Source organism: Pinus tabuliformis, chromosome 2_1, assembly GCF_031772625.1.
Source record: "Pinus tabuliformis cultivar Carrire ecotype Pingquan chromosome 2_1, CPIR1, whole genome shotgun sequence".
NCBI classification, from domain to species: Eukaryota; Viridiplantae; Streptophyta; class Pinopsida; order Pinales; family Pinaceae; genus Pinus; species Pinus tabuliformis.
In genome coordinates this window covers 96,144,248-96,216,336 of record NC_142299.1, presented here as the reverse complement: position 1 = coordinate 96,216,336, position 72,089 = coordinate 96,144,248, and the positions used below count along the sequence as shown (strand labels likewise).

General features: G+C 38.1%; 1 pseudogene; it reads left to right on the top strand.

Annotated features, from left to right (window-relative positions):
• Positions 1 to 20,791: 20,791 nt before the first annotated feature.
• On the top strand, positions 20,792 to 65,132 carry LOC149198951 (uncharacterized; annotated as a pseudogene).
• The last annotated feature ends 6,957 nt before the right edge of the window (positions 65,133 to 72,089 follow it).

The window sequence follows — 72,089 nt, the reverse complement described above, 5'->3', positions numbered from 1 at the left end:
TGAGAAAGGACAAGTTAAAAATTACAAGGCCAAATTGGTAGCAAAAGGTTTTGAGCAATAGCTTGGAAAGAATTATGATGGTACCTTTGCACTAGTTGCTAGTTCGAGTTTTTTAAGCCATAAAAACTCAAAATAGGTGGAAAGTTGATCAAATTAATGTAAATTCAACATTCTTAAGTGATATTTTAGAAGAAGAAGCTTATTAGAGAAACCACTAGGATATGTGATTAAAGGACATTAGGATAAAGTGTTTATATTGCCAAAACCCTTTATAGGACTAAGCAAGCTCCTATATCTTGGGGCAGTGGGGATAATTATACATATTTAATAAATAATAATTTTATCAAAAGCTACAACGTGATCACATTATGTACAAAGGTGAAAAAGTGAGGTGAAACCTTGATTATTTGTTTATAAGTTAACTATATGATTTTCACAAGACATCTATTAGTATACAAGTTTAAATCAACCATGGAATAAGAATTTCAAATTATGTGTATTGGGTTGAAAAGATATTTCCTTGGTATTGAAGTCATCCAATTGAATTTTTTTATTTTTTTTTTCAAACAAATTATGCCATTGATGTGTTGAAGAGGTTCAAGATCAAACATAAATTGACACCAATTCCAACTATAATAGGAAAAAATATCAACAAGGAGGATAAGGGATCCAATGTAGATCCAACTCTATTTAAGAAATTGGTTGGTAGCCTAATTTATCTAACTATATATAGTCCAAAAATTATGTATGTCATTAATTTAATTTCCAGGTTCATGGAGTCTCCAAAAGACTTGGATTGGCAAGTCAGCAAAAGTATTTTGAGATATATTGTTAGAACAACAAGATATGATATATCATATTCCAACAGTATTAATCATTCCTTGGGTAGATATACTACTAGTGATTTGTAGGTTGTATGTATGACAGAAATAGTACTTCAATATATGTTTTGTATCTTGGTTCATGTCTGATTTCATGGGCATCTAAGAAGGATCTCATTGTGATAATCTCATTAGTAGAAGTTAAGATGCAACAACATAGCAACATATTGCCAAGTAATTTCATTGCATAGAGTATTGAGTGATCTTCAACAAGGACAAGAAGATCGTCTCCAATATATTGTGACAACAATTTAGCAATAGTTCTATCAAAGAACCATATCTTTCACAAAAAAGTAAACCTATTGATATTAGATATCATTTCATTAGATACATTGTAAACAATAGTGAAATCTACTTGGAATTTTGTAAATCAAAAGACCAATTGGCTTATATATTTACAAAGCCATTAGAAAGAGATGTGTTTGAGGTTCATGTACAAAATTTAGGTGTTGTAAATGTTAAAGAACTTAGTAGTAGTAACTAAGGGGGAGTACTAGAATATTTTAATTATTCCTATTAACCAATTTAGAAATCTCTAAATGAACTGTGGTGTGAATCTTGAAGCTAATTTTTAGCTAAATCTAGTTTTATTATGAGCCCACATTTTTCATAACCAATGATTCTTATCATTTTATTTTTTGTTAAAGAATATTCTAAAATATTCTCCTATATGTCCATGGGGCCTTGGATAAACTGTGATCGGGCGCTCTATTAAGGCACTCCTTGATGTGAAGTCACCAGTTCAATTTCCCGCCCCGATCATGGTGATATATTGGACATGTTGAAGATGTAGTGCTACTAACATTACAAAAAAATATTCTCCTATATAAATCTATATCTCGTTTTTATGAAACAATACAAATATATGTGAAATTCATAAAACATATTAATAATATAGCATAAAATTTATAATAAATCTCTCTACCTTATTCTATGAAATACTTATTAATAAAAGCGATTTCATTTTCCCTTCATTATAAGTTTATGCCTATGAATAGAAAAGTATATGACATGATTTTTTCACAATGCCATCATAGATCCATCTTAACTCTGGATCTACCAAGCGTTTAGAGGGGTTAGATATCTAAAGTTGCAAATGCCTTTTTGAGTGTGTAAAACTTGAGAAAATGTTTGCACCTCGAGAGATTTGATTCCTCCGAACAATTGGTATATACACACACACACAATTACATATATATGAGGCATTAAACTTTAAAGTGTTTTATAATTTATTTAATTTAATTTTCTAAGGTGATATAAAAGAGGGATCAAACCACTCAATATGCAAAACTATTTTCGAATATAAAACTCAAGAAAAGGTTTGCACATCAAAATATTTGATTCCTCTATTAAGATGGATCTATGTTGGGCCTTAATAATATTATTTATATTTATCTAAATTTCACATCTCTATATAAAAATAACATTATTTATATTTACCTAAATTTCACATCTCTCTATAAAAATGTTGTTATTTTATTTTATTTTATTAAATTCTTGATCATATATACAATTACATATATATGGAGCATTTTTTTTTAACATATTTTATAATGTGTTTAAGGGTAGTTTAAGGAGGCAATATTTTCGAAACAATGAAAATTCCAGCACAATTTTGACGAAATCCAATAGATTTTTTTGGAAATCTGCTTTACAGTTGTGATTTAAGATTTTGAGTGCCCTAAGGGTTCCTAATGGTCTTGAATCCATTTCCACCATAAAAAAAAGATTCAAACACTTCCATTGTTGAATTTTTTGAAGAAAAAAAATTGCAAGATTTTGACCAAAATTTCTTGTCGCCTTGTTAGAAAATAACATATTTTAATGTGATATGCATAACATTGATCTGTCCCTCTCTTTCTCTCTCTCACATATAAAACTCAGGGAACAAATTATTGTAAATATTCAATTTTATATGTTTATTAATTAAATTTAACTATTACATTCTAAAGCCCATAGGGTGTAGAATAGGTGGTGATAGGTTATTCTGTTAAGGCACTCTGTGATGAAAATGTCACTCATTCGAAACCTTTTGGGAAAAATTCCAGCCATGCTAAAGAGTTGATCTGACCCAAGCCGGGTGACGACTTAAATGCCCCTAGGTAGTGGTTACTCAAGTCACAAGTTAGACTACCAGTTATCTCAGAAGTCATATTACCGAACAAAAAAATTTACATTTTAAAATATATTAGTTATCAATATGAATCATAATTTTAATTTATATGGTCCAATGAATCTCTCTCTCTCTCTCTCTCTCTCTCTATATATATATATATATTAAATTTATTAAGTTTTTATATGTTTATAAATTACATATTCTAAAATATTATGGTTATTCATATGAATTGTTTTTTTAATATTGATGAGTGATATTTTATAAATTCTTCGTCTGGAACATGACCAAAATTCTGGGAGATTTACAATGAGATATGAGAGCTAGTTCATCCTCATAAGAAGGCAAAATCAGAGAACCATAGTCATCTACATACAAGCCACTAGCCACATACATGCTACTAACAAAATTGCAACTATATAGCCAACAAAATTGGCCACAAAATAAGGCAATTCTACAAAACATTGTCATTTTCTTGGGGGAGTCAACTGACATTGACTCAAACTTATATGCACCTGTGTTTTTTCCAGAATTGTGCTAACATGACCTTTTGAGAGGAGGAAAGATCATTCAATTTGTTGTGGAGAGAGTCGATTTCATCATTCTGCTTGTCAATTTGCACCTCAAACCTCCACATTCTTTTGAAGAGATCTATATACATTTGTGAGTGCTAGAGAATATACTGTTGAAGAGAGTGGTCCAGTGGGTGTGTGTTGACATGGGGATGAGCGCAAAGGGGGCATGAATCCCAGCCTTTTGGAGTGCCCTCACTCCCTTCTTGTTAGTTGTGCTTATCCATTGAATACTTATAATAGTGTGTTGTATGATTTTTTTGTTAATTGACCCACAAAATTTAAAGGCAAGACTACTTGAGACTTAACTCCTCATTATCAAGACGATTACCAATCAAATTGCCCTGTGCATATCGTTATTAATATAAATTATTATTATTTAAATTCATTTTAATTTCGTAAGTATATTATGACTTTTTCAAAAAAAATATAATTTTGTTAATAAAAATAAAATTATAATATAATAAATTGATTTAATTCCATTTATTTTTATTATTATTTAATATAATATTTCTAACCTATTATTATTTAATATAATATTTCTAACCTTACAATATATCTTTTCTATATTGAATATTACAACATCTCCCTATTAATCATTAGGGCACCTCTTTGCCCAATAATGTTGAAATCACATTTTAAGAAACGGTCCATAACTTGAGGTAAGCGCATTAACTACCAAGTTTGCTTAAAAATAAAAACGGTTGTGAGTTTGACTTTTACAAAGAGCTCAGAACAATCCTTTTGCTTTTAATTTCAATGGTGACAGGTTTTCCAGAATGAGGTAACCATTGAAAACTGTGCCTAGGAAGTCCAAGAACGTTTTTGGTGTGGCATGTATCGAATTTCAGCATGGAAAGTAAAAATTCACAACTAAGTATCAATCAATTTAGTTGGGTTTTCACAACTAAGAGTCAATCAATTTAGTTGAGTTTGTTTTTTAGTTTATAGATATTTTTGGGAGCTTTCCTGTGATGGATTTGAGCCAGATGGACTTCGTCTGTGAGCCTAAATATTAAATAAGATCCACTAGAACAACTGGGCAGGCCAACATATTTTCTCATGCAAGAAAGCTCACACCCACACCTGGTCCTCTGTTTGTTTTATTGTTGAGACAGATAGGAAGATTGACAAGGAAATCTCCACCCATACCTTTGTTTTATTATTAAGACAGATAGGAAGATTGGCAAGGAAACGAGCAGATTTTGGAAGATCATGGATTGCATATTGTGGGGCTAACCACCGCTTAACCTCATGGTGCATGTACTTAAATTTATTCAACAATAATTATAGCCACAAAGTTATTAAAATAATAATTTGAATTTGAATTTAGTTAATAGTCATTTCACCCCATCATTTCATTAAAATAATAATTTGAATTTGAATTTAGTTAATAGTCATTTCACCCCATCATTTCAAAATTTTAGTTCACAAATAAAATAAATAATTCATTATTTATTAACTATTATTTTTATCTTTATGGTCAAATATCAATTTTACATTGTTGAAATGTCTCATAGATTTACTAAATTTGCTAAAATGAAAGCTGATTTTATATAATCTTGTATTTTCAATATCTTGTGGGTCCTGAATCTATCTGTGTCATATTGGTATTGATTTTCACATCATTTATATCAAAATTTCAACTGGAAAAATATCTAAATGACACATAGGTTCATTCTACAGTCTAGTTTGATGTGTAACCCTATTCATCCATTATCAAAGTTGAAATTTTGCTCATATCGACCCAAATAAACATTTTAAAAATTGAAAAATAAATAAATAACTATGCAAAATATTTAAATAATATCCTTTTATTTACACATGAAAAAATTAGATCCCCTAAACTTTTATTAAATCCCTATTTAAAATAAACCTATCCTAATTTATTCTTCAATTTATCTGATTTAAAAACGTTTTAAAAATGTTAAAATAACTTTCATGATTATCTCTCTACTGGCATGTGGTCTAGGGCTTCAAACCCTCCTGCCCCACACGCATACGGTTCTATCTGATAATCCTGAAAGTGACCCATCGGATTAATCACATGACGATTACACATGCGTTTAGACAATTATGGAACTTCTGTTAATTCTGGGGCCACTCCATACATATACAGACCTAAAGGAAACTTCATTCATTTCCAGCACGCTGAATATTGCGCGCCCCGACAATAAACGTCACAGAGAATCGTTCGGTCACCTGAAATGGTTGGTATGCCGTCGGTTCGTTGGGTCAAGACAATTTGGGTGGCACATGCAATTTTGGATTGGCCACAACAATTTCAAGCCGTGAGAGTGTATGAGGTGTTTGAAGCAATAGGATCATGCTTTGGTAAACATCGATTTGATATAGTAGTTGTGTGAAGAGAGACACAAGATAGTCAACATTCAAAATTGTATGGGAATTGATTATAGGCATGTTGATCTATTGAAATATATAAAGAGAAGTGATGATGATAAGGCATTTACAAAGCAAAAGCAGCACGTCCAATGCAAATTTCTCATTGAAAAAAACAAATTTGTTATTGAAAAAAACATGAATATTAGACCATGTCAAATTATGTGGAAACATGTGGTTTTTTAATTAGTGAATTAGAAGATGCAGAGTAGAAATAATAGAAATTACTTAGATTAATAGACAAAAAAATAGAATGTAATAATGATAGGCAATTAAAGAACTAGAATACAACAAAATGTTATACTTTTATTGATGAGAGAAACATTCACTTACCTCTTCTAGGGGGTGATCTCCAATGAGGAAAGCTCTGATTACAGTATACTTACAAGATATCTCATCACATTGCTTCTACTTCTTTATATAGTTCTATCTAGTTCCTATTAACATTCTAGAGAAGGAACTTTCTAGTCTGTGGAACCTTATAGTAAACCTTCTTATAATTATTTCTCTCACACAACTAAATGGGGTTTATTTATTATAGATGATCTCCATATATAGAAACCTATCTATCTATTTAGATAGGGGGTTGGCATAGGACCCTAACATGGCCTCCCCCTTAAAATGCAACACTATCCTCAAGGCTAGAGAGGAGGGAATTACTAAAGGATCTTTGTTGGTTCCCATATGACTTTCTTAGATAGTGCATCTTTCCACTATATTAGGACCTTTTTGGTATTGCATTAGTATAGACTAAGCTCTCTTTTGTTGAGGATAATCTCTAGCTACAACCAAATGGTACCTTTACCATCAATTTTTGGAAGGCTAGTTCGAATAGAGTAATTATATCCAACCACTTTCTTTAAGAAAGAGATATGAAAGATTGGATGAATTCTAGAGTGGATTGGAAGATCCAATTTGAAAGGAAACATCCCACTATGTTTTAGCACCCTATAGGGGCATAAAATTTGGGAGCAAGTTTCTAGTGGTGCTTGTGTTTGAGGGAGGTATACTTATTAGGATGTAGACAAAGGAACACTTGATCCCCTTTTGGAACAACATTAATAATATTTCTACTTCAACTTGTTCTAAGCCATGACTAGATTATCCTCAAGAGTGTGGATGATGTTATCTTGAGGTATGATGGTTTTGTTTACCTCCCACGCCTTCAAGACTTCGAATGAGTAAGATAGTACTCATGCGGGATTTTGGAGATAAATTGTTGTTGGGTGTAGGAATTGTAGTTCAACAAACTCCTTCAACACTTAATTTGTCAGCACGGGAAATGCCAAGAAATGATATGAACCTTCACTAAATCTGTTCCTATCTTTCTTAATTACAGTTTGCAGAATCAAAAAGATCACACGGCAAATAATACCAAGAGAATTTTGGTGCTGGAATGAAAAAGAAAGTACTTTGCAGAAACTCAATAAAAGGAACTTCAAATTGTCATGAACAATCCTGATCAATAAAATATAAATATTTGAGACTAAGTTCAGTGCAGTCGTAGGACAAAGAAGTAATTAAATTGTTAAGGACATTTGTCTTCATTAAAGATTTTCCTTCCTGCACTGAACCATTGTTCCTACACCGTAAAAACGTTCATGTACTGGAACGACATCCCTGTACTGGAACGACGTTCCTGTACTGAAGTGATGTTCCTGCACTGGAAGTATGTATTGTGTCTGCACTAAATATTTTGACCTTCATACAAGAGCTCTGGGTTCCTGTACTAGAGCTTTCTATTTGTTAGGCCCCTATACAACTAGTGTAACCCCTTATTGTTATTAGTACAACCCCCTTATTATATTGTTGTACCCATGTAGTCCCCATATTGTTACTATTGTGCCCCATAGAAGCCCACTATTGTTATTATTGTGCCCTTACATTATTATTGTTATGTCGGCTCTGATTATGTTATGACCCCTTAGACTCCTATATATAGAAAGGAGGTCTTGTCATTTGTATCATCCAAGAATCATTCATTTGTGTAATGTAAAGGAGGTTTCCCCCTCGAAGAGGCTGAATTCTAAGGCTTTGATCTATCTTTTCTATCTTTTTGTGAGTTGGTTTCATAACACTGTTCCTGTACCATGATATCAGTTCCTGTACCGAAATTGAGGTTCTTGTACCAAAAAATCAGTGTTCATGTACTGGGTTTCCAAACCATTTGTAGAAAATGAAAAGGGTGTTAACTAAGAATAAATTGCAAGGTGAAACAGAGCTAAGGAAATAAACATTCATAAGAAAAATAATCTTTAACTAATCATACATTCAGAAATGAAAGGTACTTCGAAAGTCAAAGAAAAATCCTTGCTAGAACAAGAAACTTCTTGCATGTGAAAAATAACTATCTAATCCAAATACAAGCAGGCTTCTTCCTGAGATGATTGTTATTATGTAAATCAGATCTACACTTATTATAAATAGAAGTTTTAGCTTAGAGGTCCCTTCAATAATTTCAGTGTTAAACTGAGTTACTTCCACAAGGGAAATGAGTGCAAGCAAATATCTATATAATGCAAATAGTGTTTCATTAAAGCTCATAAAGATAAATTAATTTGAAACTAAATTTTCATACTGAGAATGCTTGGAAACTCCACTCAGAAATAAAACACGTTTTGCAGAACAAAGAAAATGAACTTGCAGGAAATAAAAGGACTTGCAGAAATAAACTAAGCAACCTTCACTTGCAGAAATGAAAATGCATTGGTGCAAGTAACTAAAACGCACTCCTTTTGCAGAAAGGAAATTAAACATGCATCAAAGGAAAGCAGGGTTAACATGAAAGGCAGGAAATAAACACACCCAAGCCTACACACTTCAGATCCAAATCACACAGCTTATGAAGAAGTCAAATCCTGTTAACTATGAAAGAACAAAATATAACCTACTCAAACCTTGCATAAAAATAAGTTTAACACACCTCACGAAAAAGGGAGAACGAGCTGGGTTGGCTGGGCCCTAGCCAACCAGCTCGTTTCCCTGCTATGAGATCTAGAACTTCAGGTACTCAAGTAATACATCACAAAGATATTAGAATAGGAAAATGCATAACTGGTGCAGTCCTTTGTATTAAACTTCAAAAGTAGCAAATATACATCATGGATCCCAGATCCAGCCCATAAAATATGAAGACACACAAAAATATCACAATATATGTCAAAATTTCCTCAAAGTATCGCTACCTAGCTTCCACTAGAAACCTTATTAAATATACATTCTCCGCTCAAGACTGCAAAAGAAAGTACAACAAAAGTTTATCTTGGGCCTCTCGACTATTAACAAAAGACTAAACAAGGGTTCTCGGTTGAATCCCTGGTCTTCACATCCCGCATATTCCTCTACACTCCGAGCCCAGCAAAGATGACTGATCTTCTAGCAAATAATCTACGTAGTTTGTCAAGCTATTTCTAGCATAAGTGGTGAACCAAGTTTAAGTTGACAATTGCCTCGGAAGTGCAAGAACGACAGACAATACAAGAATCATTCTTGCACCAACCCATCTTCCACATTGACTAATAATTTCACCTTATCGAATTATCTTAGGAAAGAGAACAGATAAGTTGCAAAGGCAAATAAGATATTAAATCTATTTAATTAATAATTAAGTTCATATATAACCCTTAATATGAAAACCATGAAAGAAGCGTAGGAACTAGTACATGTTTAAGAGAAGTGCAAGAATAAATAGGCTCCAAGGTTAAAACAGAGGCTTAGGTAGTGTGTTCGAGGTAAGATAGAGGTTAAAAATAGGACAATTTTGTTGACTAACAATTGCCTCAAAAGCAGTCATTTGAGTGGCACTAAGATAAGTTGTATTGTATCAACATTCTATTCAAGGTTACCATTGAATCCATTATGATTCATTCTAAAGAAAAGCACCTCAAATATTCTTCCAAGCACTACTTTACAACTTCAATTTAACCACCATCCTTGGACTAATAGGCCATGCTACAAAAATTGTAAGTGAAAATGGTTTGGTCATAGTCTCATCACAATGGATTGCAACATATGATGGATTTGAAAGACACTATCCATGAATAATTGAGAGATTGTGGAGGCTTTATAGGGATGTTGTAGAGAGAAAAAAATAATATTTGGAAGGTGGTCAACCACAACCATGATGATGGATTTATTTCTAGGTTTGGAAAAACTACATTGAATCCCACAAAAATGTCATTCCATAAACTAGAAGGATGGGTAAAGGTTGTAGTTCACGTAAAGGTTTCACTATTTCTCCCTTGTGCCATTGGAAAAGGTATCATTCTACCACAAAGTGCATATTTCCTTCTTCATTCTTTCCCAAAAAATGAATTTTCCTTACATATATTTTTTGAAATCCTAAATGACCTACTCTTGCAGAAAAATATAGTTCGAATAACACCATTTTGGATTTAATCCTAACTACTTATTCAAATAAGGAAATCTTTACAGTGAAGTTCTTGATTTTGAAAGTGTAGCCCTAATATGCATGGGGTTATATTTGAATTTGTTATATTAAGTGAGTAGTTGTGGGGATCTACTAACTACTCTTTACGGGCTTCATTCAACTTGCCAACTACTATGAAGGAGAGTGAAAAAAGGGGCCCATATTCTTCATACTTTCAAGGGAGAGCATATGTTACCACATTGATGTGGATTCAACCACTCATGAGAAACTTTCAACACAAGAGTGAAAACAATAAAATATCTAGTTGTATTTTATTAAGTGAAACACTAACTTATATTGCGTTATATAAGAAAACTAAATCAACAATTATGGGAGAGAAATGCTAACTAGATCCTAAGAAATAATAATTAAGCATAATAATAGAGATAAATATAGAAATGGTCTTGGCTACACCATAAGAATAGGAAATCAAAAGGCTTCATCGCTCTCAAACCAAAATAGTAATATCCTACCCAAATAATAATGAGAAAGACATATTCTTGATATATTTATCCTAACACTAAGATATAAAATCCCTATCATTCCTCCCAACAACAAAGGCATTGGCTTCCAATTCTTTTAGGAGAGTAGGAAAATACTACTACATATAATGCCAAGATAGCCAACAAGATTGATGTAGAAGTTGGACATTCTTAGCAACAAGGTAGGAAGTGTTGGATCCTTGATGAGTTTGGAGTGTCTTCATGATGAAAATTTGATCTGTAATAATCAAAATATGGAAAATTGGAATAACATATGTCTAATGATTGGCATGGATCTCAATGTCCATTGTTCATGCCGAATATGTGTTGGCAACATCGTGGATACTTAATTATAAATTAGGAACCTGAAGGGAAGCTTCAAGTAATGATTGATTTCAAATTGGATGATGAACCAATGAAAAGAGGGTACCAACTCCGATTCCAAGAAAGGAAAGGACTTTGTAATAGGTGAGAAAATTTAAAGTTTATTGAGATTCCTCTAAATGTGGTGTCTCAAGGAAACTAAGGTCAATAAGTGTGAAAAGGAAATTTTGAATGTGGAGGTGTACAAGATTCCTCTAATTAAATTGATGCTACAAATATAGATAATGATGTGGATAGGGTGGCCGAATAAGAGTTGGAGAATGTTTTGAAGAGAAGGCTATTGTGGTAGTTCTAATGTATTGTGAATAAGATTATTTTGTGTTATCTTTATGTGATAGGTAAATGTTATTGTATTCAAGATGTTGGGTATTCTAATCATTTTGGTAAGGTTATCCAATCAAGAGGCCATAATAGAACATATCAATCACATCACAAGTGACTTTATCCACAAATTTAGGACTACACATAGCAATTTGACAATGCATGTGTGCATGATCCAAGAAGAGGAACAATGTTCCTTTTATCCAAGTGCATGAGGATGAGGGAAAGGATCTATTAACAAGTGTAACTTATCAATGATGGATTTGGAAATCAAATTTCTTGGGAGTTTTTGTTGAGGATATTAGTAGCATAAAAAAATATAGAGGATGAGCATGTGTTTTGGGGCTAAGGTGAAAAAGGTGAAAATTTGGCTAAGTATGGAGAAACTGCATGGTAAGGAGACAAAAGGGAGCACTGCACACAATAGATATTGGTGGATACCACGCACAACGCAGAAGCTAAAAAGAATACTACGGAGATGTTTAAAAACTTGCGCAAATGCGTTGATCTGAACTTAACTAGGAATGCAACAAATTACAGATATAACAAAAAATACAGAGATGAAGCAAAAATAACACTTCATTTCATTAATATCAAATACTGAAATATGATTACAAACATAATGAAAATAAACTAGCTCGGATGATGGTAGCGTATCTCTGAGAAGAGATGTGGCGGCTACATGCCTCTGAACTGTGTTACAATTAGGATCAAGGGCCTATTGATTATTGAATAACAAGGGAAAACCATAAACAACCAAAACCCTAACCCTAGAAGATGGAAATATAAGAGATTTTGGGCCCCGTTGGAGTTAGTTGGGCAGCCAACTTCTCGAGGTCGTAACTTGGTCATATTATCTTCGTTTGGCGCATACGATACCTTGTTGGAAATGTATCTATGAGTACTAAATTGTTTGCGGTAGCCCATTTATGGGCTTGCTACGAACCTAAAAAAACGTCGTTTAGGGGGTCAAAACTGCTTTGGAAGTTTAGGACCCGAAAAACTCCCAAAAATAGTAAATGCTGCAATAAACTAGTAAACAAATGAAACTGATAGGAGCCCTAGGTATAATAGGTAGGTGACCACCAATATCCACCTAGATCAGTTCACCCTCATTAGGAAGAAATGGTTCCCATTGAGTGCAGAGCCTCCATGAGGTGAGAAAATTTTTGTTGAACCTGGTCCCTAGTGAACCACTTGCCCTGGTAAAGGAGTTTGCTTTCTTTGACAGCTCGATATAGCTGGATCCTCTGTTAGCGAGTGTTCTTGATATTTGTGTCCATGATATAATCTATTTTGGCCTGTTCCATGAAGTCTAGATTTAGCTCTATTGATGTGATTTGTTTTGCAATGTAGGATGTGTCCAATAATGGTGGAAAGTATGGCCAAAGGTGGTCTATAATGAACACTAGGTGCAGACCAAGGAATGGTGGGATGCTGAGCTCAAAGGCTTTATTCCCTACAACTTTGGTGATGGTGTATGGTCCATATCAGATCAGTCAAAGCTTGCAGTGCGGTCTAGCAAGGCGCTCCTTCTGCAAATGTAGCCAAACTTTGTCGCCCACTTGGAACTTTTGCAGCACCTGATATTGATCATGGCATTGCTTGTACTTAGCATTCGCTCTATCAAATATATCATGGACTTGTTGTCGGATGTGTTAAATGTTCTCAATGAAGTTGTTAACCCTGTAGTCTTCGGACTGGACATGAGCTGAATCTACCTGAGTAGCTACAAATGGTATGGCCACATCAATGGGACATAATGGTTGAAATCCCAACCCTACCTGAAAGGGGCAATGGCCCATTGAGCTATGGAGAGATTTGTTGTAGTTGTGCTAGACATAGGGGAGGATTTCATCTCATGTGCATGAAAGCTTCGATTTGTACATGTGAAAAATGTGTACGATCATCCTATTGATGACCTCTATTTGGCCATCAGTTTAGGGGTGGAAAGTCATGGAATTAGTAATTTTTGTATCTAGAATCAACCAGAGACTTGACCAAAATTCACTTAGGAATTTGTTGTCCCGATCTGGGACAATGGACTATGGGATGCCAAAGTCTATCCACACTCACTCAAAGAATAACTTAGCAGTGGCCTTTGTTGTGATACTCTTCTTGCAGGCCGCCATAATGGCCATCTTAAAGAATATGTTGACGACCACGAAAATGTAGTCATTGTCATGATAGATTCCAAAGGTCGACTAGGATTAGGAAGAGGAGTATATTGGGCTTTCTTCTTAATGGTTGGTTTGGTAATGGCACATGAAGTGCATGATCTAATGTACTTCCCAACATCTTGAAGAAGGTTCGGCCAATAAAAACAATGCTGCAATACTGCCAATGTTTTCACCACTTTGAAATGTCCATACCTGACTGTAGTGCACCTCCCAAATCATCTTGGCACGCTCACTTGAAGGAACAAAGATGTGTCCTAGGTGGCATAACAGTGCATCCTGCAGGTGAAAATTTGGAACTTTCTTACCTTCCGATAGTGTCTAGTATGTGCTACTAAATTCTGGTTCAATCTTGTAAAGATGAAGCCACCTCGAAGTTTGATGCCCACAGGAGTCGAGCATAATGATTAGTGCCATGACTGGTAGTCAAATGACGAAGTTTGCAACATTATTGGTGTTTCCCTTCTTGTACTTAATGTTCAAATGGAATTGTTGCAGGTATGTGGACCATTTCTGATGGTGATCGTTCTGCAACTTCCCTTGTGTCTGTATGAACTGCAGGGGTCGGTGGTCTGTGTGGATGATTATTTCCTTCCCCATAATGTAATGCTTCCATTGATGGTAGGTCTGCATAATGGAATACATTTATTTGTCATAGGTGGGATACTTTCAGATTGTGTTTGAAAGTGTCTCACTGTGGTAATCCATTGGATGCCCTTGCTGAGTAAGAACTACACCAATAGCATAGTCAAAGGCATCTGTCTCAATCTCAAATGGTTGTTGCAGGTCTGGTAATGTGAGTACTGGTGCAGAGCAGAGGCGATGCTTCAACTCAAAAAACTCCTTCTGTTGGGTTTCAGACCAAAAGAAATTTTCTTTCGCTCCCCCATTGGTGACTTGACTTAAAGGCCAAGTGATATGAGAGAACCCCAACACGAACCTGTGGTAGAAATTGGTAAGACCCAAAAATTTGTGGAGCTCTGTTAGAGTGGTTGGGGCTGGCTAATCCCGCATGAATTGTATCTTGGTTCGGTCCATATGCACACCTTTCTCATTCATGATGTACCCCAAATATTGAACCTGGGTCACGCCAAAAGTGCATTTCTCCAAATTGGCACAAATCTTGTGTTGTTGCAAGGTTTTGAGGACCTATCTAATATGGTGGAGAAGCTCTTCCCAACTTTGGATGAAGATCAAAATTTCATTTAAATAAACCACCATGAATGCATTGGTGAAGGTCGCAAGACGTCATCCATCAATCTCATGAAGGTTGTAGGGGAATTCTTCAACCTGAAAGGCATGACCAACCACTTGAAAAGGCCCTCCTTGGATTTGAAGGTAGTATTCTACACATCGGAGGGTTCGATAGGGACCCAGTGATAACCAGACTTCAAGTCAATCTTGCTTAAATATTTCGGCCCCTTGAGCTGGCCGAGAAGGTCATAAATTCAGGGGATTGGGTGCCTATTCTAGACAATGATCTTGTTCAGCACCCAATACTCAATACAGAGTCTCCAGGTCCTGTCCTTCTTCTGTACCTATATAATCGGGCTCCCACAGGGTGATGAGCTTGGAATGATGTGCCCTTTCTGCAACAGTTCTTGAATTTGCTTCTTGATCTCATCATTCTCCATAAAAGAGTGTCGATAGATCAGTCCATTGGGTAGCAGTGTGCCCGAGGTCATATCAATGGAGGCTTGCCCTAACAATGCAAAGGTAACCTTGTAGAGGGCAACCAAATATCCTTGTACTCCTCCATGAACCTGTCCATCTGTTGCTTTTGTGCAAAGGAGTCCTGTATGGAAGTCGTGGCCACAATCTTCTTCTTGCCCTAAGGGAAAATCATAAGGAAAATAAATTCCCTGGTTTGTGAAATGATCTTATTGCATTTATTTGCAAAGATCAAAGAGATGGCAGTAGGCGGGGCTACCTTTGGTATCCTACACAAGTTATTTCCCAAAATAACAATCACAGAGTGAGGTCTAGACTCATATACAACATGTCACTTCCATAAGTATGGTTGTCCTAATAATACATCACAAACTTAAATATGAGCAACATCACACAATACCTCATCCATGAATGGCTTGATTCTGTAGGGAAGGCGACGCTGCTGGCTGACACGAAGATCTATTCCTTGGTGGAGCCATTCGATGGTGTATGACTGTGGATGTGGTATAGTTGGTAGGTCCAACTGCTTCATGACCTCTGCAGAAATGAGGTTATTTTGTCTCCTGTTGTCAACAATGAACTACGGTAGAGAACCCTTCACCCACATCTGTGAGTGGAAGAGGTGTCCCCCATCCTTTGGATCTTCAAGATCATTCTTCTGGATCTTGGTGGTGGCCATGGTGGCATTGGGCTCTACGTCAATGGTCTACCTCGCTTTTTCATTCCCCTTGTCCAGTTCTAACTTAGAGTCAGAACATGCGTCTAATTCAGAAGCCTTCAGCTCGGTCACTAGTGATTTCTTGGCCTGACATTCACTTGTATTGTGAGTGGAGCTCTTATGGAACTCACATCATTTTCCTGTATCCTTCTTTATCTTCGTGGTGTTCTTCTTTGCTTACAGCTTTGGCGGGTTGTCGTGGGGTCACCCCGCCTTGGCTTTGTCCTTTTCTCTATGATTTGGGGGTGCCTTTCCCTTTATTTGGATTTGCAGATCCAAAGTATCACTTATTATATTTAAACTTCTACTCAATCTTGACAATGTATCGGTACACCGTGTCGAGCGAAGAGATGTCCAGGAACTCCATTTCATCCTGGATGTACCTATGTATATAGTTGTGGTATTTGAGTACCAAATTTCGCTCAGAATCCTTGATACCCAACTTCGTGCGAAGAGTATGAAAAACATTGGTAAAATTCGGTATATCTTTGTCCTTTCCTTGCCACAACATGGTCCACTTTATGTATTTATCCTCATAGCTCTCGATAGGGTAGTACTACTCCTTTATGGCATCCTGAAATGAATTCCAAGTGGGTGTGGCTAAAAATAGTGATGGTGTATTTTCATCCTTCTTTTCACTATAGGTTTCCCACCATTCCTTTGACATGGGGATAAACTTTGAGAAGTGCAAAAGTAATCTTTTCCAGGCTGGAAAAGTCATGAATGGAAAGCATCCTTCTAGAAGATTTAACCATTTATATACGACGCCCGCATCTATCTATCCTTCAAATATGGGGATGGAAAAGTTAAATTGTACCTTAAAGGGTGTGGTGCTTCCAGAGTAGCTGCTTGAAGAAGATGTGTCGCCTTTAAGTAGCCGCTGAAGGATCTGGGCAAATTTTTCCATCATCGCATTCTTCTGTCACTCTAGGGATTCTTCGAGCAAGATTTTGAAAGGATATCCTACCCCCTCAGCTTTCTTCTCTTCCGCCATGGGAGGTCGTTGGGATTTGCAAGTCTGTTCTTGCAAAGTTTCGACAAATTCGAGCCCTAACTCCTTATATCCTGACCTCGTTTGGGACATGCAAAGAAAAGCAAAGGAAGAGTAGATCGCTTTGATACCACTGGCCTGAACTTAAATAGGAATGAAAAAAATTACATATATAACCATAAATACATAGATGCAACATAAATAACACTTCATTTTATTAATATCAAATACTGAAATATGCTTACAAACAAAATGGAAATAAACTAGCTCGGGCGATTGTTGGGGTTTCAAAATGTCATGCAAATATCACTCATTACCATACATTTTTCACCTATGCTTCCATTATATCACTTACTATTCACCACCTTGTCACTCCATTTTCCTTATTATTCACCATTAATGGGCTTCATTTATATTTTCCAAATATTATTTATTTTTAAGCATTTTTGAGAGAAATTCTTGATTAAACATTAGAAAATAATATATTTTACTTTATATATGAAAAGTGGGTTGTTTTTGTGACATGTGTAGGTGCCAAGGAAGCTTCCAAGACACCTTTATGTGGCCTTGAAGGATCAAATTCGAATTTGAAGAGATAAACCTCATGGAGAAGATGATGATCTCATGGAGAAGATCAAGGACAAAAGGGGGTTATGTGTCTAGATGGTTGAGAGATGTATGGAACTAAAAGAGAGATTAGTGGATGATCATTATGAGTTTGTTACTCATCCCATTGTATAAATAGGAGTACAATCTCCTCCATTTGTAATCTGAGATTGTTGAAGTTTTGTAATGTTGAAGTTTTTGTAAATCTTAGAATCTTGAAGTTTTTGTAATGGAGATTTTGGAATAAAGGATCATACCTCAATTTTTCTTCTACATTTGAGTCTCCATTGAAGTGGTGTGCTTGTGGAGTTATGGAGGGCCCCCATGGCCTCACTTGCATGCTTATTTGTTTATTTTAGGTATAATTTGTTTTATGTTTTTTTGTTTGATTTCAGATTTCAAGTTTTATTAAATGTTCTAATATTGGAAGGATCCTATTTGAAAGTGTTTTTGTAAAAGAACCATAAGATCTCATACAATGATTAGATCTAGGTTTACTTCATTTCAGCTTTTAAGTTTTTATTAGATGATCTAATTTTGGAGGAGATCTTGTAGAATATGTTCTTGTAAGAGAATCATAGATCTCAAACAATTGTTGGATCTAGGTTTAATTAGTTATTGAAAGAGATCTTAATGAATATGTTCTTGTCAGGGGACTTTAAGATCTTGGACAAGTTAGGAATCTTTCTAGATCTATATATTTTAGATAGGCACTTCTAAGTTTACCTTCCCGGGTTGACATTAAATTAAGCTCTAATTGACATCATCAATTGGAACCAAACATTTTGGCGCCGTTTCCGAGGAAGTGCAACTAAAAGGATTTAGTAATTATTTTATGCATTTGTTTTTAATGGGCTAATTTGTGGAACTTGGTGACAACAGGTTCATAAAGGAGTTCAACGTTTGGAGCATTTTTTATTTTCATACATAGTTAATTTAAATTCAGTTTTTATTTTAAAACCCCCCATTTCTCACTAATCCATCTACGGATGAGGACTTTGACAATGTTGAACAGGTACTTCTTGGAGAGCAAGGACAATCACCTTGAGCCAACTCTAAGACAAGATTCTCACATACTTGTAAAACATAACGTAGAATTTTTAAATCTTGATGTGAGCATGTTCGAATTTTTAGTCCGTAGATGGCTTCATTGGAAGCATTCTTTTACTTAGAAAATAAAATATCTTTTAAATTAATGTAGAATAGATTAGGAAAATAAAAATGAGATCTCATTAGAAGTCATTATCATTAGAAGTGTTTAGTCTTGTTTTTAAAAAATAAGTCATCATGAATAAATTCAGCGGCACATATTTGCATCTCTATGTCTTGTTTCTATATCACGGGTGAGCTAGGAGCCTGATTATTGGAAAGATTTGTCTTCCGAGAGTCTAAATGCCCCGCGACATTGCAGAAAGAGTATAGATAATGCAAGGTTTTGTCACAAATCTTAATTGTGTTTTATCCATCCACGCTAACCTTCATAAATAAAAAAATCAAGAGATTAGTATGCTCTCTTCCTGTGCTTCGTGCGATAAGGAAGATCAGAAAATCTATTGATTTATTTCAAATAAAAATACTTTTACTGGAAAATTGATTTGCGATATGACAATAAAGAATTTTGCAAATGAGTGGAAATCATCTTTAAAAAAAAAAACCATTTTAGATAAAACTTAGTTTTTTTAAGTTTTAGTTTTATAAAAAAAATTAAATTCACATAATAATAATAATATATATATATATATATATATATATATATATATATATATATATATATATATTAAAAATGATATATATTATTATTATTAATAAAAAAAATTCTTTTGAAAACTAACCATTTTTTAGAAATAGGATTCGAATTCATTTTTTTTTTAGATTTTAGTTTAAAAGAAAAAAACCAACAAACTCATTTAAAAAAAAAATTCACAATAAAACAAAACATTAATAAATAAAATAATGAAATACAAACCATAAAAAGATTGCAAAACATTAAAAACAAATTAAAAAAAAAAAAACAAAACAAAAAAAGTCATATATATTAAACAAAACAATAAAACACATTAAAAAAAAACCAATACATTCAAACCAACGAAAGTAGGTTGGAAACATAGAAATAAAACAAATAAAAAAAACAACAAAATCAAAAACAACTCCGCATCATTCATTGTATATACAAAACATAAAACAAATCGAGGTTTTGACCAAACCAAAGTCATAGTTTGATGGTGATTTGAAAATGGCACGCGCAGCTTATACATGACTTCTCAACAACTTTCAAATATGCTTCGGGCCTTCTATATAACCAACAACATGAAAAACATAAACGCAAATCCATATGAAACAAAACAACGAAACATAAAAGATGAAACTAATTAAAAATCACGTAAACGATGGCGGAAAGAACGAAACAATGAATTGAGAGCCACTAGTTGCTGTTGTGCAAACAATCTCACATTTTGAATATACGAGCAAGTTGCAGGTTCGAGCTTCTTCAAAAACCTGTAATGCATGTTTTCTGCCAAGATATCATTGATGGCTTAGTGAAAAAATGTTGATTTGTGTAGTTGTAGACGATAGGCAGTTGCATTTTTTTTGGGAAAGAAAGCCGGTTTCAATCAAAATAGAACATCTCGGTGGTAAATTACAATAGACACGTGAAGTAAAATTGATAACAAGTGGTTTCTTTCCCAGAAATTGTGGGATTTAGTCCGCCAGCCAGTTGTACAACACGCCAGTGATCTGGAAACGTTGCTGAGCACAGGCACTCAAGAAGGAGCCAGAAATACCATCGAATCCTCATAAAAATCACGAGAATCTTGCCAAATCGAACCAGAAAGGAAGATAAAAAGATTTGGTTTGTTGTAGTACTTACTGTCAGAGAATAATCCTCTCTATTTCAATTAATTTCTATCCTATCCTTATCTGATTTCCTGTGATCTCAATCTCCGCAAGATCTCGATTTCCCAACCCATGAATCTTTCAAAAATCTTACTTATTGGAATGATATAGGGTGCAGACCATTGGCGCAAATCCATTGGAGAATTTGATGAATGGTCGGTTGAATGCATCACTAACAACACCATAAATGGAGGCAGAGGCCATTCACGATCGTCATTGTGAATAGTGAATTAGGGTCTCTGCCATTGTGAATAGTGAATTAGGGTCTCTTCCGTTAGTGCTTTCATTGTGCCAACGCCATGCCTCCATCGTCATCGAAGGCCATGCCTCTCGGATCCGCAGCCCCTGATTTTGAGCTGCCGGAACCTCTCACTGGCAAGGTTTGGAAGTTGGCTGACTTTGAAGGACATCCCGCACTGCTGGTGACGTTCATCTGCAATCACTGCCCATTTGTTGTGCATTTGAAGAAGGACATTTTCTAGCTTGCAAATGATTACATGCCAAGGGGGCTTGCAATTGTAGCAATCTCTTCTAATTCTGCTGTCACACACCCTCAGGATGGTCCAGATTTCATGGCTAAAGATGCTAGGACGTTTGAGTATATGTTCCCATATCTATATGAGGAGACAGAAGAATTTGCATGGGCTTATGGAGATTTCTGCACTCCTGAATTATACCTATTACACAAAAATATCGTCACCATGATTATTTTCAGTCAGTATGGGTCTATCATCGCTTGTACTATCCTCCTAAGCAAGTCTCAGACCTCAGCTCTTCAAGTCAAGCTTTGAAAATGAGAGAAAGACATTAAAAATCAATGAAACTTTGGTTCTGCACTTTCTCTCACTGTCACCTGCGGTTCCGCACCTTCTGTTTACAAAAACTGCGGACCAGCCCGCTCTGTCCCTAAAGGTGTGGGTGTGGACCCCTATGAAAGTCAAAAGGCGCAAGTTTTATCTTAAAAAACTCACTTTGGGTTAATTCTAGAGGATTCTAGAAGGAATTTTGACGTGGATTGTTCGCTCTGAGGTGGTTCATGCATCCCAAAAGAGAAGGAGCTAATCCCTTGATGAGAGGAGCTATCCCTTTGAAGGAGGGCTTTATCCCTTTGAAGGAGGACCTAGTAATCTCCCTCCATTGCACTATAAATTTAGTCATTGGGCTGGTTGCTGGGGAGGTTAGAAGTTGAACATTTTTGAGGGTAAATGCTGGTGAAATCAAGACTTCCTAGTTGAGCTTAAGAGGAGAGATCACATACCTTTTTGTCTTCATTGGGGAGTGACTGAAACTTGTCAAAGTAGAGGAGACTTCTTGCTGGACCCTGGGAGGAGCTTGTACAACGTCAAGGCACAGGTTGTAAAGTTCTTCTTCTTTTGAATTAATACAATCAAACCCATTTTTCTCAACAAGTATCTCATGTTATTTGTTTCATGGACTCCTTGACTTTCATGTTAAATATGTTTTATGATATTGGCTTTTCAGGTACTATTTAATTTGTTTGCCTTGTTTGTGTTTGCAGATTCGTGACAAAGGAGCTCATTTGGATCGAAAGAGTGAGGGCATCCACAAACTTGCATTGGACCTAAGGTAGGCCCTAAAAAAACTTGTTTTCCTTTGTTTTTAAAAGCATATTTAGAGAAAGATAGTGTTTGGCGGGTTTGCTTGTCATTAGGTCTTCTTTAGATTCTAGGAAGGTCTATCTTGTCCTCAAGATCGACTTATTCCGTGTGACAAAATGGCGACTCCTCTGGGGATCGAACCCAGAATCTCTGGTTTTGCAAAATCCCCGGCTGAGTGAGGGTTACATGTAATAAAATCGATACCCCATTTGGAAAAAGGACCAACGGCAATTATAGGGTGGAGAGGAGCAGGTGGAGCGCGCATCTTTCGATCAAAAATTTGGCAGTTGTGGCATTTTCGGACCGCCGTAATACAGTCTTTAAAGAAAGATGGACAGAAGTAGTCAGCACGCAATATCTTTTGGGTTGTGGCATACCTAGACATATGACTGCCACACGCTCCAGAGTGACAGTCATTTAGAACCCTTTCAGCTTCCTCGTGAGTTAAGCAACGTCGAAACACAGAGTCCGCCCCACGGCGATAAAGAGTATCTCCAATAATCCTGAATTGTTGGGACTGGAATCGAATTTTTCGACGTTCTGACCTTGAAATTTCTGGCCAAAAGGATTGGGTCTGGAGATAAATTATGTTATCCCCATACCACGGATCTAAAGTACTGATTAGAAACAAGGATTCGTCCGCAATGGGCTCCTCCGCCACAGTTTCCGTGTTAGCACGCGGGAAGTCGCACATTAACTCCGCAAAAACTAAAGATTTCTTAGACTTGGATTTTTCAAATTCCAAGTCGAACTCCTGCAGGATAACAATCCATTTAGAGTACTTGCCCCCTAGCAATTGCTTGGTCAAAATGTAGATCATAGGGTTGCAATCCGAAATCACTGTAGTTTTACGTAGTAAAATGTAGAGATGAAAACATTGGACAGCTTGAACAGCTGCCAATGCCAATTTCTCCACATGTGAGTATTTTAGCTTAGTTGGATTTAAAGTTCGACTAAGATAATATATCACATGTTCAGTTCCGAATTCATCTTCCTGAACTAAGACCATTCCAATGGTGGAATGAGAGGCGGCGAGATACAAGAATTAATTCTGGTTGTAGTTGGGAGGATGCAATAACGGTGCATGGTTCAACGCGTGTTTAAGTGCATCAAAAGATTTCTGAGCTATCTCATCCCAATAGAATGGAGCATTCTGTTTCAACAACCGGGTAAAACCCTTTGTAACTTTGGCGTAGTTAGGAATGAATCGTCGTAAAAAATTTGCTTTCCCTTGCAAACTTTGGAGTTGGCGAAGACTTGAAGGAGGAGGCAATTTGACGATAGCTTCGACCTTCGAGGGATCGACGCGAATGCCGGCTTTCGAAACTACAAACCCCAACAATCGACCTGTTTCTATATAGAAGACACATTTGTGTGGGTTCAACCGAATCTGATAATGCCTACACCTCATAAGATTGCTCGTAAATGGACGAGGTGATCAACTCGATGTAATGAATGAGCAGGCAAGTCATCGAGATACGGTTGCACAATGTTCTTGATGTAATGAAACGCATAAGACATGGCCCTTTTTATAAGTTTTTTGAGTAAATAAATTGCAAATTTGTTTATGTTTCACTTTGGAAAGGTATTTTTGCGACATTTTTATCCATTTCAAACAGGTATGAGTAATGTTTGTGTCTTTGTGCAGGATAACGGATTATTCAGGTGAAATCTATCATTTTCGACGAAAAAACATTTAGAGTCACCTTTAAGCTCTTTTCTGACTCTTAAAACATGAAAAGGTCGTCGAGTTTTTCTTTTAAACTCGTTAAAACGGAATTAAAAGACGGTCCACTTACAGTTCTTTTCCGACCGTAGAAACATGAAAAGATTGCCGGATTTTTGTCGTTTCAAATTCGATATTGGTTATAAAACGACGTGTCATTGATCGCTTTTTTACTTTTTCGGATCAGGGACACTAATTACGAAAAGTACTCCTTGGTTGTAAAAGATCAAGCGGTTCTCTCAAGTATTATTTTATACTTTTTCGGGCTTGGGAGACACAAACTTACGAAAAAGGTCAACCCTGGAGTTTTCTTAAGTTTTTTCAGACTCTCTAAAATTGAAAAACGCCGGGTTTCTCCTATACTGGACTCATTAAAAATTCACAGTAAAGGACCTGTTCAATTACAAACAGGAACGAACCACTCCTTCTTAGGGTTCGAATTTAAACTAAGTTGGACTCATCCGAAGGATGAGCTTATAATAAAGCAAATGTTATCCTCCTCAAGCTTGTCAAAAATAAAGAGGTACTTGCCAGAAATGGTGGGGGAAAAAAGAGAAAAATGAGCCTGTTTGTCATACTTTGTAACCACTCTTGGACACGACACTTTTATTCACCTGGGTTGGGAAATCCTTTGCCTAACAGTTGATCAAACCACATTGAAAGTCTTCAGCCGGTTTCTGGGTATTAACTTTGGGTCAATTGTCACTAAACCATCTGTCGTGTCGTTATGTGTTCAAGAGGTCACTACCAGTAAGCCATTCATCTGCAAAATATCTGTCATCCATCTTGACCATCCCTGAGTCAGTCCTTGCAACTAAATTTCTTTGACTTGATCTATGATTTTGTGTTGTGGGCTTGCCTACGACGGATCACTTTCTATCGACTTCAACTCATTCTCTAGAAAGATGATCTAGAAATCGTCAGTACCTTGGGATCTGCATGCCTCAATGGCAGGTTTCTCGCCTTTGACGACAGGTTGCATCATTGACTTTCGATCAAAGGATTCCGTGACATGTTTGACATCAACACATTTATTCACATTTCATGGATTGTACTGGGTACTTTGAGAGCCATTGACATCACTGGTGGTTTCTCTCACACTTGTTAACAGTTTACATCATTGACTAGTAATCAAGTGGTTTCTACCATGTTCGACATTAACACATTCATTCGCATGGATAGAATCGTACTGTTTCGGGAAGTAGAAATGAAGACCCTGGATCTAGTTTCCACAATCCAGGCTGCGAGAAATTTTGTATTCATTATATAATGGACTATTCATAAATAGATGGATGCATCCATACTGTGTCCACATGAGTCTATACTTGTGATGTTTTACAAGATCATTCCTGTATCAGAGCAACAGTTAGTTTTCTAGTCAGTTTTGATCTGAGTATGAGAATGCCTACCTCAGCGATGATATGATTGTTGAACTAGGTTGTCATTGATGTCAATATGGCAATATTCTGGATACTAGAGGATGACATGAAGCCAAGGGGATGCAGAGCAGATTCATGAAGAGACAGGAGCAAAGGCCATCAGTATAGCCGAGCCATATATATATATATATATATATATATATATATATATATATATATAGATATATATATATATATATATATATATATATATATATATGCGGAAACAGACTTATATGCAAGGAGGTCTTTGAAAGACACTGCCAAGCCAGAGGAGTAGATGGAGACGAGAAGCCAGAGGAGCCACATTGGACATGACTAAAAGGAGCTGCAGGAGGAGCCACATACATATATATGTATATATATCATATATATACATATGCCAAAACAGGCATATCAGAGAGGAGCAAATGGAACAAGAGGAGCCAAGAGGAAATGGACCGAGAGGAGCAGATGGAGCAAGAGGAGCCAAGAGGAGCAATATATATAGAGCCATCGGTATATGCCAAAGAGGAGGTGCACACAGAGCCATCGGAGGAGCTATAGGAGCAAACAGAGCAAATGGAACAGAGCATATATATATGCCATATATATGCTCCATTAAACGGAACATTGGGCGGACGTGAATTCTTATTAAGATTGGTCCAGACCCATATCGGGTCTGAAACCAATATCGCATCGGAGGAGTGGAGCCTTTCGGAACCGCCGAAGTGTATGCTCCGAAATCCCGGAGCCGAAGTATTATGAAGTGCAGCGGATAAGGATTTCGGGTCCGAAATCAATATCGCATCGGAGGAGTGGAGCATTTCGCAACCACCGAAATGTATGCCCCGACAGACCGGAGCCGAACCATTATAAAGGGGAGCATAAAGTAATGTCGGGTCCGTAAAGGCTTGCAATGGACGCGATATGCGATTTAGCGCTGACCGTCCGATCTGAAAGAATAATGAACGGCGGAGATCTAATCGGCAATCAGTATATCGGAGCGATCACGTCAGAAGGATCGGGGGAAGCGATATGTGACATCCCCGATAATTGGAGACGAAATATTATAAAACAGAGCCTAAAGGTGCATCGGGTCCGCAGACCCTTTGTATTACAAAACTGCCAATGCGAACCTGCCGAAAAGCCGGACCCGAAATCATTAAGAAGCAGAGTATAGAGGGTCGTCAGGTCCGCAGAACTATCGCATCGCAAGAGGCCGCGATTACCCCGACATCCCGGACCCGAAGTCATTTTAGGAAGGGATGTAATCGGCATATCGGGTCCGCAAGGGCGTCAGAGGTTGGAGTTAAGCGTTTATGGAGATCACCGAACTCCGGACCCGCCGAAATTTATAAAGGCGGAATTATAAACTTTGAGATCCACGTGTGTTGATTTGAGCGGTTTTATTGTTGGTTCCGTGTATTGATATATTATATGATATATGTCCGCGGGGGTTTAAGGCATATATATATATATATATATATAAGGCCTCTGATGGGTGATTAAAGTGCTCGGGCTGTGGCTTCCGATAGTATTAAAAGCACTGATAAAAAGGTGGCTCTGATTCTAAGAAAGTCCAAGGTTTATAGAAGGCACATAGCCTAAGGAAAGCTTTCGATAGACATAAAAGCGGCGATAAAAGGGTGGCTCCGATTCTAAAGTGTGGAGGCAAAAATACTATGAGGAATAGTCCCGATAGTGCGGGAGACCAAATCATGGCGATTATGATGATGATAAGGACATGGCTGTCCGTTAAATAATGCCATCCCTGTGTATGCCCACAATCATTGGCAAAGCAGAGCTATTACAAGTTTTTGAACTTGTGTTCTCTACGGATGACTCGATCCTTGCTCATTGATTCAACGTGTCCTGTGAAAACGAATGGACAGAGGAAGCTACAACGACAAACAAGCCGACAAGTGAGGAAGCTGAAGCAGGCAAGAAGGAAGCCGAAGAGCCAGCAAGAAAGAGGAAACGAATGGACAAAGACAGGTATGCATAAAATAGTAAACAGAGGACTGCATGTGTGGCGATGGTTGTTGCAAACAAACCAGAATATGAGGTAGCAGAAGCAGTAGAGGTGGTGGAGCATTGTTTGAATTTGCTGGTGAACACTGCTGCAGCTGTTGAACACTGTTAGAGCTGTTGTGGGGGTGAAGAACCAAAGTGTGAGGTAGTAAAAGCAGCGGATGCTATAGAGGCTGCAGAAGCAGTTGAGGTTATAGAGACAGCAGCAGCAGAAAAGGCTATAGGAGACTATGTGTGGGCAGTGTGTAGAGCTGTGAAGAGCCATCCATAAGAAGACATGGTTGTCATTGATACTGTAGTTTGGAGACTACAGTGAAGCTGTAAATAGACATAACTTAGCAGAGAAGAGTTCTGAGAGCAGAAGGATTGGATTCCTTGGGGTTGGAGCCTTAAAAGTGAGAAGGATAGGAGTCCTTGAGGCTGGTGTCTCAGAAGTGAGATTGGGTTGGAGCCTCAGAACTGAACAGGATTGAAGTCCCTGGGAGTTGGTGCTCCTAAGTCCAAGATTGGTGTCTTGGAAAAATAGAGTTGGTGCTCTGGAGGTTGGAGCCTCACAAAAGTCCAAGTTGAAGCTTGGAAATTGATTATGACCATCTATATATTGTATTTATTTTACTGCATAGTTATATTAATAAAAGCATTTATTCTTGCTGTTCATTTTGTGTTCTGAATATATATGTTTTAACTAGTAAAACAATAGTGGGAAAAAGAAATACTGATTCACCCCCCCTCTCAGTATTTCCAACAATTGGTATCAGAGCAGGTTCCTTCATTCAAAGCTTAACAGCTTGAAGGTTGACTCTTAGAACACAAATGGCGAGATCAAGGAAGAAAGTCTCCAATCCTCCTAAGGATGTGTCTCCCTCTACTACTAAAATAGAAGACAATGAATTTGAGGAGGCTCCAAGGCTCAATGGGAACTTTAATATATGGGAAGTAAGAATGAGGAATTTCTTACAGACTCAAGGCTTTGAAATCTAGAAATCTGTGATTGATGATAGCAGTATGGATGAAAAAGCCAAGGAGTACAATGCAAAAGCAGTAAAGGCAATCTTGAATGGGCTACCTGATTCAGTAAAGAACAATCTAGGAAAATGTTCACTAGCAAAGGGTATATGGGACAAACTTCATGACCTTCACTCAAAAGGAGCATTGACCATGAACATCAATCAAGAAGATAATGGAAATCTAGAAGGAAATCCAGAACCCATCATAGAAGCTGAAAATAAGAATGATGACATCAAGACTGTAGCAGACCAAAAAGATGAAGAGAATGAAAAAGACTTCGTAGAAGAACTCCTTGCTCAACTTATGACTGCCATGGAAGAGAATAATAATTTGAAAAACGAAAATGAGGCACTTAAGAAGATAGCTCCAGTTGGTGACCAAGATCAAACAAGGAAGAAAGTTGCTCTCATCAAGCTTCAAGTACAAGAAAGGGATGAAGAGCTTGCCAAGCTTAAGAAGGAATATCATAAAGCAAAGAAGCAGGAAGATATCTTGTCAAGTCAACTTGAACAAAGGAACAAGAGTGTGAACAAACTTGAAGAAGAGATTGGTCAGTACAAGGTATAGGTCTCCTCCCTTAAGTCTCAATTACAAGAAGCTAGGAACAGGCACAAGGAGTTGAAAAGAGAATGGAGAGCAGTCAAGCAAAGAATGAAGAAATCTTCAAAATGAAGTCAGATGTCATCTCCCTTAAAATAGTAGAAGGTGAAGCTACTCATAGCAAGGAAGAAACTGACGAACAACTTGGAAAGAAGAATAATGAGTGTGAAAGATTGGAAGAAGAGATTGTCCTCCTCAGGAAAAAGGTTGAAGGGATGAACAAAATCATGAAGAGCTCTCAGGCCTTGGATGACATTCTTAGCTATCACAGATGTCCATCTGATAAATCGGGTCTCGGATATTTAGGTGAATCCTCAAACAAGAATGAACATGCTTTAAACAAAAGAGATGTGAAGAAGCCAGAAAGAAATGGTGATGCTCCCAGCTCCAACAAAGGCAAGGAGAAAAATCAAGGCTACAATAGAACAAATCGTACTCCAAGAAGAAATCCTGCTCCAAGAAGAAAACCCGCTCAAAGAAGAAATATAGATGATGACAAAGATGTGAGATGCAATGGTTATCATCAAAGGATCTCAAGGCAGCAAGGCTTCAGAAGTACATCAAAGAAACCTCCATCTCCCAGGTACCAAAGTTCATTTTTTGGTTATTGTTATTCCTGTTCTCAAACTTTGGTCATATGGAAAAAGACTGTAAAGTATATCATAAAGATAGATGTTGTGGTCCCCAACCATCTCACAGAGATAGATGTTATAGCCTCCGACAACCTCCAAGAAACAATTTTGCAAGAAGAAACCATGAATTCTTATTCATGTACAATGTAGAATGCCTCAAGTGTCATAACATTGGTCATCTGGCATGAGATTGTAACTTAACATGGGCTCTTACACAAGCTAGAATCAATGAGGTAATTAGGAGTTCACAAGACACCTTTTTATCCATCTTGATGAACTTTCTGGAAAAACAGTCGGGACAGTCATGTTTTTAGGGACCGAAAATGAATATTTTTAAAACCCGTTTCTACCCTAGGTAGCCCTTGATGTCTACTTTCTAACCCAATTTGAATCACTCAATTTGGATTTGAAATGAAAAAGTTAGAACTAAAACATTGACAGGGTGTCTAGCGGGCAGCTCAGGAACAGAGCTGGGACAGTCAATTTTTGGAGGCCTAAATGACCATATTTTTAAAACCTGTTTCTATCCTAGGTAGCCCTTGATGTCTACTTTCTAAACCAATTTGAATCACTCAATTTTGATTTGAAATGAAAAAGTTAGAGCCAAAACATTGACTGGATGTCTAGCGGGCATCTCAGGAACAGAGTTGGGACAGTCAGTTTTTGGAGGCGTAAATGAATGAATTTTTAAAACCTGTTTCTATGGTAGCTTCCCCTATGAATCTAGTTTACAATGCAATTAGAATCACTCATTTTCGATATCGTATGGGGAAGTTATGATCAAAATACTGACTGTCTATCATAAATCAGCACCCTTAAAACTATGTCTTTCCAGCTGTTCCTTAAAGTATTTGACCTATCAATTATTCTTGTATGAAAAACCTGTTTCTATTGGAGATCAATAAATGAATCTATGTTCATTTCCAATTTTAATCATTCGAATCCGACATCAAACAAAAACGTTATGCTTGAAATATCAACTGTTGGTCTAAGCCGGGTAATCGGAAATGACTCTATTATGCAGGTTGTTCTAAACAAATTTGACATATCATATGATTGAATTTTTAAAACCTGTTTCTACTGGAGATAAACCTTTGATTTAGCTCTCATTTGGCTTTGGAATCACTCAATTCCGACGAAAAACAAAGAAGTTGTGATTAAAACACTGCAGGTTAGTATGATTGGCCACTGCTCTCCCGCAGGTAACAAATAAATTTTACTTTGTTATTTTCTCTATGGATTTGTTATACAGAATAACTAATTGCTATTTTTTGCATAATTCTTGGATTAGGGGAGCCCGATCACCTCTCTTTATCCATGATTTAATGTTTTATTGTAGGAAGATACTCGTTTTTTGCAGGTCCTGGGAAAATAAAGAAGGTCAACTTATGGACGAGTGATTTTTCAAAGAAATTTTTATAAAACAAAGGAATTTTATCCAAATCATTACCCAACGGATTCATAATAGAACAAATGAAGAATTGATTTCAATTTCAAGATTCATGTCTTGTCACTGCTACCAAAACATTTTTCAAATAGATCATTTTTTTGACATAACATCATAGCTGTTGCAACTCAATTTATTTATTTACATACTGCTTTTTGTTGTTTCTTTTCTAATTTCTCTTATATTTTGTGTTTCAGGTGTTGCTTCATTCAAAGTGCAACTCATCCTCAGCATCACTGCAGTGAACAGCTAATTCATTCTTTGCGTGTTTGCATTTTATGGTTGTGTATTTTGCTGTTCCTTTTCTGAAGGGACAGCATTTGTGTGCATTTTTGTCGTTCCTGCTGTTCCTTTTTCAAAGGAACATCATTTTCGTTTTTTATTTTCTAAAGGAATAACACTTTTTTTATCAGCCATTCATTTTGTTGTTCCTTTTTCACAGTTCATTTTGCTGTTCCTTTTCGAAATGGAACAGCTGCTGTTCCTTTCCGAAATGGAACAACACTTTTGCACTTTCACATTTTGCTGTTCCTTTTCGAAATGGAACAGCACTTTTTGCACTTTCACATTTTGTTGTTCCTTTTCGAAATGGAACAGCACTTTTTGCACTTTTACATTTCTCTGTTCCTTTTCGAAATGGAACAGCACTTCTGCACTTTCACGTTGGGTGTGTTTTTGCTGTTCCGTTTTCAAAAGGAACAGCATTTGGTGTGTTTTTGCTGTTCCTTTTTCAAAAGGAACAGCAGTGCGTGTTTTTGCTGTTCCTTTTTCAAAAGGAACAGCAGTGCATGTTTTTGTTATTCCTTTTTCAAAAGGAACAACATTTGGTGTGTTTTTGCTGTTCCTTTTTCAAAAGGAACAGCAGTTTGAGTTTTTTTGGTATTCATTTTTCAAAAGGAACAACAGTGCGTGTTTTTGCTGTTCCTTTTTCAAAAGGAACAGCAGTGCGTGTTTTTGTTGTTCCTTTTTCAAAAGGAACAACATTTGGTGTGTTTTTGCTGTTCCTTTTTCAAAAGGAACTGAAAAAGGAACAGCAGTTTGAGTTTTTTTGGTATTCCTTTTTCAAAAGGAACAACAGTGCGTGTTTTTGCTGTTCCTTTTTCAAAAGGAACAGCAGTGCGTGTTTTTGTTGTTCCTTTTTCAAAAGGAACAACATTTGGTGTGTTTTCGCTGTTCCTTTTTCAAAAGGAACAGCAGTTTGAGTTTTTTTGGTGTTCCTTTTTCAAAAGGAACAGCAGTTTGAGTTTTTTTTGCTGTTCCTTTTTCAAAAGGAACAGCAGTTTGAGTTTTTGCTGTTCGAGTTTTTGCTTGCATGGATTCTTCTCTTTCAAAAGGAACGACATTTGCATTTTCACGTTTTCTATGTGTGTTTTTGTTTTTTGGTGTGCATTTTCTTTGATGTTCCCTACACGGAACACCACTTTTTGAGTGTTTTTGCTGTTCATTCAAAAGAGAAACACTTTGGGAATATTTTTGAGGGCAACCCTTTCCTTTCTCTTGTGGGATTATTCATAGTTCAGCTCAACCACATTCTCCTGATTCTCTTTCATGGCATGAAGTACACTACTTTTATGAGGACAGGAATTATGGATTCTTTTGAAGCAAAGTTAATATTATTCACGTTATGATCTTTAAAAGGACAGCTCCTTGATGATAGATTCTTTTTAAAAGGGACACAATTATTTATATATTCCTTTACTGCATTGTTTTCTGTTGTACATGATACTGATTGATCATCTTAATACCATGCTGGTTCCACCCTTCCTGGTTATAATCTTCTCTGTCTGTAATAAATGAGATTATGGGTATATTTTTTATATTGACATGTTCAACTTCTTCCGCCATCCCTGCTCTTAAGGAGTACTGAGCCTCCCTCTTTTTATCATAAAAATGTGAAATAACAACAAAATTTTGTTCGCAGATGGAGGATAGGGGGTCTCATTACGAGCCAGCCTACCATGTTCATAAGGCTGTAACAAAGTGACATTCCCATTATGGCCACCACACCAGGGTTATGATCCATTGGATAGCCAAATTATCCTTGGAACAGGAGGTCTCATCACGAGCCGGCCTAATCACTTTTGCTACCTCCTAGTGAATGGCAGTGTGGTTGTCTGGTTACCACGCCAGCACACTGATCTCTTCTGTAGAACAGCACTAAAACTCTCCATTTATAAATTGAGGATCCTGGCTCATATGGGTTAACAAGCAACCCTGCCGAGGCTATGGACGCCTGCTGGCAGCAGCGGCTCTGCTTATGGTATTGAAGTTATATCTTTTCGTCAATTATTATTATTATACCCTTTTCTTATTTTCTTTTTATCAGAGCAGTTATTTCCTTAACTTTTTCCCTGTTTGAACCTTTATGCATGAGAAATTGTTTTATGATCAACCGCATCAGTTCCAGCTAGAATACTATCAGCAAAGCATCTTTTTAGCACATTGTTGTCCTTTTTCGTTTTGTATAAACTATCATCAATCCACAGCGTCCTATCTCTTCTTCATAACTATCTTTACACACTTTGCTCTCAATATAACCATAATTTTCACCGTCCTATCCTTCATAAGTGTACTCTGCCTCCCTTACTGATATATTGTTCATTCCATTGCCTTGCCGTCCGCACCACCCCTCTCATATGCTTTATGGTTATGGAACCCATTTTCCAATTGGAGGGGGGAATGTATGCATTATGGGATTGCATGCGATATGATTACTACACTTTGCCATACCTTGTTGATTTGACAACATAGTAGTATTGCATGTATACATAAGTTTTTCTAAATTGCAATTTTGCATGCATTTTCTCTGTTGCTATTCAAAGCTAACACTATGGATTCAAGAACATTGTATGCAAAATAGTGCTTTGTTTACAGGAGAACAACAAGTATGGGCATAATTCTATTCGTAGCATGACCACACTATTGCACTTCACAGTAGAGGCTCGCGAACGTGAACAATTCTTCAGACATGATGTGCTTCCCTGGATTCTACCTTTTTGCATCGCTTTCAGCACCAACTCTGCCTACATCAGCTTCAACAACTGCCAGTATTTATATGTCATTCCACATTTTTGGAGGTAAAACTTGAGGTAAAATTGCATAGTTTTCTAATTTATTATAAATTTAGGAGAATCTAATGACAATCCATTTTGAGCATTATTTGTCATCTTTCATTCCACATCTTTACCACTTTCCCTTTTTCAGCAGCATATCATTTTCGAGTATGGGGGAGTGTTCATTTCATTCATTTCTTTCTTATCACCACGCCATTCATATTCTTTATCATCCATTGCTATTCTTATTCACTCTCAACACCTCCCTTTCATGTTGTTTTACACCAAGCATAGAATTCAACAGCTGGTAGCAACCACCTCTATTTGTTTTCTCGCATCGCATGAGGACATGCTAATTTTTCAGAGAGGGGGAGGAATCGCTACGCATGATGGATGTTTCCTATTTTCTTTCTCATTTAAGGCATGCAATTTCAGTCATACAATTTCAGTGTAGAAATTGATTTCCACATATTTTTAACAACTATGAACCCAATTCTTGTAATTTTTGGAAAACACATACCTATCATTAATACAAACCCACACAATTTCAAGAAATATTGGTTCATAAAATTTCGGAAATCATGCACTCTCACTTACAGCCATTTTGTTTATATCTCATGATCCGTGCATCAAAATAATCTGATTTTTGGATCATAGAGACATTCATGTATTGTAAATTTACTTGCAACATTTCAACAAAATTTGGTTTGTAGTTTTAATGAAGTTTGCTGTTATCTATAGCATATTTTGCTGCAACTTCATACATATAGTTGAATGTCAATGTAAAAATTGTTATGCCTTCATCGAGATTGCTAAAATTGAATATTTATTAATTAAGGAAGCATTCAGTTATTCTCAAATTTTTATTGCTTGGTTAACACATGGTTTTTGTCTTTGGGTTGCATGAGAACATGCAATATATTCAGTTTTCGTTGCATGAGGACATGCAACATATTGAGTGTGGGGGTGTGTGGGGTCGTTAATATGCCATGATTATTGTCACTTGTGAACGTTTATTCCATCCATTTCCACCATTCTTCATCATGTCATTTATTATAATTTATCATTTAAATCCATTTTATAAATGATTTATGCTCTCATGGATGAATATTATTTATTCTCTTTTATTTTTAATAAATTGATTATTATGCATTATTTTACCAATGATAGTTCTAATAAGTTGGTTGTAACCTTATCTACCATTTTTAGCCTCCAAAGTAACTTCCAGATTGAAGATTTGATTTTTAAATCAGCCAACTCAGAAATTCGCTGGTTTAAGGAGTGACAGTTTTGCGGTTAAGATTCTGAGCAAATGAAGACGAATTTGGAAAATCCGGAACATGGGTTTTGTCCAAAACGGGCCCAATTATCTTCGAAAAGAACAGATTGCCCAAATTCGGCTTGTACAGGGAGAACCGTAGGGTTCTTTGAGCACGATTTTCTGAGATTTGCTGTTGCGGCCGCCCTCCAAATCTTAGCTGCAAACCTAAATCCGCCTTGTTCTTGTTGATCAATGGATTAGAATCAACCTAAATTTTTAAGAGAAATCATGATTGTAATTATCCATGCTCTGATCTTCTTTATTTAAATGAAACCCAAGATCAGAGACGGGGGGAGAGAACGACTGTTTTTATAATTCTAAGTTTCAGAACCAATGGGGATCATGGAGTCTAGCTGAGATCTGATTTTGTATACTTCTGTAATGCAATCAATATAAAGGATTTGGTGTTCAATTCGTTGCTGCATCTGAAGTAAGTTACGGCAGTGCCATTGGAAGCTATGGGCCCGGCTCCAACGAACACTTGCCGTTGTATTGTAGCATACGGTGATTTGTGTGGTTTGTTATCTTTATTGTTCAGTAATCTGATGCACGAATGCTATGTGATCATTAATTCATTAATGTTTCTTTCCGAATTCCTTGTGGCGATTCTGCATTATATTATTAAGTCTTTTCCAGAATTGATTGCATGGTATCCATCTGAATCGGGTATTTCTATTACAGAGCTTTTGTATTAAACGTTACCATCACAAGATTTATTTGAAGTTATGATTATTGGAATCCGGAAGTAATGTTGTATTTGGAAACATAGTTCTCATCTCAGATTACTATCTTAGTGTGTTGAATGTACATATGATTGTTGTTCTATTAGTGTGTTTTGTATATATGATAACTGCTGTTCCATAATTCATTTGTAAATATCGTCTCATAAAGTAAAGTTCATTGGAATTGCTTTTGCCGATTGTTATTTGATTGCGGAATGAGAGTTCAGTTTTAACTCGCGAGATTTAGTTCTTTTAATTGTTGTTTCATTTACTGCTTTCCATTTCGTTTCATGCTGCTTTTTGCCATTCCTTTTTACTTGCATTTACTGTTTGAGTGTGGGAGGAGGATCAAGGCTGTCGTGAGACACAGTAGACGCTATTATGCTCCCAGAACCATGATCCATACTCTAATTCCTTTTCCTTCATCAATTTCTAGAGGACTGAGTTATTGCTACCATATCCTCGATTGATGGTCATTTGAATGAATGATTTAGTTTAGAACATTTCAGTTTCTTGCTTTAGATTTTGTTTCAAGCATTCATTTACTTGTGGGTTTTAAGCACTATACTGCGAAACATTACTCTTAAGAAAATAGCCGCCTCAGACAGAGTACACTCTTGAAATAAAAAGTCGTCCCTGGGTTGATAATTAATGTGAGGTAATTAGGAGTTCACAAGGCACCTTTTTATCGCTCCATAGTCATAACATTGGTCATATGTGTTGTGGGGAAAAATGCCTATGCAGGACGATCCTATCCACCTAAGGTGTGACAGTGCCTTAGCAACAAGCAGAGACAACTATTCTAGTATTCTTGCTTTATGAATTAAGAATGAAGAGAGATAGATGGACTAACCGGTGTCTTCCGTTTGTCCCTCGATCCTGTCTCTCTTCTCTTTGAGAGTTCTCAGCTACTTGCCTTCTCGCTCGCCCAGCTTCAACAGGTTTCTGCAAGATCACAGGAAGAGAACACTACACAAGACATGGATTCATATTCATAACTAGTTCAGGATTAGAAATAAACTAAACATACTAATGCAATCATACATCAAAGATACACCAATATATAGGAGAATCCAAGATAGCTTTATTGATGAATAACAAGGTTCAGGAAGAGATACAACCAAGAAGGCTCCAATCCAGCATCTCCTTCCCAGCAAATGGAATTCCTATCTTCACCTCCCTTCAAAGCATTAAGCACCCAATGATTCCAATCTCAAAGCAACAACAATTCTTTGCAATCACAAAATTCCAGCCTCTAGATCTCATGGAGGAGAGATCCATATATAGATGTTTGGAGAGAGGATGAGTCAGCTTGAGATCTGACTAGTGTCCTCTCCCTCTGTCAGTTCTTGATTCCACTTGGAGGTTCTTGCTTCCACTTGGAGATTTGGAACCTCTTACTCATCATAGTCGAATTCACTGAGGCAAGTGTCATTGAGGAAGATTTTGGAAGCTTCCTGGGTCTTGACACCTTGAAGAATGAACTTGCCACTTGTCAACTCTCGTTCAGCGCACCTGGGTAGTGCTTCTACCTGCGTTGCAGTGCAGGTAGCCAGTGTTGACTTTGACATTCAGCGCAGACAGCTAGTGGAGCCACTGAATTGATCCTGAATTGACTTGTTTTTGAGCAGTTTCTGGTGGAGAACTTCTGTGAATTCTTGTGGTTTGTTAGCCTTGTTCCTCTAGGGGTAGGAACAACATGTTTAGGCACTTTGGATCCCTTAGATTATGAACATTTTATGCTCAATGCTGTAAGGCACAAAAATGTCTATAACAGTTGCCCCCTAAAGTATGAGGCTGTTTATCGGGTGAAATGCTTTATCCAGGAGGATCTGAAGTTCATCCAATGCTGGGAGGAGACCTGTACTAAGATACAATACAATACATTATTTTTCATACTGATTTCATGATCTAGCTGAGGCGGGCATTCCCATGCTTAGCTTTATAAATTCATTTTTCTGTACATGGAACAGACAATCGTCTGATGGTAGACTGATAATTTTGATGAAATTATCATCCTTTGGGTAGGATGATTATCTGCTGCAATGATGTACATGTCAATGTCTTTATCTTTCCTGAATATATATCGCAGCCCAGATGGATGAAACTAGATCTGGGGTCTTCAAACTCGTTCGATATTCACTCTAAGTACAAGTCGATCCATGTGAGAAATGTTCTGAAGTGGAACATGGAAAGACATCGCTTGATTACCGGTCAATGAGGTAAACCGTTAACAAGTGCGAGAGGAATCACCGATAATGATAATGACCCTCAAGGTACTGCAGTAAAATTGACGTGGTGTGAATAAAGGACTTGGCGTCGAACACCACACAAAATCTTTCAGTCGAAGGTCATTGATGTATACCTGTCGCCGGAAGTGAGAAACTTGCCATTGAGGCATGCAAGCTTCAAAGTACTGAAGGGGTTTTTCCTAGATCAACTTCTTGGATAATGAGCTGATGTCGACAAGAAGCGATCCGTCAAAGGAGGGCCTTAATGAATCCCATATCAATGACACGGAACGGAGCTAATGATTTTGATGGAGGTGAAAATGATCTGTGACATATGATTCAGGGTGGCGGTCATGAAAGGATGAAGGATAATGTACGGCAGTGGATGTGACACGGTTGACTTCTCTGAATGACTTCTCTTGAACATATGGCGACACTGATGCGATGGATCGGTAGCATTACCCCAAATATGGATGGTATGGCGAGACCATGGTGATGTGACCGGCGAATGAAACAACCCAACCCGATTGTGGTACGGAGGAAAAGTGTCATGTTCAAGAGCGACTTGCTACCATCAAAGTTTTCTTGAGTTTCTCCCAATTTTTCCCCAGTCATTGCTGACCAGTACCTCTTTATTTTTGTCAAGCTTGAGGAGGATAACATATGCTTGTTCTATAACCTTCCCTTCGGGCAAGCCCATCGCTATGTTTTAACGAGCCTAGCGATAGTGAAACTCATTCTCGTCTAAAGACAAGTTTGTCGCTATTTAATGATTTTAACGAGTCTAACGACAAAGATAACTCGGTCCTTTTCATTTTTAGAGAGTCTGAAAAGGTACATAAAGTTAACTCCAAAAGTCCTTTTTCGTCATCTAGTCCCTTAGGTCCGAAAAAGTATAAAACAATACAGAAGGGATGAGTTTTCGATAGTTTTAACAAGCCGAACAAAACAAGCGCTCGATCTTTTTGTGCAATAATCCCTCAGGTCCAAAAAGATTAAAATCTAGAGGAGGGATAGCACTTCCTATCCCTTTAATGAGCTGGAAGGCCAAGGACTCGACAATCTTTTCATATTTTACGAGTCAGATGAAAAGAGCTTAAAGAAGACTCGTCTTTTGAGGAACGAGTGATAAAATGGGTTAGCAGCTGATTCTAGGTACAGGTTGGAATTTTCCAATCGCGGCAGTGTCACAAGGATGGCTAGTGAAATCACTCTTCGCAGCTGTTCCTCAAAATGGGTAAACAAACATATGGAGGTGAACGATCGACCAAATGAAAAGTGGAGGTGACGGTGCAAACACGACCAAGGCTTTAATGGCGGATAATGTTACATTCACAGATGGTTATTTACCAGAAATTGGTTCATTTTTTATTTTAAAATGAGCTTGAACGCTGGTGGAAACACTTGCTCATTGCTTATGTTTATTTTTTAACGAGCATGAAGTCCGCGTTAAAACTGCTCGGATCTTGCGTTTATTTTTTAACGAGCATGAACTGTGTGCTAAAACTGCTCGATTAACCCAGTCATTTGATAAGAGTGTCTCATTGAGATTCTATTTTTTATGGAGCTTCATCTCACAAAGCTTTGCCCCAGATCCTTTCGTTATGCAAGTTCGGAAACGAATAATCCTACGAGTTTAAAGGGTTAGACCTACAGGTTTAAAGGGAGGACCTAAAAATTTAAAAAATAAATAGTCGCCCCTTGCTTGCACTCCAAAAGGTTTGCATGCCCCCAGGCATAAAGTACGATTTCAAGGTTACCCCTACTTCATTTCCGTCAAAACATTTGTTTTACCGAGAGAGGCCTACCTCTTTCAGGTTACCCAAAGATTGTCTCGTTAATCTTTCAAACAACACACTTCCTCGGCAATGTCTATCGAAATAGACAAAGGTGAGCGATGTAGCCCACCAACTCACATAACTTTGACAAAAGAATCTTATTCTAGAATAACCCCTCTTCCTAGACGGACGGGGTGAGGCAAAAGCGCTGGCGAACCAAGCGCTTTCCAAGCAATAGAGGAAAGGATACTCACAGATGCGCCCTCATCAATGATAGTGCCAGCCATTACCATTCTGTATATTTGAACGATAATTCTGAATGGTATACTGGCTCGTAACCGGGGTCTGCCTAGTTGGTTCCAGTCGAACGAGACAACTAGGTTGCTTGGTGGTGGGACCGAATAGACAGCTAGGTATGAATCTGACGAAGTTCCTTCCTGTGATAAAGGAATGGGCAAATTGCCCCCTTGTTCGTCGAAGTCTGTGTTGATGAAGAGAATTTGGATGGTGTCGTCTTTATTCTCCTCTGTGATGGTATCATTCGAAGATAGAGCCTCTGAAGGCAAAACCGGGTCAACTGCTGCCTCAAACTTTTGACTCTCATCAGGTATGGATTCAGATGGTTCATCTTCAATGATAGGTGCTTCGGCTGACCACCTGAGCGGGCCAGCCAGGTTCTCAACTAGTGAAGGACTTGGCAGGAGTTTTTGATATCCAGGAGGAAGTTGCGCTCGTAAAATTGGGCGATCTTCCAAAACTCTTTTGGCCTCGTCTAAGAAGGGACAACAGTGGATGGCATGGTCGCCTTCACACAGTTTGCAGGGAAATCTAGCTTTCCCTGTCTGTCCTGTGGCTTCACTTCCACTAGTTGACGGTGTGCGGTCAACATGACTATCAGAGGTTGACGCCACCGAATTGTGTAAACGGGGAGACCAGTCCCTTAGTATCCGAGGGATGTAGGGACAATCTCTGTGGAAGTGGTCTCCCTTGCATATGACACATGGCGATTTAGGCCTGGTCAGTGCTGTGTGTGGATTTTTGTCGGACGACACTTGTTTGCCCGCAGTCGCTTTTGGCTCCTTCTTCTTCTTCTTCTTTTCCTTCTTCTCCTTAGGAACTCGGTTTTTTGTTTTACCGGTTCCGTCAAGCGAAGAGGAAGGAGGAGAGGAAGAGTTATATGAAGTAGAAGGCTGGTGGGTAACTCTGGTCTGGTCTAACTGTTGACTCGACTGTTCAGGAATAGTGGTGTTCTGAACGACATTGGTTGAAAAGAGCCAGACCGGCAGGCCAATTGTCAGTCCTGGAAGCGACAATGTGGCCATATGGGGCGCACCAACATCTCCCCAAGAGGAGAAGGGACTAGGATTTCCACCAAGTGGAATTCCTTGGTTGGTGGGCTCCATCTTTTCAACCTAAAGATCAACGCAGGAATAAAGGGTGATTGTTCCGTTTAAAATAAATTTTTTAACGACGCTTTAGACACAACCTGCTTTTCCAATTTTAAAGAGTTGAGAAAAAGCTAAAGATGACTCTAGTCTCCTTCGATGTTTTAACGAGCCCAAAGTGACAAATGCTTGGATGGACTTTTTCTGTTATAGAGTCTGAAAAAGGCCAAAAGAAACTGCTTTGGAGTTCTAGGCAGAGGGTGTGCCAAAACTTTCGCAAAACCGCATAATACTTTTTAGGGTATGGGCGGTCGATCTTCCTGAATGCTGTGTTCAGTGCATTACGATCAGTAGGGCGGCCGACACGGCTTCCTAAGGATAAAGGTTATATTCCTATAGGGGTCTCCCAATATATACGCGACGGTACGTGGGAGCACAATTCGTACTGGCGCTATCGTCCCTCAGGAGGAATCACCCACCTTCAACGAGATCGACAGTCACCAGGCTTTACGACGCCGGAACACGTATCTAGCCTAGATCTCTATGTTGTGTGTTATGTTGCAAAGCGTTGTTAGGTTCATTCAGTTTATTTAAAGTTGATCTTTTTATAAGTTTGCCTTTCTGGATCACCACGAGATGTATGATACAATTCCTAAATGCAGTCTAAAGATGATAAGCAAGCTTTATATCTTTTCAACTTTGAAAATCCTAGCTACTAAGGGAAAAGAAAGACACCATATTTTCTCAAAGAGCAATCAGCACACTCTAATGCACTTTTCCTAAATCAAACATGCAAACTATCAAAATGAAAATGCACAATGCAGGTGTTTGTTTTAGGCTTTCTTAGTATTGATGACTACAAAGAAAGCTTTTTGTACAACTTTGAATTTGCTTTTAAATGACAAATACAAACAAGTTTACTTTTTCGAAATCAGAAAGGGTAGAAGAGAATACAACACTTTACAACTTTTCGAAATGAACACTTGTTTCGACACTTAAAAGAGACAAACTCAAACCAAAAGCAAAAGTAAATGTATAATCAACTGTAAACAGCCAATGAACTCTCTCCTAAGATCACAATCAACAGATCTGAATCAAGGGCTACAGGATGATTATTTCACTCTTGCAAAGGAAAACTATGAATGACGCCACAAACACATAAAAACACTCACAGTCTTTTTGTACAAAAGGAGGCGGAATCTAAGCAGAGAAAAGGAGTTATCAGACTGGTACCTATGCTGGTTACAGGCTACAAAAATCAGAGATCAAAACAAGGCAAAACAGAGCAGAGAACCCCAGCTGCACAAGGCCTAATTTGATCAGCGCAACCTCAACACAGGGGTTTTGACATTCAGCGCAGGTGGCCTTCACGGGACCTGCATTGAAATGCAGAATCCCTTCACAGGGGTCGCGCTGAAGGAGAAACGAGAGTTTCTCACTGGGTTCTGGGTCACAGATTGCTGATTAATCTACTGTTTCAGGCCAAATAAAAACAACAAGCAAGGTACAATCAAAGGGATGCTTTGAGGGAGTACTAAGATCTATCACAAAGGATCATCAAATCATTTGTGAGTCCATTGTTCAGATCATAGACAAATCCAGTGATTGGATCAAAGCAGCAACTATCTACTTTGAATGTGAGAATAGCAGAAGCAGTTCGATTGTTGCTATTGAGTCTATGAAACAAACAATGATAGAGACACAAATAAAATGACTAAACAGATCTCCCCAGTGGAGTCGCCAATTTGTTGTGGGGAAAAATGCCTATGCAGGACGATCCTATCCACCTAAGGTGTGACAGTGCCTTAGCAACAAACAGAGACAGCTATTCTAGTATTCTTCCTTTATAAATTAAGAATGAAGAGAGATAGATGGACTAACCGGTGTCTTCCATTTGTCCCTCGATCCGGTCTCTCTTCTCTTTGAGAGTTCTCAGCTACTTGCCTTCTCGCTCGCTCAGCTTCAACAGGTTTCTGCAAGATCACAAGAAGAGAACACTACACAAGACATGGATTCATATTCATAACTAGTTCAGGATTAGAAATAAACTAAACATACTAATGCAATCATACATCAAAGATACACCAGTATATAGGAGAAACCAAGATAGCTTTATTGATGAATAACAAGGTTCAGGAAGAGATACAACCAAGGAGGCTCCAATCCAGCCTCTCCTTCCCGGCAAATGGAATTCCTATCTTCACCTCCCTTCAAAGCATTAAGCACCCAATGATTCCAATCTCAAACCAACAACAATTCTTTGCAATCACCAAATTCCAGCCTCTAGATCTCATGGAGGAGAGATCCATATATAGATGTTTGGAGAGAGGATGAGTCAGCTTGAGATCTGACTAGTGTCCTCTCCCTCTGTCAGTTCTTGATTCCACTTGGAGGTTCTTGCTTCCACTTGGAGATTTGGAACCTCTTACTCATCATAGTCGAATTCACTGAGGCAAGTGTCATTGAGGAAGATTTTGGAAGCTTCCTGGGTCTTGACACCTTGAGGAATGAACTTGCCACTTGTCAACTCTCGTTCAGCGCACCTGGGTAGTGCTTCTACCTGCGTTGCAGTGCAGGTAGCTAGTGTTGACTTTGACATTCAGCGCAGACAGCTAGTGGAGCCACTGAATTGATCCTGAATTGACTTGTTTTTGAGCAGTTTCTGGTGGAGAACTTCTGTGAATTGCTGTGGTTTGTTAGCCTTGTTCCTCTAGGGGTAGGAACAACATGTTTAGGGACTTTGGATCCCTTAGATTATGGACATTTTATGCTCAATGTTGTAAGGCACAAAAATGTCTATAACAATATGGCACGAGATTGTAACTTAACATGGGCTCTTACACAAGTTAGAACCATGAAAAAGAAGAAAGTTACACAAGTATGGAGAAGGAAGGAAATACAATCCGAAAGTCCCTTGAGTTCTTCAGCAAACAACATGTGTCATTGGCTTAAATTCTGACAATCTAAGCATTTTATAAGAAGACTCTGCCAAGAGGAGATGATGCATACAGTTAGGGGGAGCCTATCATGTCTTAGAAGCACTCCATTGAAGCATATGATCCTGTAACCATTCTTTGGACTGTTGTTGAAGAAATAGGCCAAACAAACATGGCGTTGTTACCACGGAGGTTTATGTCTTAACTCAAGAATTTAATGTGAGAACAGATAAATTATGGACACTAATAGAGGCAGTCTTCAAACAAACAGATACATCTGGATTGGAGTTTGAAGTAAGAGCAGCTACCAGCATATAACAAACTGAAGCATTGTAAAAGGATGCAGATCAACAATTGGATTTAAAAGGCAGTCACAGATTGGATATTTGAATCTGTAGAGATATGTACAAGAACGCAAGGAAAAGATGGCTCATAGGAAGGAGAATGTTGTGCAGTCAAGCATAACTGAAGCTGATAAAGATCACTTAAGGAATATAGCAAAAAACAAGGCACAACCCCTCACATGTTTTGTCCAAATGAAATGATGATTGAATACTAGATGGCAGTAACTTAAGGGGAAGCACAAAGACACAAATAAACTCAGATCTGAAGAAAGACAATCTCAGGAGCAGTTTCTATCTTGATTCGAACTCTGAAGGTCTCTCAATTCTGCCTATGGAGACATCAATATGGATTGAGCATGAAAGCCTGGACTTGGACACCTGTGTATGGCCATTTGCAATCTAAATGAAAGAATTAAAGTAGAGCATCCTGAAGCATTGTTGAAGCCATATAAAGCAGTTCTTAGACATGAAGATGATAAAGCATCAATCCTTCTATCTTGAAGAAGAAGAGCACTATGACAGGGGGAGTCACAGACCCATGAAGATCTACCATTCATGAAGAGTAGAAGAAGTTTGATAGGGGGAGTCCCAGAGCACTCCTTTGCCATTGATGTCAAAGGGGGAGAGAAGAAGAATATTGCCATCAATAACAAAGGGGGAGATTGTTGAACTAGGTTGTCATTGATGTCAATATGGAAATATTCTGGATACTAGAGGATGACATGAAGCCAAGGGGATGCAGAGCAGATTCATGAATAGACAGGAGCAAAGGCCATCAGTATAGCCGAGCCATATATATATATATATATATATATATATATATATATATATATATATATATATATATATATATATATATATATATATATATATATATATATATATATATATATATATATATCATATCTATATGCGGAAACAGACTTATATGCAAGGAGATCTTTGAAAGACACTGCCAAGCCAGAGGAGTAGATGGAGACGAGAAGCCAGAGGAGCCACATTGGACATGACTAAAAGGAGCTGCAGGAGGAGCCACATACATATATATGTATATATATCATATATATAATTATGCCAAAACAGGCATATCAGAGAGGAGCAGATGGAACAAGTGGAGCCAAGAGGAAATGGACCGAGAGGAGCAGATGGAGCAAGAGGAGCAATATATATAGAGCCATTGGTATATGCTAAAGAGGAGGTGCACACAGAGCCATCGGAGGAGCTACAGGAGCAAACAGAGCAAATGGAACAGAGCATATATATATGCCATATATATGCTCCATTAAACGGAACATTGGGCGGACGTGAATTCTTATTAAGATTGGTCCAGACCCATATCGGGTCTGAAACCAATATCGCATTGGAGGAGTGTAGCCTTTCGGAACCGCCGAAGTTTATTCTCCGAAATCCCGGAGCCGAAGTATTATGAAGTGCAGCGGATAAGGATTTCGGGTCCGAAATCAATATCGCATCGGTGGAGTGGAGCATTTCGCAACCACCAAGATGTATGCCCCAACAGACAGGAGCCGAACCATTATAAAGAGGAGCATAAAGTAATGTCGGGTCCGTAAAGGGTTGCAATGGATGCGATATGCGATTTAGCGCTGAGCATCCGATCTGAAAGAATAATGAACGGCGGAGATCTAATTGGAAATCGGCATATCGGAGCAATCACGTCGGAAGGATCGGGGAAGCGATATGTGACATCGCCGATAATTGGAGCCGAAATATTATAAAATAGAGTCTAAAGGTGCGTCGGGTCCGCAGACCCTTTGTATTACAAAACTGCGGATGCGAACCTGCCGAAAAGCCGGACCCGAAATCATTAAGAAGCAGAGTATAGAGGGCCGTCAGTTCCGCAGAACTATTGCATTGCAAGAGGCCGCGATAACCCCGACATCCCGGACACGAAGTCATTTTAGGAACGGATGTAATCGGCATGGAGGGTCCGCAAGGGCGTCGGAGGTTGGAGTTAAGCGTTTATGGAGATCGCCGAACTCCGGACCCGCCGAAATTTATAAAGGCGGAATTATAAAGTTTGAGATCCGCGTGTGTTGATTTGAGCGGTTTTATTGTTGGTTCCGTGTATTGATATATTATATGATATATGTCCGTGGGGGTTTAAGGCATATATATATATAAGGCCTCTGATGGGTGATTAAAGTGCTTGGGCGGTGGCTTCCGATAGTATTAAAAGCACCGATAAAAAGGTGGCTCTGATTCTAAGTAAGTCCAAGGTTTATAGAAGGCACATAGCCTAAGGAAAGCTTTCGATAGACATAAAAGCGACGATAAAAGGGTGGCTCCGATTCTAAAGTGTGGAGGCGAAAATACTGTGAGGAACAGTCCCGATAGTGCGGGAGACAAAATCATGGCGATTATGATGATGATAAGGACGTGGATGTCCGTTACATAATGCCATCCCTGTGTATGCCCACAATCATTGGCAAAGCAGAGCTGTTACAAGTTTTTGAACTTGTGTTCTCTACGGATGACTCGATCCTTGCTCATTGATTCAACGTTTCCTGTGAAAACGAATGGACAGAGGAAGCTATAGCGACAAACAAGCCAACAAGTGAGGAAGCTGAAGCAGGCGAGAAGGAAGCCAAAGAGCCAGCAAGAAAGAGGAAACGAATGGACAAAGACAAGTATGCATAAAACAGTAAACAAAGGACTGCATGTGTGGCGATGGTTGTTGCAAACAAACCAGAATATGAGGTAGCAGAAGCAGTAGAGGTGGTGGAGCATTGTCTGAATTTGCTGGTGAACACTGCAGCGGCTGTTGAACACTGTTAGAGCTATTGTGGGGGTGAAGAACCAGAGTGTGAGGTAGTAAAAGCAGCGGAGGCTGTAGAGGCTGCAGAAGCAGCTGAGGTTATAGAGACAGTAGCATCAGAAAAGGCTATAGGAGACTATGCGTGGGCAGTGTGCAGAGCTGTGAAGACCCATCCATAAGAAGACATGGTTGTCATTGATACTGTAGTTTGGAGACTACAGTGAAGCTGTAAATAGACATAACTTAGCAGAGAAGAGTTCTGAGAGAAGAAGGATTGGATTCCTTGGGGTTGGAGCCTTAAAAGTGAGAAGGATAGGAGTCCTTGAGGCTGGTGTCTTAGAAGTGAGATTGGGTTGGAGCCCAAGAGGTTGGAGCCTCAGAACTAAACAGGATTGAAGTCCCTGGGAGTTGGTGCTCCTAAGTCCAAGATTGGTGTCTTGGCAAAATAGAGTTGCTGCTCTGGAGGTTGGAGCCACACCAAAGTCCAAGTTGAAGCTTGGCAATTGATTATGACCATCTATATATTGTATTTATTTTACTGCACAGTTATATTAATAAAAGCATTTATTCTTGTTGTTCATTTTGTGTTCTGAATATATATGTTTTAACTAGTAAAACAATAGTGGGAAAAAGAAATGTTGATTCACCCCCCCATCAGTATTTCCAACAATTGGTATCAGAGCAGGTTCCTTCATTCAAAGCTTAACATCTTGAAGGTTGACTCTTAGAACACAAATGGTGAGATCAAGGAAGAAAGTCTCCAATCCTCCTAAGGATGTGTCTCCCTCTACTACTAAAATAGAAGACAATGAATTTGAGGAGGCTCCAAGGCTCAATGGGAACTTTAATATATGGGAAGTAAGAATGAGGAATTTCTTACAGACTCAAGGCTTTGAAATCTGGAAATCTGTGATTGATGATAGCAGTATGGATGAAAAATCGAAGGAGTACAATGCAAAAGCAGTAAAGGCAATCTTGAATGGGCTACCTGATTCTGTAAAGAACAATCTAGGAAAATGTTCATTAGCAAAGGGTATATGGGACAAACTTCATGACCTTCACTCAAAAGGAGCATTGACCATGAACATCAATCAAGAAGATAATGGAAATCTAGAAGGAAATCCAGAACCCATCATAGAAGCTGAAAATAAGAATGATGACATCAAGACTGTAGCAGACCAAAAATATGAAGAGAATGAAAAAGACTTCGTAGAAGAACTCCTTGCTCAACTTATGACTGTCATGGAAGAGAATAATAATTTGAAAAAAGAAAATGAGGCACTTAAGAAGATACCTCCAGTTGGTGACCAAGATCAAACAAGGAAGAAAGTTGATCTCATCAAGCTTCAAGTACAAGAAAGGGATGAAGAGCTTTCCAAGCTTAAGAAGGAATATCATAAAGCAAAGAAGTAGGAAGATATCTTGTCAAGTCAACTTGAACAAAGGCACAAGAGTGTGAACAAACTTGAAGAAGAGATTGGTCAGTACAAGGTAGAGGTCTCCTCCCTTAAGTCTCAATTACAAGAAGCCAGGAAACAGGCACAAGGAGTTGAAAAGAGAATGGAGAGCAGTCAAGCAAAGAATGAAGAAATCTTCAAAATGAAGTCAGATGTCATCTCCCTTAAAATAGTAGCAACTGAAGCTACTTGTAGCAACGAAGAAACTGAGGAACAACTTGGAAAGAAGAATAATGAGTGTGAAAGATTGGAAGAAGTGATTGTCCTCCTCAGGAAAAAGGTTGAAGGGTTGAACAAAATCATGAAGAGCTCTCAGGCCTTGGATGACATGCTTAGCTATCACAGATGTCCATCTGATAAATCAAGTCTCGGATATTTAGGTGAATCCTCAAACAAGAATGAACATGCTTTAAACAAAAGAGATGTGAAGAAGCCAGAAATAAATGGTGATGCTCCCAGCTCCAGCAAAGGCAAGGAGAAAAATCAAGGCTACAATAGAACAAATCCTACTCCAAGAAGAAATATTGCTCCAAGAAGAAAACCCACTCAAAGAAGAAATATAGATGATGACAAATATGTGAGAGGCAATGGTTATCATCAAAGGATTTCAAGGCAGCAAGGCTTCAGAAGTACATCAAAGAAACCTCCATCTCCCAGGTACCAAAGTTCATTTTTTGGTTATTGTTATTCCTGTTCAAACTTTGGTCATATGGCAAAAGTCTGTAAAGTATATCATAAAGATAGATGTTGTGGTCCCCAACCATCTCATAGAGATAGATGTTATGGCCTCCGACAACCTCCAAGAAACAATTTTTCAAGAAGAAACCATGAATTCTTATTCATGTACAATGTAGAATGCCTCAAGTGTCATAACATTGGTCATCTGGCATGAGATTGTAACTTAACATGGGCTCTTACACAAGCTAGAACCATGCAAAAGAAGAAAGTTACACAAGTATGGAGAAGGAAGGAAATACAATCCGAAAGTCCCTTGAGTTCTTCAGCAAACAGCATGTGTCATTGGCCTAAATTCTGAAAATCTAAGCATTTTATAAGAAGACTCTGCCAAGAGGAGATGATGCATACAGTTAGGGGGAGCCTATCATGTCTCCGAAGCACTCCATTGAAGCATATGATCCTGTAACCATTCTTTGGACTGTTGTTAAAGAAATAGGGAAAACAAACATGATGCTGTTATCACGGAGGCTTATGTCTTAACTCGGGAATTTAATGTGAGAACAGATAAATTCTGGACACTAATAGAGGCAGTCTTCAAACAAACAGATACATCTGGAATGGAGTTTGAAGTAAGAGCAGCTAGCAGCATATAACAAACTGAAGCATTGTAAAAGGATGCAGATCAGCAATTGGATTTAAAAGGCAGTCACAGATTGGATATTTGAATCTGTAGAGATATGTACAAGAACGCAAGGAAACGATGGCTCATAGGAAGGAGAATGTTGTGTAGTCAAGCATAACTGAAGCTGATACAGATCGCTTAAGGAATATAGCAACAACAAGGCACTACCCCTCACATGTTTTGTCCAAATGCAATGATGACTGAATACTAGATGGCAGTAACATAAGGGGAAGCACAAAGACACAAATAAAATCATATCTGAAGAAAGACAATCTCAGGAGAAGTTTCTATCTTGATTCGAACTTTGAAGGTCTCTCAATTCTGCCTATGGAGACATCAATATGGATTGAGCATGAAAGCCTGGACTTGGACACCTGTGTATGGCCTTTTGCAATCTGAATGAAAGCATTAAAGTAGAGCATCCTGAAGCATTGTTGAAGCCATGATAAAGCAGTTCTGAGACATGAAGATGATAAAGCATCAATCCTTCTATCTTGAAGAAGAAGATCACTATGACACGGGGAGTCACGGACCCATGAAGATCTATCATTCATGAAGAACAGAAGCAGTTTGATAGGGGGAGTCTCAGAGCACTCCTTTGCCATTGATGTCAAAGGGGGAGAGAAGAAGAATATTGCCATCAATAACAAAGGGGGAGATTTTTTAGCTAGGTTGTCATTGATGTCAATATGGCAATATTCTGGATACTAGAGGATGACATGAAGCCAAGGGGATGCAGAGCAGATTCATGAAGAGACAGGAGCAAAGGCTATCAGTATAGCCGAGCCATATATATATATCATATATATATGCGGGAACAGACTTATATGCAAGGATGTCTTTGAAAGACACTGCCTAGCCCTAGGAGTAGATGGAGACGAGAAGCCAGAGGAGCCACATCGGACATGACTAAAAGGAGCTGCAGGAGGAGCCACATACATATATATGTATATATATCATATATATAATTATGCCAAAACATGCATATCAGAGAGGCGCAGATGGAACAAGAGGAGCCAAGAGGAAATGGACCGAGAGGAGCAGATGGAGCAAGAGGAGCCAAGAGGAGCAATATATATAGAGCCATTGGTATATGCCAAAGAGGAGGTGCACACAGAGCCATTGGAGGAGCTACATGAGAAAACAGAGAAAATGGAACAGAGCATATATATATTCCATATATATGCTCCATTAAACGGAACATTGGGCGGACGTGAATTCTTATTAAGATTGGTCCAGACCCATATCGGGTCCGAAACCAATATCGCATTGGAGGAGTGGAGCCTTTCGGAATCGCCGAAGTGTATGCTCCGACATCTCGGAGCCGAAGTATTATGAAGTGCAGCGGATAAGGATTTTGGGTTCGAAATCAATATCGCATCGGAGGTGTGGAGCATTTCGCAACCACCGAAATGTACGCCCCAACAGACCGGAGCCAAACCATTATAAAGGGGAGCATAAAGTAATGTCGGGTCCGTAAAGGCTTGCGATGGATGCGATATGCGATTTAGCACTGACCGTCCGATCTGAAAGAATAATGAATGGCAGAGATCTAATCGGCAATCGGTATATCGGAGCGATCGCGTCGGAAGGATCGGGGGAAGCGATATGTCACATCATCGATAATTGGAGCCAAAATATTATAAAACAGAGCCTAAAGGTGTGTCGGGTGCACAGACCCTTTGTATTACAAAACTGCCATTGCGAACTTGCCGAAACGACGGACCCGAAATCATTAAGAAGCATAGTATAGAGGGCCATCGGGTCCGCAGAACTATCGCATCACAAGAGGCCGCGATAAACCCGACATCCCGGACCCGAAGTCATTTTAGGAAGGGATGTAATCAGCATATCGGGTCCGCAAGGGCGTCAGAGGTTGGAGTTAAGCGTTTATGGAGATCGCCGAACTCCGGACCCGCCGAAATTTATAAAGGCTGAATTATAAAGTTTAAGATCCGCGTGTGTTGATTTGAGCGGTTTTATTGTTGGTTCCGTGTATTGACATATTATATGATATATGTCCACGGGGGTTTAAGGCATATATATATATATATATATATATATATATATATCTATATATATATATATATATATATATATATATATATATATATATATATATATATATATATATATATATATATAAGGCCTCTGATGGGTGATTAAAGTGCTCGGGTGGTGGCTTCCGATAGTATTAAAAGCACCTATAAAAAGGTGGCTCTGATTCTAAGTAAGTCTAAGGTTTATAGAAGGCACATAGCCTAAGGAAAGATTTCGATAGACATAAAAGCGGCGATAAAAGGGTGGCTCCGATTCTAAAGTGTGGAGGTGAAAAAACTGTGAGGAACAGTCCCGATAGTGCGAAAGACCAAATCATGGCGATTATGATGATGATAAGGACATGGTTGTCCGTTAAATAATGCCATCCCTGTGTATGCCCACAATCATTGGCAAAGCAGAGCTCTTACAAGTTTTTGAACTTGTGTTCTCTACGGATGACTCGATTGTTGCTCATTGATTCAACGTGTCCTGTGAAAACGAATGGACAGAGGAAGCTACAACGACAAACAAGCCAAAAAGTGAGGAAGCTGAAGCAGGCGAGAAGGAAGCCGAAGAGCCAGCAAGAAAGAGGAAACGAATGGACAAAGACAAGTATGCATAAAACAGTAAACAGAGGACTGCATGTGTGGCGATGGTTGTTGCAAACAAACCAGAATATGAGGTAGCAGAAGCAGCAGAGGTGGTGGAACATTGTTTGAATTTGCTGGTGAACACTGCTGCGGTTGTTGAACACTGTTAGAGCTGTTGTGGGGATGAAGAACCAGAGTGTGAGGTAGTAAAAGCAGCGGAGGTTGTAGAGGCTGCAGAAGCAGCTGAGGTTATAGAGACAGTAGCAGCAGAAAAGGCTATAGGAGACTATGCGTGGGCAGTGTGCAAAGCTGTGAAGACCCATCCATAAGAAGACATGGTTGTCATTGATATTGTAGTTTGGAGACTACAGTGAAGTTGTAAATAGACAGAACTTAGCATAGAAGAGTTCTGAGAGCAGAAGGATTGGAGTCCTTGGGGTTGGAGCCTTAAAAGTGAGAAGGATAGGAGTCCTTGAGGCTGGTGTCTCAGAAGTGAGATTGGGTTAAAGCCCAAGAGGTTGGAGCCTCAGAACTGAACAGGATTGAAGTCTCTGGGAGTTGGTGCTCCTAAGTCCAAGATTGGTGTCTTGGCAAAATAGAGTTGGTGCTCTGGAGGTTGGAGCCTCACCAAAGTCCAAGTTGAAGCTTGGCAATTGATTATGACCATCTATATATTGTATTTATTTTACTACACAGTTATATTAATAAAATCATTTATTCTTGTTGTTCATTTTGTGTTCTGAATATATATGTTTTAACTAGTAAAACAATAGTGGGAAAAAGAAATACTGATTCACCCGCCCTCTCAGTATTTCCAAAAATTGGTATCAGAGCGGGTTCCTTCATTCAAAGCTTAACAGCTTGAAGGTTGACTCTTAGAACACAAATGGCGAGATCAAGGAAGAAAGTCTCCAATCCTCCTAAGGATGTGTCTCCCTCTACTACTAAAATAGAAGACAATGAATTTGAGGAGGCTCCAAGGTTCAATGGGAACTTTAATATATGGGAAGTAAGAATGAGGAATTTCTTACAAACTCAAGGCTTTGAAATCTGGAAATCTGTGATTGATGGTAGCAGTATGGATGAAAAATCCAAGGAGTACAATGCAAAAGCAGTAAAGGAAATCTTGAATGGGCTACCTGATTCTGTAAATAACAATCTAGGAAAATGTTCATTAGCAAAGGGTATATGGGACAAACTTCATGACCTTCACTCAAAAGGAGCATTGACCATGAACATCAATCAAGAAGATAATGGAAATCTAGAAGGAAATCCATAACCCATCATAGAAGCTGAAAATAAGAATGATGACATCAAGACTGTAGCAGACCAAAAAGATGAAGAGAATGAAAAAGACTTCGTAGAATAACTCCTTGCTCAACTTATGACTGTCATGGAAGAGAATAATAATTTGAAAAAAGAAAATGAGGCACTTAAGAAGATACCTCCAGTTGGTGACCAAGATCAAACAAGGAAGAAAGTTGATCTCATCAAGCTTCAAGTACAAGAAAGGGATGAAGAGCTTGCCAAGCTTAAGAAGGAATATCATAAAGCAAAGAAGCAGGAAGATATCTTGTCAAGTCAACTTGAACAAAGGAACAAGAGTGTGAAAAAACTTGAAGAAGAGATTGGTGAGTACAAGGTAGAGGTCTCCTCCCTTAAGTCTCAATTACAAGAAGCCAAGAAATAGGCACAAGGAGCTGAAAAGAGAATGGAGAGCAGTCAAGCAAAGAATGAAGAAATCTTCAAAATGAAGTCAGATGTCATCTCCCTTAAAATAGTAGCAGCTGAAGCTACACATAGCAAGGAAGAAACTGAGGAACAACTTGGAAAGAAGAATAATGAGTGTGAAAGATTGGAAGAAGAGATTGTCCTCCTCAGGAAAAAGGTTGAAGGGATGAAAAAAATCATGAAGAGCTCTCAGGCCTTGGATGACATGCTCAGCTATCACAGATGTCCATCTGATAAATCAGGTCTCGGATATTTAGGTGAATCCTCAAACAAGAATGAACATGCTTTAAACAAAAGAGATGTGAAGAAGCCAGAAAGAAATGGTGATGCTCCCAGCTCCAGCAAAGGCAAGGAGAAAAATCAAGGCTACAATAGAACAAATCCTACTCCAAGAAGAAATCCTGCTCCAAGAAGAAAACTCGCTCAAAGAAGAAATATAGATGATGACAAAGATGCGAGAGGCAATGGTTATCATCAAAGGATCTCAAGGCAGCAAGGCTTCAGAAGTACATCAAAGAAACCTCCATCTCCCAGGTACCAAAGTTCATTTTTTGGTTATTGTTATTCCTGTTCAAACTTTGGTCATATGGCAAAAGACTGTAAAGTATATCATAAAGATAGATGTTGTGGTCCCCAACCATCTCATAGAGATAGATGTTATAGCCTCCGACAACCTCCAAGAAACAATTTTGCAAGAAGAAACCATGAATTCTTATTCATGTACAATGTAGAATGCCTCAAGTGTCATAACATTGGTCATATGGCATGAGATTGTAACTTAACATGGGCTCTTACACAAGCTAGAACCATGCAAAAGAAGAAATTTACACAAGTATGGAGAAGGAAGGAAATACAATCCGAAAGTCCCTTGAGTTCTTCAGCAAACAGCATGTGTCATTGGCCTAAATTCTGACAATCTAAGCATTTTATAAGAAGACTCTGCCAAGAGGAGATGATGCATACAGTTAGGGGGAGCCTATCATGTCTCAGAAGCACTCCATTGAAGCATATGATCCTGTAACCATTCTTTGGACTGTTGTTAAAGAAATAGGGCAAACAAACATGGTGCTGTTATCACAGAGGTTTATGTCTTAACTCAGGAATTTAATGTGAGAACAGATAAATTCTGGACACTAATAGAGGCAGTCTTCAAACAAACAGATACATCTGGAATGGAGTTTGAAGTAAGAGCAGCTAGCAGCATATAACAAACTGAAGCATTGTAAAAGGATGCAGATCAACAATTGGATTTAAAAGGCAGTCACAGATTGGATATTTGAATCTGTAGAGATATGTACAAGAACGCAAGGAAAATATGGCTCATAGGAAGGAGAATGTTGTGTAGTCAAGCATAACTGAAGCTGATACAGATCACTTAAGGAATATAGCAACAACAAGGCACAACCCCTCACATGTTTTGTCCAAATGCAATGATGATTGAATACTAGATGGCAGTAACTTAAGGGGAAGCAAAAAGACACAAATAAACTCAGATCTGAAGAAAGACAATCTCAGGAGTAGTTTCTATCTTGATTCGAACTCTGAAGGTCTCTCAATTCTGCCTATGGAGACATCAATATGGATTGAGCATGAAAGCCTGGACTTGGACACCTGTGTATGGCCATTTGCAATCTGAATGAAAGCATTAAAGTAGAGCATCCTGAAGCATTGTTGAAGCCATGATAAAGCAGTTCTGAGACATGAAGATGATAAAGCATCAATCCTTCTATCTTGAAGAAGAAGAGCACTATGACAGGGGGAGTCACAGACCCATGAAGATCTACCATTCATGAAGAACAAAAGTAGTTTGATAGGGGGAGTCCCAGAGCACTCCTTTTCCATTGATGTCAAAGGGGGAGAGAAGAAGAATATTGCCATCAATAACAAAGGGGGAGATTGTTGAACTAGGTTGTCATTGATGTCAATATGGCAATATTCTGGATACTAGAGTATGACATGAAGCCAAGGGGATGCAGAGCATATTCATGAAGAGACAGGAGCAAAGGCCATCAGTATAGCCGAGCCATATATATATATATATCATAAATATATGCGGAAAAAGACTCATATGCAAGGAGGTCTTTGAAAGACACTGCCGAGCTAGAGGAGTAGATGGAGATGAGAAGCCAGAGGAGCCACATTGGACATGACTAAAAGGAGCTACAGGAGGAGCCACATACATATATATGTATATATATCATATATATAATTATGCCAAAACAGGCATATCAGAGAGGAGCAGATGGAACAAGAGGAGCCAAGAGGGAATGGACCGAGAGGAGCAGATGGATCAAGAGGAGCCAAGAGGAGAAATATATATAGAGCCATCGGTATATGCCAAAGAGGAGGTGCACACAGAGCCATCGGAGGAGCTACAGGAGCAAACAGAGAAAATGGAACAGAGCATATATATATATGCCATATATATGCTCCATTAAACGGAACATTGGGCAGACGTGAATTCTTATTAAGATTGGTCCAGACCCATATCGGGTCTGAAACCAATATTGCATCAGAGGAGTGGAGCCTTTCGGAACCGCCGAAGTGTATGCTCCGAAATCCCGGAGCCGAAGTATTATGAAGTGTAGCGGATAAGGATTTCGGGTTCGAAATCAATATCGCATCGGAGGAGTGGAGCATTTCGCAACCACCGAAATGTATGCCCCAACAGACCGAAGCCGAACCATTATAAAGGGGAGCACAAAGTAATGTCGGGTCCGTAAAGGCTTGCGATGGATGCGATATGCGATTTAGCGCTGACCGTCCTATCTGAAAGAATAATGAATGGTGGAGATCTAATTGGCAATCGGCATATCGGAGCGATCGCGTCGGAAGGATTGGGGGAAGCGATATGTGACATCGCCAATAATTGGAGGCGAAATATTATAAAACAGAGCCTAAAGGTGCGTCGGGTCTGCAGACACTTTGTATTACAAAACTGCCGATGCGAACCTGCCGAAAAGCCGGATCCAAAATCATTAAAAAGCAGAGTATAGAGGGTCGTCGGGTCCGCAGAACTATCGCATCGCAAGAGGCCGCGATAACCCCGACATCCCGGACCCGAAGTCATTTTAGGAAGGGATGTAATCGGCATATCGGGTCCGCAAGGTCGTCGGAGGTTGGAGTTAAGCATTTATTGGAGATCGCCGAACTCCGGACCCGCCGAAATTTATAAAGGCGGAATTATAAAGTTTGAGATCCGTGTGTGTTGATTTGAGCAGTTTTATTGTTGTTTCCGTGTATTGATATATTATATGATATATGTCCGCGGGGGTTTAAAGCATATATATATATATATATATATATATATATATATATATATATATATATATATATATATATATATATATATAAGGCCTCTGATGGATGATTAAAGTGCTCGGGCGGTGGCTTCCGATAGTATTAAAAGCACCGATAAAAAGGTGGCTCTGATTCTAAGTAAGTCCAAGGTTTATAGAAGGCACATAACATAAGGAAAGCTTTCGATAGACATAAAAGCGACGATGAAAGGGCGGTTCTGATTCTAAAGTGTCGAGGTGAAAATAATGTGAGGAACAGTCCCGATAGTGCGGGAGACCAAATCATGGCGATTATGATGATGATAAGGACGTGGCTGTCTGTTAAATAATGCCATCCCTGTGTATGCCCACAATCATTGGCAAAGCAGAGCTGTTACAAGTTTTTGAACTTGTGTTCTCTATGGATGACGCGATCCTTGCTCATTGATTCAATGTGTCCTGTGAAAACTAATGGACAGAGGAAGCTACAGCGACAAACAAGCCAACAAGTGAGGAAGCTGAAGCAGGCGAGAAGGAAGCCGAAGAGCCAACAAGAAAGAGGAAACAAATGGACAAAGACAGGTATGCATAAAACAATAAACAGAGGACTGCATGTGTGGCGATGGTTGTTGCAAACAAACAAAAATATGAGGTAGCCGAAGCAACAGAGGTGGTGGAGCATTGTTTGAATTTGCTGGTGAACACTGCTGTGGCTATTGAACACTGTTAGAGCTGTTCTTGGGGTGAAGAACCAGAGTGTGAGGTAGTAAAAGCAGCGGAGGCTGCAGAAGCAGCTGAGGTTATAGAGACATCAGCAGCAGAAAAGGCTATTGGAGACTATGCATGGGCAGTGTGCAGAGATGTGAAGACCCATCCATAAGAAGACATGGTTGTCATTGATACTGTAGTTTGGAGACTATAGTGAAGCTGTAAATAGATAGAACTTAGCAGAGAAGAGTTCTGAGAGCAGAAGGATTGGATTCCTTGGGATTGGAGCCTTAAAAGTGAGAAGGATAGGATTCCTTGAGGCTGGTGTCTCAGAAGTGAGATTGGGTTGGAGCCCAAGAGGTTGGAGCCTCAGAACTGAACAGGATTGAAGTCCCTGGGAGTTGGTGCTCCTAAGTCCAAGATTGGTGTCTTGGAAAAATAGAGTTGGTGCTCTGGAGGTTGGAGCCTCACCAAAGTCCAAGTTGAAGCTTGGCAATTGATTATGACCATCTATATATTGTATTTATTTTACTGCACAGTTATATTAATAAAAGCATTTATTCTTGCTGTTCATTTTGTGTTATGAATATATATGTTTTAATTAGTAAAACAATAGTGGGAAAAAGAAATACTGATTCACCCCCCTCTCAGTATTTCCAACAATGATTACATATATATATCTTGCATTCAATGTTTTTACAGGTTCCAACCGGGCTCTCCACAAGATGATCCTCGAAATGATAAAGTACTTCACTCTTCCTAAATTATAAATGAAATCCTCATCTACTACAGAATTCGCACTTTAGGGGGCAATCTGTTACACAAAAATATCGTCACCATGATTATTTTCAGTCAGTATGGGTCTATCATCACTTGTACTATCCTCCTAAGCAAGTCTCAGACCTCAGCTCTTCAAGTCAAGCTTTGAAAATGAGAGAAAGACATTAAAAATCAATGAAACTCTGGTTCCGCACTTTCTCTCATTGTCACCTGCGGTCCCGCACCTTCTGTTTACAAAAACTGCGGATCTGCCCGCTCTGTCCCTAAAGGTGTGGGTGCAGACCCCTGTGAAAGTCAAAAGGCGCAAGTTTTATCTTAAAAAATTCACTTTGGGTTAATTCTAGAGGATTCTAAAAGGAATTTTGACGTGGATTGTTCGCTCTGAGGTGGTTCATGCATCTCAAAAGAGAAGGAGCTAATCTCTTGATGAGAGGAGCTATCCCTTTGAAGGAGGGCTTTATCCCTTTGAAGGAGGACCTAGTAACCTCCCTCCATTGCACTATAAATTCAGGCATTGGGCTGGTTGCTGGGGAGGTTAGAAGCTGAAAATTTTTGAGGGTAAATGCTAGTGAAATCAACACTTCCTAGTTGAGCTTAAGAGGAGAGATCACATACCTTTTTGGCTTCATTGGGGAGTGAGTGAAACTTGTCAAAGTAGAGGAGACTTCTTGCTGGACCCTGGGAGGAGCTTGGACAGCGTCAAGGCATAGGTTGTAAATTTCTTCTTCTTTTGAATTAATACAATCAAACTCATTTTTCTCAACAAGTATCTCATGTTATTTGCTTCATGGACTTCTTGACTTTCATGTTAAATATGTTTTATGATATTGGCTTTTCAGGTGCTATTTAATTTGTTTGCCTTGTTTGTGTTTGCAGATTCGCAATAAAGGAGCTCATTTGGATTGAAGGAGCGAGGGCATCCACAAACTTGCGTTGGACCTAAGGTAGGCCCTAAAAACACTTGTTTGCCTTTGTTTATAAAAGAATATTTAGGGAAAGATAGTGTTTGGTTGGTTTGCTTGTCATTAGGTCTTCTTTAGATTCTAGGAAGGTATATCTTGTCCGCAAGATCGACTTATTCCGTGTGACAAAATGGCGACTCCACTGGGGATCGAACCCAGAATCTCTAGTTTCGAAGAATCCCCGCCGAGTGAGGGTTACATGTAATAAAATCGATACCCCATTTGGCAAAAGGACCAACGACAATTATAGGGTGGAGAGGAGCAAGTGGAGTGCACATCTTTCGATCACAAATTTGGCAGTTGTGGCATTTTCGGGCCGCCGTAATACAATCTTTAAATAAAGACGACCAGAAGTAGACAACGCGCAATATCTTCTGGGCTGTGGCATACCCAGACATATGACCGCCACACGCTCCAGAGTGACAGTCATTTAGAACCCTTTCAGCTTCCTCGTGAGTTAAGCAACATCGAAACACAGAGTCCGCCCCACGGCGATAAAGAGTATCTCTAATAATCCTGAATTGTTGGGACTGGAATCGAATTTTTCGACGTTCTGACCTTGAAATTTCTGGCCGAAAGGATTGGGTCTGGAGATAAATGATGATATCCCCATACCACGGATCTAAAGTACTGATTAGAAACAAGGATTCGTCTGCAATGGGCTCCTCCGCCACAGTTTCCGTGTCAACACGCGGGAAGTCGCACATTAACTCCGCAAAAACTAAAGATTTCTTAGACTTGGATTTTTCAAATTCCAAGTCGAACTCCTGCAGGATAACAATCCATTTAGAGTAATTTCCCCCTAGCAATTGCTTGGTCAAAATGTAGATCATAGGGTTGCAATCTGAAATTACTGTAGTTTTACGTAGTAAAATGTAGTGACGAAAACGTTGGACAGCTTGAACAGCTGCCAATGCCAATTTCTCCACATGTGAGTATTTTAGCTCAGTTGGATTTAAAGTTCGACTAAGGTAATATATTACATGTCCAGTTCCGAATTCATCTCCCTGAACTAAGACCATTCCAATGGTGGAATGAGAGGCGGCGAGATACAAGAAGTAATTCTGGTTGTAGTTGGGAGGATGCAATAACGGTGCATGGGTCAACGCGTGTTTAAGTGCATCAAAAGATTTCTGAGCTATCTCATCCCAATAGAATGGAGTATTCTGTTTGACAAACCGGGTAAAACCCTTTGTAACTTCGGCATAGTTAGGAATGAATCGTCGTAAAAATTTTTCTTTCCCTTGCAAACTTTGGAGTTGGCGAAGACTTGAAGGAGGAGGCAATTTGACGATAGCTTCGACCTTCGAGGGATCGACGCGAATGCCGGCTTTCAAAACTACAAACCCCAGTAATCGACCCGTTTCTATACAGAAGACACATTTGTGTGGGTTCAACCGAATCCGATAATGCCTACACCTCATAAAGATTACTCGTAAATGGATGAGGTGATCACCTCGATGTAATGAATGAGCAGGCAAGTCATCAAGATACGGTTGCACAATGTGCTTGATGTCATGAAACGCATAAGACATGGCCCTTTTTATAAGTTTTTTGAGTAAATAAATTGCAAATTTGTTTATGTTTCACTTTGGAAAGGTATTTTTGCGACATTTTTATCCATTTCAAACACTTATGAGTAATGTTTGTGTTTTTGTGCAGGATAACGGATTATTCAGGAGAAATCTATCATTTTCGACGAAAAAACATTTAGAGTCACCTTTAAGCTCTTTTCAGACTCCTAAAACATGAAAAGATCGCCCAGTTTTTCTTTTAAACTCGTTAAAACAGAATTAAAAGATGGTCCACTTACAACTCTTTTCCGACCGTAGAAACATGAAAAGATTGCCGGATTTTTGTCGTTTCAAATTCGATATTGGTTATAAAACGACGTGTCGTTGATCGCTTTTTTACTTTTTCGGATCAAGGACACTAATTACAAAAAGTACTCCTTGGTCGTAAAAGATCAAGCGGTTCTCTCAAGTATTATTTTATACTTTTTCGGGCTTGGGGGACACAAACTTACGAAAAAGGTCAACCCTGGAGTTTTCTTAAGTTTTTTCAGACTCTCTAAAATTGAAAAACGTCGAGTTTCTCCTATACTGGACTCGTTAAAAATTCACAGTAAAGGACCTGCTCAATTACAAACAGGAACGAACCACTCCTTCTTAGGGTTCGAATTTAAACTAAGTTGGACTCATCCGAAGGATGAGCTTATAATCAAGCAAATGTTATCCTCCTCAAGCTTGTCAAAAATAAAGAGGTACTTGCCAGAAATGGTGGGGGAAAAAAGAGAAAAATGAGCCTGTTCGTCATACTTTGTAACCACTCTTGAACACGACACTTTTATTCACCTGGGTTGGGAAATCCTTTGCCTAATAGTTGATCAAACCACATTGAAAGTCTTCAGCCGGTTTCTGGGTATTAACTTTGGGTCAATTGTCACCAAACCATTTGTCGTGTCATTATGTGTTCAGGAGGTCACTTCCAATAAGCCATTCATCTGCAAAATATCTGTCATCCATCTTGACCATCCCTAAGTTAGTCCTTGCAACTAAATTTCTTCGACTTGATCTATGATTTCGTGTTGTGGGCTTGCCTACGACGGATCACTTTCTATCGACTTCAGCTCATTATCTAGAAAGATGATCTAGAAATCGACAATACCTTGGGATATGCATGCCTCAATGGCAGGTTTCTTGCCTTTGACGACAGGTTGCATCATTGACTTTCGATCAAACGATTCCGTGACATGTTCGACATCAACACATTTATTCACATTTCATGGATTGTACTAGGTACTTTGAGAGCCATTGACATCACTGGTGGTTTCTCTCACACTTGTTAACAGTTTACATCATTGACTAGTAATCAAGTGGTTTCTACCATGTTCGACATCAACACATTCATTTGCATGGATAGAATCATACTGTTTCGGGAAGTAGAAATGAAGACCCTGGATCTAGTTTCCACAATCGAGGCTGCGAGGAATTTTGTATTCATTATATAATGGACTATTCATAAACAGATGGCTGCGTCCATACTGTGTCCACATGAGTCTATACTTGTGATGTTTTACAAGATCATTCCTGTATGAGAGCAGTAGTTAGTTTTCTAGTCAGTTTTGATCTAGGTATGGGAATGCCTACCTCAGCGATGATATGATCTCATATATATATCTTGCATTGAATGTTTTTACAGAGTCCAACCGGGCTCTCCACAAGATGATCATCGAAATGATAAAGTACTTCACTCTTCCTAAATGATAAATGAAATCCTCATCTACTATAGACTTCACACTTTAGGGGGCAATCTGTTACACAAAAATATCATCACCATGATTATTTGCAGTCAGTATGGGTCTATCATCACTTGTACTATCCTCCTAAGAAAGTCTCAGACCTTAGCTCTTCAAGTCAAGCTTTGAAAATGAGAGAAAGACATTAAAAATCAATGAAACTCTAGTTCAGCACTTTCTCTCATTGTCACCTGCGGTCCCGCACCTTCTGTTTACAAAAAATGCGGACCTTCCCGCTTTGTCCCTAAAGGTGTGGGTACAGACCCCTGTGAAAGTCAAAAGGCACAAGTTTTATCTTAAAAAACTCACTTTGGTTTAATTCTAGAGGATTCTAGAAGGAATTTTGACGTGGATTGTTCGCTCTTAGGTGGTTCATGCATCCCAAAAGAGAAGGAGCTAATCCCTTGATGAGAGGAGCTATCCCTTTGAAGGAGGGCTTTATCCCTTTGAAGGAGGACCTAGTAACCTCCCTCCATTGCACTATAAATTCAGGCATTGGGCTGGTTGCTGGGGAGGTTAGAAGCTGAAAATTTTTGAGGGTAAATGCTGGTGAAATCAAGACTTCCTAGTTGAGCTTAAGAGGAGAGATCACATACCTTTTTGGCTTCATTGGGGAGTGAGTGAAACTTGTCAAAGTAGAGGAGACTTCTTGCTGGACCCTGGGAGGAGCTTGTATAGCGTCAAGGCACAGGTTGTAAAGTTCTTCTTCTTTTTAATTAATACAATCAAACTCATTTTTCTGAACAAGTATCTCATGTTATTTGTTTCATGGACTCCTTGACTTTCATGTTAAATATGTTTTAAGATATTGGCTTTTCAGGTGCTATTTAATTTGTTTTCCTTGTTTGTGTTTGCAGATTCGCGACAAAGAAGCTCATTTGGATCGAAGGAGCGAGGGCATCCACAAACTTGCGTTGGACCTAAGGTAGGCCCTAAAAACACTTGTTTGCCTTTGTTTATAAAAGCATATTTAGAGAAAGATAGTGTTTGGTTGGTTTGCTTGTCATTAGGTCTTCTTTAGATTCTAGGAAGGTCTATCTTGTCGGCAAGATCGACTTATTCCATGTGACAATACCTGTTCAAAAAGAATGGGAATCAGCCATTTGAGCTTGCTTATCATGGACAATTCAACGATTCCTGACCAAATAACGACAAACCTATTACTGGAAGTGACTTAAGGCAAGCTTTGGGTTGAGTCCTGAGTGACCAATGGATAAATTTTGCACCAAAGCCAAGTGTTGGATGCAGCATTAAGTGGCACCCGAGTGAAAACGTGTAAATGTTGTCTTCCTCATGACTCCGGTTAATAAATATTCTCGATCCCTACATCTGCAATTTCGTCTTTTTAGGCTACAGAAAACGATGAATTCATACGCCATCAACCCTCCATATGCCATTTTGCGTTTTGGTTTACGTTTGGTTTTCCATTTGTTTTGGGTTTCTTTTCCATTTTTATATTAAATTTGTTTTGTATTGTATTTATTTTTATTTTTATTTGTTTTGATTTATATTTATATATTTTCAGTTAATGTTTGATTTGTTTTTATTTTTATTTGTATATTTTTAGTTATAATTTCTTAATGTTTGATTTGTTTTGATTTATATATTCAGTTAATGTTTGATTTGTATTAATATATGTTATCATTGTATTAATATATTAATATATTAATATGTTATAATTATATTATTAATGCACAAAAAATAAAACAAACAAAATTCACGCAGGTTTGAAAATAAATAATGGAACACTTGGAAACAAATTTTGAGGATCGATTTATCAAACATTTGGAGGATTCTATAGATGATGATTATCTTGTTTTGATAGCTTCAAGTTGGCATTAAACTCATAACATATTCATGTTGAATGCTTTTATATCACATACTAATATGCATAACACAACGGATATTTCTAATGTCAATCTTTTCGCTGAGCATATTTCATCTGACACAAACAGGGAGTATTACTTTTCATGGTTATTTTTAAGAATAGATTGATTTTAATATCATTATTAAGTCAATTTCAACACTTTGATTGTCCTTAATATGTTTTATTTGGTATGAAATTTTTGCGTAAGAATCATGAAAGAAATGACCATTTCTTCTACAACACACTTATGTTTTCTTTGTACCAAGTTTTTTACAGGTTACAGGATAATCAAGTGATCATAAGGAGATTACATTGTGATGACAATTGGTCTTCCAAAGACTACATTCATGAAAAATTCTAAAGACAAATCCAACTCCACAACCACTACCTTGCACCTCCCTTTTTGAAACAGATTTTGAATTCCACCAATTGTAAATCCATAAAGCATGACATTTCCATTTCCATTTTTCACAGCAAGAGTTATTATTCATACACCATGCATTTTCTTACATCCATTCCTTACAAGCTTATTGTCATTCCCCATGTCATTACCATTCCCTTTCATTTCCACCAATAAAACACTGCTTCTATGTATATCATTGAGTCAAAGTCCTAGAGTCTAATTATCTTTCTAAAAACACCTAGAGGCTTGCATGCCTTAATGGCAAGTACTCTTGCCAATGAACAATGGGAGTACATTAATATCCCTTGTTCGTTGGATCTTGTAGGTGACTCGACCACAACAAACTTATTCGTACCTACAAAGATGTGTTAGGCATCTTGACTCCCATTGGAATCAATGGTGGGAGCTCTCGTGTTGGCTAGTGGCATTCATTAATGGCCACTAAGTCAACAACTTCTTACTATGTTCGACACCAGTAAATTTAATCACATAGTAAGATTTGTGCCATCGATCGTTGAAGACTTGAAGACCCATATTTTGTAGCAGATGAAGCAGATTTCCTTTCATTGTTTTTCAGTTTGTCATGACTTGAGGACAAGTCAATAAATAAGGCTGGGGGGAGGAAAATGTAACTTCTATATTTTGTATACCTTCCAAGCCTTATACATTTTCAGCCATATTCAACAAACTCATCAGATTCATCAGACTATCCAGCAGCAGATACGACAATACAGATCCATCTTTCATCCACAACTTGCCTCAAATCAAAATTGCAATAGTTGAACATGCATGATTCATCCACTTCTGTAGGTAAGTAAGGTATAATGTTTTCTAACCTTTAATCTTGAAATTCTTTTTATATGCTAAAATGATGATATTTGGAAAATGTTCCACTATTTCACTATTCCCTTTCTCATTAAAAATTGCCAAAAACCATCAGTTGGGGAGGGGGGAATTTCACACTTCATTTTTTACCTCATTCATATTACATCTTAACCCACATAGTCTTCCCAGAATAAAAACTACTACAAAATGATGAGCATGAGCATATTAAATGACCTCTTAAAATGATTGATCTCAATAAAGTAAATAATGATTGTAAACACAAGAACCAATCATTAAAAAGAGATCTTAACAAAGTAAATAATGATTGTAACACAAGAACCAATCATTAAAATATATAAATGCTTTGCAAAAATAAAGTTATCCAAAGATGTGCAAAGTTAAAAGGAAGTCCATGATTGAAAGATGTTTGTTACACAAGAACCAAACATCTTGTAGTAGCTTGCATGAGGACATGCAAGAGCTTCAGTTGGGGAGTATGTTGGGGTTTCAAAATGTCATGCAAATATCACTCATTACCATACATTTTTCACCTATGCTTCCATTATATCACTCACTATTCACCACCTTGTCACTCCATTTTCCCTATTATTCACCATTAATGGGTCTCATTTATATTTTCCAAATATTATTTATTTTTAAGCATTTTTTAGAGAAATTCTTGATTAAACATTAGAAAATAATATATTTTACTTTATATATGGAAAGTGGGTTGTTTTTGTGACATGTGTAGGTGCCAAGGAAGCTTCCAAGACACATTTATGTGGCCTTGAAGGATCGAATTCGAATTTGAAGAGATAAACCTCATGGAGAAGATGATGATCTCATGGAGAAGATCAAGGATGAAAGGGGGTTATGTGTCTAGATGGTTGAGAGATGTATGGAACTAAAACAGAGATTAGTGGATGATCATTATGAGTTTGTTACTCATCCCATTGTATAAATAGGAGTGCAATCTCCTCCATTTGTAATCTGAGATTGTTGAAGTTTTGTAATGTTGAAGTTTTTGTAAATCTTAGAATCTTGAAGTTTTTGTAATGGAGATTTTGGAATAAAGGATCATACTTCAATTTTGCTTCTACATTTGAGTCTCCATTGAAGTGGTGTGCTTGTGGAGTTGTGGAGGGCCCCCATGGCCTCACTTGCATGCTTATTTGCTTATTTTAGGTATAATTTGTTTTATATTGTTTTGTTTGATTTCAGCTTTCAAGTTTTATTAAATGTTCTAATATTGGAAGGATCTTATTTGAAAGTGTTTTTGTAAAAGAACCATAAGATCTCATACAATGATTAGATCTAGGTTTACTTCATTTCAACTTTTAATTTCTTATTAGATGATCTAATTTTGGAGGAGATCTTGTAGAATATCTTCTTGTAAGAGAATCATAGATCTCAAACAATTGTTAGATCTAGGTTTAATTAGTTATTGAAAGAGATCTTAATGAATATGTTCTTGTAAGGGGACTTTAAGATCTTAGACAAATTAGGAATATTTCTAGATCTATATATTTTAGATAGGCACTTCTAAGTTTACCTTCCCGGGTTGACATTAAATTAAGCTCTAATTGACATCATCAATTGGAACCAAACAACGATGGTAGCTTATCTTTGAGAAGAGATGAGGCGGATACATGTCTTTGAACTATGTTAAAATAAGGCTCAAGGGCCTGTTTATTATTTAACAACAAGTTAAAACCCTAAACAAGAAAAACCCTAACCCCAGGAGATGGAATGCCAAGAGTTTTTTGGCCCTGTTGGGATTAGTTGGGTAGCCAACTTCCTGGGGTCGTAACTTTGTCATGTTATCTATGTTTGGTGTGTACAATACCTTGTTGGAAAGGTCTCTTTGAGTACTATAGGATTTTTGGCATGCTTATAGCCATAGCTTATGGCTACAATCCTACCGCGGAACTCAAAAAAATGTCGTTTAGGGGGTCAAAACTGCTCTAGAAGTTCAAGACCTAAAAAACTGCTAAAAATAGTAAATGCTACAATAAATAATGAAACAAATGAAACTGACTAGAGCTCTAGGTGGAATAGGCAGGTGGCCACCAATATCCACCTGGATCAGTGCACCCTCCTTAGGAAGAAATGGTCCCCATTGCATGCAGGGCCTCCATGAGGTGAGGAAATTTATGTTGAACTTGGTCTCCGATGAACCGCTTGCCTTGGTGAAGGAGTTGGCTTTCTTTGACAACTTGATATAGTTGGATCCTTTGTTGGTGATTGTTCTTGATTTGTGTGTCCATGATCTGATCAGTTGTGGCCTCTTTCATGTAGTTTGGGTTTAGCTATGTTGGTGTGAGTTGCTATACAATGTCAGATGTGTAAAAAAATAGTGGAAAGTATGGCCAAAGCCGGTCTACATTGAACACTGGGTGCAGACCAAGGAACAGTGTAATGTTGAGCTCGAAGGCATTCGCCCCTATAGTCTTGGTGATGGTGTATGGACCATATCGGAGACAACGAAGTTTGTGGTGGGATCTAACTAGGCGCTCCTTCTGCAAATGTAGCCAAACTTTGTCACCCACCTAGAACTTGTGCAACACTTGATGCTGATCATGGCATTTCTTGTACTTAGTGTTGGCCCTGTCCAATATATCATGGAATTGCTGGCGAATGTGTTGAATGCACTAGAAGCTATTAGCCCTGTTGGCTTCGGACTAGACTTGAGCCGAATTTGCCCGAGTAGCTGCAAATGGTATGGCCACATCAATGGGACATAATGGATGAAATCACAGGGCTACCTGAAAGGGGTTGTCTCTCAGTTAGCTATGGAGAGCTTTGTTGTAGGTGTCTTGGACCCAGGGGAGGCTTTCATCCCATGTGCATTGATGGGCTCTAAATTAGACATAAATTAAACCCCACGCCTCTAAATTAGACGTAAATTAAGGCTCATTTGACCATCCTTTAGCACATTAAACCTCTCTTTTGCATTAGATAATGTATTTTTAACTTTAATATGTTCATTATGAAGGTTTATGGATAATTGCATATTTGTGCCTAATATTATATATTTTTGTGGAATATTGTGAGAATATTGGGCATATTATGAAGATTTGGAGGAGGAGATAATTTAGGGACTTGCTCCCTAGTACAGGAGGATCAATATTAAATAATAAATCAATAAGATATTATGGAATTATGGCAAAAATTGTGGAGCTCCAATGATTGAGAAAACATTGTAATGTGTTCCCTACCATTTAATGCAAATTCCTAGTATTGGGAACCAGATCCACTAATCAAGGGATTTTGGTGGAAAAAGCTTCCTCCTTTCATGGGGAATGATTCCTAATCATTTTTTATAAGTACCAAGTCAAATTTTCCTCTAGGGATGGATTTCTATTAGTCTTCTTGTGGAGCGAACTCGTATTTTTGCAGCTCCATTGCCATTTCTTCCAGGGATGTAATTGTATTGATGGAAATAATGAAGATTGGTGTCATGTTCAGCTTCTAAGTCTTGGTCTCCTCCATAGGACTCTTATTTTCCTTTGGATTGGCCATCCCAAGTGCCTCATAGCCCTTTTGTATCATTTACTTTTCTTCCTTTCACTTCTTATTCACATGCATATCTTGTTCTTATTTTTTATTTCTGCATTTAGTATTAATGATTTCTTTTTGTAGGATTGGGTTAAATGGTTGAAGTAAGTTATTTTGAAAGATAAAAAGCATCATTTTATCATTGGAACAACTTTGTAAGGTCACAGTAATCATTGATCTACTTGGATTAGCTTGTTTATTCCCAAATCTAGATTTGTGGAAGTCCCTTGTGGCAAATAACAGTAAATTTCTTCTATTTTTTAGAGCATGCTAAAAAGCTTCAATTGAGTTGATTACACTTTCATTATATCCCAAAAACATTCTAGTTAATAACAAAAATTACCCCATTTCATTTTCACTTTATTAGGTTAGGCATTTGATAGATTTACTAGCTCACTAGTTCTCGACTTTCTAGATTTTAGACTAGTAATTTTTTGCTTTTTTTTAGCATCGGTTAATAGAGGTATTTTTGAGTGATCCCACTTGGAATGGAGACCTAAGACATCCTAGTCAATAAAAAAATTGTCCCATCCAATTTTGATTTGATTTTTTTGGTTATTCGATGAATTATAACTCCCTATAGGAAATCGGTTGTTTCCTTCAGCTGTTCCATGTAGTAGTAGTACAACAGGAAACCCTATAGCAGCCTTCCAACATGTCTATACTTTCCCATATTCACTAAAGAAGCTTGGTTATTTTCCCTTAGGATTTAATTAAGACCCCTAGGCTCTAAATAAATTATTAGGGAAGATTAAAGACCACTTAGGATTTTCCTCTTTACCCATGCAAAACATTTCAACGATTTGTGCTAATGAACATATTTATGGATTGGATAATACAATGATGATTTTATTGATTGCCACATCCAATGAAATCTGTTAATGGATCTAAAATCATTAAAATTTAATGGTTGACATTTAGCTCATGATATTTACTTTATGCAATTCGAATATGTTTATTTCCTTGTACTTTCTTTTTTGCAATAGGTTAAGGTTTCCATTTCAAGCATTTCATTTTCTGCAATTAGTTTAGGATTTGACTTCAGTACATGCACTCCATTACATCATGACAACAAAGGAATGACACATTGTATTCTGCACAAACTCCGAGTTGATAATTAAATTTGGTAGCCTTGGGAGTTGCAACATTCTTGTTGCAATACAGAGGCTCATCACATTTTGGCATCGTTGCGAGGGAGGTGTCAAAGTATGCATTGTTTTCTTCCCTAGTTGATTCATTTCTTTTTAATTTCTGGAAAAAAAATTGCATTAGGCCTCTTGCATTGCATTAGCATTCTAATTCATTTTTTTTTATATAAAAGAAAAAAATACTTCTCCAACACTGACCCCCCCATTTCATCACGTGGTGCAGTAAGAGCCACATCATTGTCCACTTTTGCAGGTAGAAGAAGAAGAGATGGCAAAGAATGTAGATGAAATGGATGGATATGATGAAAATGAAGAAGATCGTATTGGATTTCCCTTTCAAGATACTAAGATCAGTGTGCATATGAAAAACATCCCTCCATCTTTTCTTCCAAACTTCCATGGTATGAGGTCAAAGGATCCGGAAACCTTTCTCTT